This window comes from Trichosurus vulpecula, chromosome 8 (genome assembly GCF_011100635.1).
Source record: "Trichosurus vulpecula isolate mTriVul1 chromosome 8, mTriVul1.pri, whole genome shotgun sequence".
In the NCBI taxonomy this organism is placed as follows: Eukaryota; Metazoa; Chordata; class Mammalia; order Diprotodontia; family Phalangeridae; genus Trichosurus; species Trichosurus vulpecula.
The window spans coordinates 235,828,295-235,889,242 of NC_050580.1; the positions used below are offsets into that span (position 1 = coordinate 235,828,295).

General features: G+C 39.9%; 1 protein-coding gene across 1 annotated transcript; it reads left to right on the plus strand.

The window, feature by feature from the left end:
• The first annotated feature begins 51,476 nt into the window (after positions 1-51,476).
• LOC118828406 (protein Asterix-like) lies at positions 51,477-51,791 on the plus strand. Its single transcript, XM_036734982.1, has one exon. It carries the CDS (start codon positions 51,486-51,488, stop codon positions 51,789-51,791), a length of 306 nt encoding a protein of 101 aa, XP_036590877.1. The 5' UTR covers positions 51,477-51,485.
• Positions 51,792-60,948: the final 9,157 nt, after the last annotated feature.

Genomic DNA, 60,948 nt, shown 5'->3' on the forward strand with positions numbered 1-60,948 from the left:
AAGGATGCAGCAGTAGTAATAATTGTAGGATAGTAAGCATAGCATAGGAGATAGAGAGCAGACCTCAGATTCAGAAGGTCTTTTGACTATTCATTATTGGAAACTAAGTGGATAAACATGATCACCCCTTAACCTGTCAATTTGCCAGACAAATAAGTTGCAGACCAGTTGCTGATCTGAATTTATGAAGTTGCTGAACCAGGAGTTACCAACACAGATAAAACCAGAGGTCAGGGCCAAACATAATACCTGGTATTCATATACTGCTTTGAAGTTGGCAAAGTGCTTTATAGATCTAAGTTCCACAACAACCCTATGACTTTGGTACCATAGGTACTATTGTTTCTATTTTGTGGCTAAGGAAACTGAGGTCACAACCTAGTAAGTGGTGAAATCAGAATTTGAAACCGTCATAAATGGATGAAATATTCAGGGGGAAAAAGAGAAACCTCTGTTACACCAAATTTCTCAACGTGCCCCATTACAAGGCATGTGAGCCCCGGAATTCAGATAATAAGGCAGAAACAAACTTCACAGTGAAATTCCCCCAATAGGGACAGGAGCTGAGTTTGCAGCTATAGCTAAGGCTCTTGTCGATGGTCTCCTGTGGCTGTCTTTTCACTTCTGTTGAGGAGTTGGTGGGGGTGGGGAAGGTACTGTTTCCTTTTCTAGGTAAGGAAATGCCATGTTTTCAAAAAGAGATAGGAAGCAAGCAGTTTTCTTAATGCTTTGTTTCTGTACTCCTCTGAAGCTGGGACACCCCTCCTGCCCTGACACAGGAGACAGATGAAAGAGAGACTCCCGAATCGTCCCATTTTTTCTCCTTATTAGTATTTCTCCCTCGTGTTCCCTGACCGTGCTTCCCTCCTAGGTGCATGGAAAGCTATTAACAATAAATGTACACAGCACATCTGTAGAGTCATTATTACCATTAGATGGCTGTGTTTGTGGAAAATATTGAATTCCCTGTGAAGATTTATAATGGTTTTTTTCCTCCCACATGTCCCCTCCCCCTTCTCTTTTAAAGAAATATCATGCAATATTTCTGCCTTTGCCTAGAGCAAAATCTCTTTCAAGTGAGTTAACATCTAGATAAAATACATGCCTCCAAGAGTCTCTGCCAAAATGATGCATGGACATCTCCTAAACGGGGTGCTCAAGACTGGAAGAATATGGGGGCTGGAAGGTGAAACAACTGAGTTGCCATGAGAACTTTCCTTCCTCTTCCTCTCTCCAACCTGATCTGGCTCTCTGTGTTGTGGGCTGTGAGGGTTTAGAGCCATCCAATGTTAGAACTGTCCAGGCAGTGGATGTGATTCAGACCAGTATATTTTGGTTAAAGGAGATCATCCTAGATAACCTGATTTAAATTTTATACATACGCAATTAGTTTTGGGAGTGGGAGATGTGACTACTAGTAACTCCAAGGAGTTGTCTAGTAAGTTGTACGGGTGATTGGTAAAATTGTCAAGGTAGGTCTTGTAGCCCTGGAGCCGATTTCTGTCTCTGAATCCCTATGTCTCATCTTTTCCTCTCTGAGTTGTGTTAGATGGAAAAAAAGGAGAGGCTTTTATTTACAACTTAATTCATTCATAGGTGTTTTGTTGAGGGAGTTAATGAGTTAATGTGTCCCAAGGGAATTGGACATCTGGTTTAGAAGACCCTCGGTCAGGAGAAGAGGTTAGTGTTAGAGGCATTGACTGTCTCTATCCTTCAAACACATCCTCCATCCCCACCCTGGACTTGTGGCACGAAGCACAGCCTGCTCGAGTAGCAGTGTGTGGCATGAGGCAACGTCTGTGGTAGAGGGAGAACGTGTGCTGAGCCACAAGAGGTGTGGATTGGTTGGTGGTGAGGTAATTCGATGCAGTATAGATGTCGATGCAGCAGCATTGAGGGTGTGCCTCATTGCAAGGCTGAGCTGTTACTCCATCTAAAGGGTGAGGGCTTGGAGAGATTCTGCAGGGTATCTAGGAGCTTGTTGGTCTGGCAGGCTGGGATCAGAAAGGCTAGAGTGGTTTCTCTACAATTCAAGGCCAGAAATACAGAAATAAACATACTGGCACACATAACTTACTTCAGGGCTCACATGTCACTGTGGTTCTGACCTGTGTTTCTGGATAAAAGAATGTTTAAGGACAAGGGCAAAAGAACCTGAAGGGGAGGGAAAAAAACACTTGGGTCACATCTGTAGCAGATGAGATGGTAAATGCTATCAGGTAAGGACCAAAAAGGTTTTTATTGTAACCAAGGTAATTTAACTCAATTCACTCTGAGTACATAGCAAAATGACCTCTACATTAAGTACTGGATTAGAAAGTGGGCTGGCAGTGAACATTTCCCTGCCCTTCTTTCTTCCCCCTGCTCCATTCTTTCTCCTTTTGTCATGGAGCTTTCTCAGTTTAGGAGAAGCTTTAATCAGACAGATCAAGTGATTGAAGGGGGTTATATGGACTAAGATTCTTTCTCTAAATGTCAATCCTATAAGGAGAAGGTCGATTTATCCAGCAAACTCTTAAGCTGCCTAGCACTGTCTTGGGCACTCAGTAGGTTAATAGCTAGCATGTATATGGTATTTTAAGGTTTGCAAATCACTTTTTACATATTTGATTCTCACAACAACCCTGTGAGGTAGGTGCTGTTCTGACCTCCATTTTATAGATGAGGAAACTGGAGCTAAGAGAGGTGAAGTGGCTTGTCTAGGATCGCACAACCAGTAGGCATGTGAGGTAGCATTTGAACTTGGGTCTTTTTACTTCCAAGTCTAACACTCTATCCACTGTGCTTCCTCTCAATACTCACTAGAATCCTCAAAGGAAGCACATTGTTGTTGGTTCATCATTCTTGAAGGTGACCAGTGACATCAGGAGGGTGTTGCCTTGACTTGCAAGTGAATGGGGTTTAATGAGGCAGAGCTGGGCAAAGTCACCAGCCTCGTCCTCTCCTCCAGAGTCATGGGAGTCCAGTGGCAAGTCATAGGTCAGGACAACTGGCGATGGCTCAGGGTGCAGTTGGAGACCTTGGCCTTTTTAAGCTAAGGTCTTTCCCAGGTCTCAGTTCATCTGAGGCAATGCCCATTCAGTGATGTAAAGCTAGGAAAGAAGGGGGGAAAAGGTGGCTTAGTTTGCCTTCACAAAAGAGGGAAGGGGAAGACCCTCAGAGTTTCTGACTCAGAGTGACTGTAAATAGCAAAAGCAAGTGCATTGATCAGGAGTGGGGAACCATAGTAGTATTAATTAAATGCCTATTATGGACAAGGCATTGCCTAGGTGCTTAGAGAGATACAAGAAATGGAAGACATGGTCTCCTGCCTTCAGGAAGCTTAAAATCTAGTTGTTAGCTTGTTAATGCCAGTCCACAGGACTGTTATCAACATGAGAGTTTTCAAAGATTAATGATTCCAGTGATATTCTACTCTAGGGAGGGGATGCAATTTGGATGTGGGTCACCACAACCTTACATGCCTAGAAAAGGGATGACCTAGAAAAGTCAGTTACCTACTTGCTTAATTGTTTCATGGCTTGTCACGGTTAAGTAATTTATCATCTAGTGGCCAGTCTACTGATGGTGAACTTTTCCATCCTTGGGGAGGCTCACTGTCCTTGGACAGCTAACACTGGGACTGGCTATCAATAGAATCTCTCCAGGAAGTATACTGGCTTAATTCTGTTAACGGGCAAAGGCCGCTGGGAGAAGGGGATAAGAGAAGGTACTCAAATACTTGATGGATCTGTGTTCACTTAGATTCAAATGTCCCCTCCAATGATACAGATTTCAGTCTTTCCACGAGTGGCTCTTCTCCATGTCTTCTGAAAACGTAAGACCAGGAGTCCAGCCAGCATGGGGAGGACTTGCTCCTTTTTGTTTTTGTTTTTTGTTTTTCTTAGCATGACAAGGGCACTAGAGTAGTCCTCTGGCTACCCACCTTTCATCCTTTGCTCTATCACATTAATGGTCCATCTTACCTTTCTATAATACAGGTCTTTGATATCCTCCTGCTCCTCAGAGTTCCCTGTTGGCTCTATGTTGCAGGCTGCTCACCACCACCCACTTTCCCCTTGCTCCTTTCCACTGCCCTCTATGTGATGCTCATCTATAATTCCTGGGAAATCTTTAGGTTTTGCTGCCTTAGAGCAACGCGGATAAAATGTTTGTATCGAAAAGATGGGCCTTTGCTGTTATGGGAAACTTGGGGTCAGTAAAAGTGATTTGCAATTTCCTGAAAGCAATCCAGCTTACTTCCCTTCTGTCTTTCAACTCTGGGCCTGGCTCATTGTCCACCTGCTTTGTCTGTCACCGACATACATACCGTTGGACAAGCTTTATAGGGTATCCATTCATATGCATATTGAAATCTGGACAAAAGAAATTCTTTGTCTGTTTGAGGTTGATATATTGAAACAAGGTATAGGGAGTTAAAAGGAAATTAGGGCTGATGTTGCCTGGAGATTGGAGAAACCACATTGTCAGTCTAATCAGTGTCTTTCTGTATCTCTTGGCACTCGTATTTAGCATGAGAACATAAATCTCTTTTTGAGGAGCTGTAAACATGGGGACAAAGGCTACAAGGAAAGAATGAAATGCCCAAGATGACAGACATTTTCATGATTTTCCATCTTTATTTCTGTCTCTCTCTGTCTTTGTCTCTATTTCTTTCTGTCTTTGTCTCTGTCTGTCTCTCTGTCTCTCACAGTGTTGTCCTTTAGCTAATGCCATATAGCATATAAGCTCCCTGAGCACAGGACTATTTTTTCGTTTCTTTGTATGCCCAGTGCTTTACATGGTGCCTAGCATATAATAAAAGCACAGTAACTACTTATTGATTGAGATAGTCACGGAATTAAAAAGATATTGGAATCCTTCACACTTTGGGGCAGGAGGTGAGTCTTCTTTCTTTTGTCTTACGATAATTTTGCTTGCTGACCATTTGGCGGCTGAGCATTAACTGGGGTTTTGTGGAGCTTAATCTGGCCATTGTATCTCCCACATTGTAAAGCTAGAGTGAGATAATTGATAGGAAAGAGCCTTCAGAAAAATACTATAGAAATGTTATTATCATTTCTACAAGTATTAATCCTACCAATAAAACTAAAATATCATTACTGTACTCCTGACAACACCAATTTGCTGAACCATTAGAGTTCTGTACTTTGGAATTTTATTGAGTCATAGCCTGAACTGGAAGGGACCTCGAGGTCATCTGTAAGAAAATAGCCGCTGATACATCTGGGAATTATTTAGGGAGGAGGGAGAGGGGAAGCTCTGACTTTGTACCAGTTACTCAAACGTCCTTTATTCTATGCTGAGCTGTCTCCATTCCCTTTAGGAGTCACATAATAAACTATATTAATGAAGGCGCTTGTCTCTTCCCACCTCTGGCAAGGCATGCCTAAACATAATTAATTGAATGAAATTAAGAGAATAATAAGAGCTCACATTTATATAGAGTTTTAAAGTCTGCAAAACGCTTTAAATAGGCTGTCTCATTTGATACTCACAACAGCCTTGTGTTGTCGTTGTTCAGCTGGTTTCAGTCACGTCCTACTCTTTGTGACCCCATCTGGGGCAATCGTACTGGAGGGGTTTGCTATTTCTTTCTCCCCCTCATTTTACAGATGAGGAAACTGAGGCAAATAGGGTTAAGTGACTTGTCCAGGGTCACACAGCTGGTTCAGTATCTGAGGCCAGATTTGAACTCAGAAAAATGGATCTTCCTGATTTTAGGCTGGGTACTCTATCCACTGTACCACCTAACTGCCCCAGGTACTATTATCATCTTAATTTTTACAGATGGGGAAACTGAGACTCGGGCAGGTTAGAAGAAGAGATTATGTAGCCAGAAAGAATGGTCACATGTTAAAACTTTAGAAATGAAGGTGAGGAGGAATATGATGTGGGGAAGCCTACCAAATTACCATGATGCCAGGTCACCAAGTAGAATGCCCACAGGGAAACAAGCTACTGTCATGCCCTTTTCTTCACTGTTTAAAAAAGGGAGATATCTGACTGCCCTCTCAAGTAGCTCAGCCCCTGAAGGGGAAGAGCTATGATGAGAAATGGAAAGGATTAGAGTTTTATATTCCAGCTCTGCCATTGGATTTGGGCCTCTCTGTTTCCTTATCTGTAAAATGATGAGATAAGATTAGATCAGTGATGAGGTTCCTCCCAAATCTTAATTTGTGACCTTCTAAACTATGCCAGTGTCTTCTATCTGGAAGTTACTGCCAACATAGAGATTCCTCAGCCCTCAAATATCCTGCTTTCTGATGCCAAAAATTTCCTGAAGGAAAGCCAAAGACCAAATAGCTGAGGGCCCTGGGCAAGTCATTTTTACTCAGATTCTCTGAGTGTCAAAGGAGGGCTGGCTTCATATGTATTCATTGTACCTCATAATATAAATATTATTAGCCCCATTTTTACAGATTGGAAAGTGAAGACATAGAGCAGTAATGTAACTTATCCAGGTTCTTACAACTAGCAAGTGACATCCCTGGGAATTCAGCCTTGGTTCCCTGACTTCTGTCTTTTGGGTCCTTTCCCTCTCTGAGGTTCTATTGTAACAGCACCTTCTCTAGCTCCCACTCACCTAGGGCCAGGCGTCTTACATTTCCCTACTTCCCTAGCATTCTCTAGTAATCTTAGGGGATTACTGGGATATCTCCTATTTCCTCAAGCCCCCACTGATTATATTCTCTCAAATTTGGGGGGTCCAGGAACCCATATTCATTAACCACTAAACAATTAAACTAGTTTATGCAAAGGAATGTTTACTTGAAAGATAGAAGAAGAAATATATATAAACATTCCCTCCTAGTACCTTGGGGGCATGATTCCTCCCTATATTCCCTTGGTCTCTGAGGAGGGGAAGGGGGATTAGATTCACAGTTTAACTCAGTTCTTACATAGCATTAGTCCCACCAAGTTTCAAGAACAAAGCAGACCCACTCTCTGTGCCCCCTTTGCATCCTGGGATCCTGACTTCTCAGCTCTTCCCTGTTGGTCTGGTTACAGCATCTAGCCTGGAATATGGGGCTACTAGTTCCCCATATCTCAAGTTTCTGGGTCAAGGACTCCAAACCCTGTACCTAAAACTGAAAAGGACAAACAAAACAAGACAAAACCCCCAAGCCCATTTCTTGGGACTGTGGGGCCTAAGAGGATGGGGGATGATGGGGGCAGGGTATCAAACTTACTGCATGATGTCCCCGCTGTAGTTAATTAAAACCTTCATCCCTGGCCACCACTGGAAAGAGAAAAACTATACCTCAGTCAGGTAGATTTTAAAATATGGCTAGTTCCAGCTAACAGCCAATGGAAAAGGTTACTCCCACTCATATGGTAAGCCAACACGAAATTTCCTCTCCTTGAAGGAGATCTCTGGCATCTCCATGTGGGTGCTTCCATCTTTCAGCATTCATCAATGTGCCATTACCCTATAATTCTGTGATTTTTAGCTCCTTTCCTAAGAAAAGACTTGGTAGGGGGATCAAGAAAGGACAAAAAGGTCTCTGGAGGCTGGGAATGCTGAGGATAAATTTCACCAACCTCACAATTTTACTAAGTGATATAATCTCTAAATCTGATAATAATTAGACACACAGAATTTCTATGATGCACTTACTGTATAAATGCCATCTTGTTGCTTCTAAAAAGTCTGATTGCTTTAAGACTTGCCCAGTAGGGGGATACAAATCCCCAAATTCTCCTTCTGATCACCACTAACTTGCCTTTCCCTGTAACCTATGAAATAGAGTTCAAACTCTCTTGCCTGAAGCTTTCTACAATCTATTGCCACCCTAATATTTCTAGCCTTAGCTATTTGTTCACCACATACTCTATTCTTCAGCCTAACTGGTCTGCTCTCAGGTCTTCCAGCACTCCCTCTTCTTTCCTCCCTCTCTGCCTTCTCTCTCACTGTTCTCTTTGTCTGGAATGTCCTCTCTCACCTCTTTATAGGATTTTAGAGTCGGGAAGGACCTTATGAGGCATCTAGTCCAACACTCTCTCCCTTATTTTACAGATGAAGAACCTGGGGCCCCTAAAGATCAAGAGACTTCCCTATAGATGCATGTTGGGAGTAGCTGAATAAGAATTCACATTTGAATTCAAATTCACTGCAGCATCAAATTCCTACTTTTCTTCTAAAGCAGAGATTCTTAACTTGGGAGTCCATGAATTGAAACATTTTTTGATAACTGTATTTCGATATAATCAGTTTTCCTTGTATCCGGCATATTTTGTTTTATTTATTTAAAGACATTTTTCTGTGAAGAGCTCTGAAGGACAAAACTAAAGAGGTCCAGACACACATGCAAAAAAAAGGTTCAGAACTCCAGTTAAAACTTGACTCGTATGTCAGTTCCTCCATGCACCCTGGACTGATTTTTTGCCCCATTTCCTCCCCACCCCAAACCCTCTAAACAAACAAAAAACAAAACTGCACACCACCTGTTTCTTTTTAGAGATTGCAAAGAAGTATTTAGGTGAGTTTCTCATGTCATACATTTATTATGTATTATTTTGTATTCTAATTAAATTCCATGAGGTCAGAGACCATGATATCTCCAAATTTATTTCCCTAGTATATTGTTCTACATACAGTAAGTGTTTGATAAATGCTTGTTAAATTGAATTGACTGAAAGTCATCCGGCTCTTCTACTACTTAGTTGCATGACCTTAGGCAAGTCAGTGTTTGTAAGATGAAGGGATCAGATTGGATATTGTCAAGTTTGCTTTCAACTCTGCATTTGGGAAAGATTTTTCTTCTTCCTATTTTGATTTGGGCGATTTTCCTTTTCCCTGTTCTTTACCCCAGTATCTTTTCCATAGGCCCTGTGGGTGACTTATAATGGAATGCTGGGAAAGGAAGGATAGCAATTTGAACTGCTTTTTTTAAAGCCTAGAATAGTATGTTTGTGTGACATAAGCTCTCGCGGGATGAAAGAGAGGGCAAGATTACAGTTTAGCTGGATGGAGCTGGAGCCAGAGTCCAAAAAGTTACCCACCTTATGGGTGGTGGTTAGTTGGAAGAAGCAAGTTACCAAAACTAAAAGGAAGCTGAATCAGATTCACTGTGCTCTGAGGCCTGGAGAGGGAGTGGCAATGGTTGGTAAACTAATCACTTGCAAAGCAATAAAGCCGAGATGAAAATCTTGGCTTTTCCTCCTTGTTTTCATGGTTGATAACCATAGCTTTCTTTAGGTTCTAATGACACAAAGTGTATGCAGTATAGATTCTGGAGTGTATGTGACTAGTGCCCTCTAGTGGTGGGCTCTGAGCAGAAAGACCAGGAATCACTGGTATTATGCAAGAACTTTTATGAGTGTCTCTGTCTCTCCCTGTCTCTTTGTCACCGTCTCTCTGTCTCTCTCTCTCCCCCCTCCTCCTGGTCTCTTCCCCCCTCCTCAGTATATACACATTTATCTTTCCCTCTGTCCACACACACACACACATACACACACATATATTTGCACAGAAATGTTACATACATGTACATATTACATGCATATTATATACATATACAATGCGTATACATGCATATGTATATATATGCATGTGCATATATATACATATATAATTTCTGTAGCACTCGGAGGTTTATAAAGCACATTTACATATGTTATCGCATTACAGGTAGAGAGCTAAAAGTCATCTTGCAAGCCATCTGGTCCAACCCCCTAAAGAAACTGTGGCCCAGAGAGATTAAATGACTTGGCTAAGGTCATATAATTAGTAAGTGACAGAGACAGAATTTGTACCCAGGTCTTCTGGCTTCAGAGGCAATGTGCCACTGTAATATTTTGGTCTGGTCTCTGTATGCACCGAGCCTTGAAATAGAAATCCCCAAACCCTGGGCTTTGGTGATCTCACAGCATTGTTATGGAATGTCAAAATTCATGAGTGAGGATTGAAGATGTGTGCCATCGTTCTGATCTTTCAGGTTTGTAGACTGAGTCACAGAGATGTTTGGTGACTTGCCAGAAATCATACAGGGTAATTAGTGACAGAGTCAATGTAGAGTCTCTTGGTTCAACTCCATTTTCAGCAGGGCCTTCTGAATCCAGCCACCTGTCACTTGAATCAGTTAGTCAGTAAGAACTTATTAAGCCCCTACTTTGTGCTAGGCACTGTGCTAAGTGCTGGGAATACAAAGAAAGTCTATTCTTGGCCTCAAGGAGCTTGTAGTCTAATGGGAGAGACAACATGAAAACAACTACGTATGAACAAGATATAAAACATGAAATGAAGATATTCAACATTTGCATTAAGAAGGATTATGAAAAACACAAAAGATGAAATTTTAGCTGACTTGAAAAAAGCCAGGGAAACCAGGAGGCAGAGATGGAGAAGGACAGTATTCCAAGCATGGGGAACAGCCAGTGAAATCTACTAGTGTGATAATGGGTCCCCAATCCTAATAGTAATTGTCTTTAAGAAACAGATATCATCATGTATTTTTTATCCCCTCCCATGGGGAGAAGGTTAACATGGAATAGGCCCTTGTCTAATTTGGTTTTGCAGAAAGGATTGTATGAAATTCTCACCATTTCAGCCTTCTTCCCCCTCCTCTACCATATGGCCTCCAGACTGGGATCTTCACTACTACCTCCTCCCTAGTCATTATCTGAGCATCCTCCTGAGTCTCTTGGCTCTAATCCATAAGTTTTTGATCTTTTTTGTTGGGGCTAGGTCTCCTCATGTTTCTCAGGTTGTTTCTAACTCTACTGTTACGGGATCACCCCCACCCCCACCCTCCATTTCCTGATCTTCCATTTATTGTCTTCAGGGGTTTTGTTGCTTGCTTATATTTGTATCTACAGTGCTTAGCAAAGTGCATGATACACAGTACTTTAAAAATGCTTTAGGTATGCATATATATGTGTTTCTCTCTCTCTCTCTCTCTCTCTCTCTCTCTCTCTCTCTCTCTTTCTCCATCTTCTAGCATGGTGCTTTACACATAGCAGGTCCTTTATACTGTTTGTTGAACTGATACAAATTGATTGTGGAGATAGAAGAATTGCAAAATGTTTTTGATTAAATCTAAGATGTCTCTAGGGAGGGCTGTATCTGGCTCTGAGATTTCTACCTTTACTTTTGTTTCCTGAGAATTCCCTCATTTCCCTATGCTTTCCTCATAATCCTCCTCTTTGTCAAACTCTCTCCAACACAGGAAATGGAGTTTAAACTAGGAGATAAAACTGAGGATGACAGAATGGGGGGGAAGGCAAAATGGTATGTTGTCTATTCGTTGAGGAGGGTTTCTGAAGTACAACAAATAAAAAAACCACCCTAGTCATAAGGGCTTGAACAGGGAGCTGAAGCCAAGAAGAGGAAATTGAATAGAGATCTCTGTTCAGTCCTGCACTTGGGTCCAGAAATTTTACATTTTTGTAAGCAGAGAATGGGAGGGAGATTTGGTTAGAAAATAGCTCAGGCAAATGAAAACAAGACCTAGTGGTTTTGTGAGCTGCAAGCTCAGTGTGATGATATGACAGCCAAAAAAGCTAATACAATTTTAGTTCGCATTAATAGGCGCCATGTGTCCACAGCAAGGAAGGTGATGGGCCCATTGTTCTCCGCTCTGCTCAAACCGTATTTGGAATACTGTGTCCGGTACTCAGCACTGCATTTTAGAAGGAACGGTGACAAGCTGAAACAGAGGACGGTGTCCAGGATGGTGATGGGACTGGAGGTCATGTCAAGAGGAATGCTTGAAGAAACAAGGGACATTTACCCTAGAGACAACTTGAGAGCATGAGAGCTAGCTCAGGATAGCTTGAAAGGTTATCATGCCTCTTATAGTGGCCCCCTTCTCAGGTTTATACCACTGTTGAGGGGTAATTGTCTATGCAAATCAACAACCCATGAATCCCCATTGATCCTTTTATATAAATAACAGATCAAACTAGATGATTATGAATTCAAAGGAAATACATTTCTGGAATTGGAATAACTTGGAAAAAATTGGGAATTGAATCAGGTATAAAGCACTTGCACATCCATTCCCAAATGATTTCCACTTCCTGGCATGCACTGTGCTTTTCCACCCCACTCCAACCCCTCTCCCTACAGTGTGCTTGTTTTGGCTTCCAATAAACCATTCTGTCTACCCAATCCAGCCAAGAGGGGCAATCATCAGTCATTCACAGAAAACTGCTGGGGAAACCCAGTGCAGCTTTAGGGAACATGTGGGCTTCTCTGAATGGAAACCAGATGATTATTGGAACCCAGGCAAGTCTTGAGAATGCTGGCTTCTGATGGGAAACTAGAGCCCAGGACACAACCACTGTTTTCTTGACATCTTTCCCTGACTTTTCTAACTCTTCCTTCCATCCTACCTGAGACTTTTTTCCTATCCCCTTACACAGAGAAGAGAAAGCAGCCTTGTTCTGCTTGGCATCAGGGGGTAGATGCAAGACCAATAGTAGGAAGTTGTAGTGAAGCAGATTCAGTTTCAACATAAGGAAAAGCTTCCTAAAAGAAGTTGAAACTGTCAAAAATGGGGACGAGCTATCTTGCACATTAGTGAGTCCCTTGTAATGGAAAGTTTCAAGCAAAGGCTAGTTGACCATTTGTTGGGGATACTGAAGATGGAAGCCATGATTTGTAGGAGATGGACATAGATGACCTCTGTTCCCCCTTCCCATCCCATCTTGTTGATTTCCAAAGTGTAGTCGTAGATGCTGGCCAAAGGTAGATAGGAGAGAGAGTACTTATCGACCATTTAGAAGACAGAAAAAAGGGGTTTTCATGATAGAAAGGAATTGGGGAGGTGGTGGGAGCCAAAGATAGCAATGGACAAGCATCGCCATTTTGCCTAAGACAGCTCTGGCCTTGTGACCACTGGAGCCTATTCCACAGTTTGCCTACCCTTTGCCTGCCCCATACCATCACATTCCTGCCTCCTAATTTTCATACATTAAATTAATTCAGAGACACTCCGAGGCAAGAGGTGAACTAAATTGACTCTGAGATTCCTTCCAGATATAAACCTATGATCATATATATGTGGTGGTCAGCCCATAAATTTCCCAACACCAGAGTCACTGATGAGTCTGACTATCCCTCTTACATACTCATCTCTAGCTGCAAGCTGACCTTTTCTGATGTCTTCCCCCTGCAAATACTTTCCTTGTTCATCTTTAGCATAACTTATCTGATATAGAAATATTAGAAATGAAGTTTGGACCAGGAATGAGAACCTGCTGAAATTTATCCTGTGCCCTTTTCTGCTTTTCTGAAATGGCCCAGCAAGAAGTCGTTAAGTGTCAATTCCCCCTACCCCCCCACCAGTCTTTATGATTTTCTCCCACTTTTGACACTGCAGTCTTTTCCTCAGACCCTCCACTCTACGTTATTGGTAAATGTATTGGTCTGAATGACTTATTTGGCTGCTATAATGAACCAGAAAGGGAGGGTCTTTGAAAGAGGAGTGAAGGGCAATGCCTTCCATAATAAACCCTTATTCATTCTTTTTCAGCTAAAGAGGCTTCACTGTGGACAGCCCACAGTGAGCCACTTAAAAGCTTGTGAGCTGTTCATCTGCTGATAAGTGGATAGAAACTTATTAGTCTCTGAAATAATGAGTAGATTGCCAAGAAACAGCCCAGTCCCAAAGATTTGACTGTGTGATAGAAGGAATGTTCTGATACAGAATGCTACTCTAAGAGGGCTGGGGAAATAGAAGTCACAGAAAATACTTGCATTTGACTGTGTCTTCTGAGAATATGACTGGAATGTTCCTAAGGACACAATGGTACTCATAATTGAACACATTACACAGATGTGGTCTGACCAGAGTAGAGTACAGAAGGACTATCCTTGCTTTGTTCCTGGAAACATGTCTCTACAAGTCTGCATTAATTTTATCATTCATCACATCATACTACTGAATCAAATTGAGCTTATAGTCTACTAAGATTCCCAGATCTATTTCAGTTAAAATGCTATCTAACCTCTATTCCTCCATTTTGTCCTTGTAGGATTGATTTTTTGAACCCATGTTTAAGACTTTACATTTATCCCTATTGAATTTCATCTTATTTGATTCAATGTTCTAAGTGTTCTAGGTAATTAAGATCTTTTCGGCTCCTTATTTGTCATCTGATCAGTTAACTATCCCTCCCAGATTTGGGTCATTTGCAGATTTAACAAGCATAGAAGTTGTTGATAATAATGTTATATAGGATCCGGGACAAATCCCATCCAAATTGATATGACCCATTAAAGACTATTCTTTGTTTCTAGTAATGCAAACAGTTTTGAATTCTCAGTCATTCAAGTACTTCTGAATTCATCTATCAGGCTCTTTTGCTTTTAGTTCAAAAGTCATCTTCCCTGTGAAGATACAGGTTTAAAATGCATTTTTTCTGATTGAATCAGAAAAAAGTTATTTGAGAGGTGCTATTTGAGATATGATTCAAGAATCTTGCTTTCTCTTTTCTTCCTCTTTTCAATCAATCAATCAGTCAATCAATCAATCAATATTTAGTAAGTGCCTACTATGCGCCAGGCATTGTGCTAAGTGCTGGAGATACAAAAAGAGGCAAAAGACAATTCTCAACTTTAAGGAGCCTACAGTCTAATGTATTCATTATGACTGATTTCATGGAATCCTTTTATGGTGGCACTAGCTGTAGAAAATATTTCATTTTTTTTCTGAATCCATAAAGGCAAAATAGATTCCTTGCTAGTACAATGTTTGCTTTTTAAAAAATTAGGCTTTTGTTTTTTATTCTAAGGGAGAAAGCAATAGACTTTTCTTTCTACTGTTCTATTCCCTGTATTTTATTACTCTATCTTGATCTCTCGTGCCTTCTATTAATCTCTTCCTCTTGGTCCTATATCCAGGTTCTGGGGTATCCTTTCCCATTATCAATACACCACAATGGCATCAAGCCCATGAGAGAAGGATGAATCATAGATGGTAGTGAATTAAACGTGAATTTCAATAAAGCAAACATGTATTAAACTCTCCTATATGCAAGGCACTGTACTAGGAATCAAAAATACAAAAACAAAGGGAAACCACTTTTGTCCTTGTCAGTGTGACTGTCTTTGACGAGACTAGTGTAATCTTGGACTTTTTGGTCTGAGGTGGAGGAGTAAAGTCAGGAGTATCCTTAGAATGCCTGGTCCAAAGTAGGGTCATTCCAAATATTAGGAGATCAATTTGTGGTCAGAGTTACTGGTTTTGAATTGTAATACCCCCAAAGAGTCAAATCTTAAGGCTACTTTGGAATGACATTGAACCATTGGGAATTCAAAGCTGTGGATAATAATTGTTGTCCCTGGGGCTCTTGAGACTGGGTAAACCCTTTTGCGGTTGGGTCCAGATTTTTTTGGAATCTCAGATCTATGGAATTCAACCAGATTTCCACTTGACCTTGGCTAGGAAGGGAATTGGATGGTTGTTTAACTTGATAACATCGTCATTCGGCTGGAGAGCTGGGGTCAAAGAGGCAGCAGGAGCCAGAAGGCTTGTTCTACACTCAGCGCAGGGTGACAAGGCATCCTGTTGATACCCTCTGGCTTCTTAGTTATGAACACAGTAGTGAGTGTGTGTGTGTGTGTGTGTGTGTGTGTGTGTGTGTGTGTGTGGCTGGGGTGGGGCGGGGAGCTGAGAGAGAGAGACTTAAAAATCTCTGCAATGAAATTGTTAAGAGACACTACCCCCTTCCATAGTTAAAGAGCTGAATGCTCTTCTCACCTTTTCTCCCTATCTCCACATTACCTTGAAGTTTTTTCCCCATGGCTTCCCATGCGGTATCCCTCCTACCCTGTTTTGTAACATTAAAGTATCTGTAAATCTGTATGCTTAATTCACAAAAGACCCTCTTTTCTCTCTCTGTTGAGCTTTGATTTATTTATTTATTTTTTTGGTTTGCAATCAGGAGTCTGATAGCTGAAATTCTGGGCTGCCTGCTGCAGCTGTGGGGGTTCCCAGAGGCACTGGTGCCAAGTGCCTGGGTGCTCTACAGAATAAATTCCTTTTGACAGTGACACTTGTGAAAAATGGAATGTGTGTGGAAGATCTTTTAGATAATTCAGGATAATTATTGAAGGGTGGTAGGAGAGGAGGGAAGAAGCCTTAATTTTTCCTTTTTCTTAATTATTCCTTGGCATGTTATATTTAATTATTCTTCATTTTGAGAGACTTCTAAGCAGTCATAATTAAGCATTATCGTAAATAGTTGCTTTTGCGTTATGCCTGTTCATTTTGTTGCTTATTTTTTATTTTCTTAATCTTGTTTAGAGATTTAAGACTCAAGGTGTTTATATCACCTAAATTTCTATCTTTATTAGTCAGTTAGGGGTACTTTGGATAGAGCACTGGGCCTGGAGTCAGGAAGACCTGAGTTCAAATCTAGCCATAGATACTTATTAGCTGTATGGGTATTAGGCAAGTCATTTAACCTCTGTCCACTAAAAAATGGTGATAATAAGAGCATCGACCTCCCAGGTAGATACCAAGAAGATCAAACGAGATACTACTTATAAAGTATTCAGCACAATGCACAGCACATAACAGGGACTTAATAAATTCTGCCTTCTGAACAGCTGACGATAGAAAGATTTAGTTATGGGGCAGCTAGGTGGCGCAGTGAGTAGAGCACCGGCCCTGGAGTTAGGAGGACCTGAGTTCAAATCTGGCCTCAGACACTTGACACATGTGCTAGCTGTGTGACCTTGGGCAAGTCACTTAGCCCCAATGGTCCTGCCTTCTCCCCTCCAAAGGAAAAAAAAAAGAAAGATTTAGTTAAAAGATTTGTGTTCAAATGTGGGTTTTGCTCCTTATTACCTGTTCCAACTTGGGCAAGTGTTTTCCTCACTCGTAAGGTCTTTTCTGGGGCAGCTAGGTGGTGAAGCGGATAGAACACGAGGCTTGGAGTCAGGGAGATCTGTTCAAATCCAGCTTTGGACACTTGCCAGCTGTTTGACCCTGGACAAGTATCTTAACCCCTGTTTGCCCCAGTTCCTCATCACATTAAAGGACACATTAGAGAAGGAAATGGCAAACCACTCCAGTATCTTTGCCAAGAAAGTCCATGGGTTCACGTAGAGTTAGACTGACTGAATGGCTGAACAACAACAACAAAGGCCCCTTCAGGTTCTCAATTCTACGATCCTATGACAATTCTGGATTGGTCCACCTGAAAGAATGAAGGCTTCAGGGAGATCCAATAGCCCTGTGAGCTAAAAGAGGGAACTTCCCAAAATAAGACTGTGGGCGCTATTCAACATTGCCTGTGAACGCTGATATCAGGAGGTCTTCCCAGGTCATTGCTGTCTTTCAATCATACCATAGATATCATCAAAGTAATCACAGAATTCCTGGGCATAGGACGAGTGTAGTTGCTAACGTCCAACACCGTTCACTGCCAGATCAATCGCTTGCCATAGGATACAACTCCATTTTTTAATTGGTGGTTCTTCATCTCAGGACTGGCAAGTTGATTTTGTGTACCAAGATAGGGAGAATTTAGCTCAGTGGTTCAATGAAAGTGATATTTTATGGAAGAAAAATGGTGCTTATATAGCAATATTTAGCCAGTCAGGCAAGCTAAGGATCTGGCAGTTGTTTCATATTCCTTAATGTGCTGAACAGGGAAGGGCGACTTCTTCAGATGATCAGTCAGCAGGTTCAAGAATTTATCTGGTATCCATCCAAAGGAGGAAGAAAGAAGGAAAACTCGGAGAGGGGGTGTGAAGCACCCCTGCCAATGCGTAGGAGGCCCCTAAAACAAAAGATGATAGATCTCAGCAGTGTGCATATGTAAGCAACGGAAGAATTTGTTTCTGCCCAGTAAAGGTTGCACTAACAACTCCATATTCTGGTCATTAGAACTTAAAAAAAGGTCTTCTTTTATTTTGGTCATTGTGCAAAGTCCCTTACGTTTGTATAGAGCATTACAGTTACATAGCACTTTTGCAAACACCATATACCGTTAGATCTTCCCAGCAGTGCAAATAAAGTGGCAGGGTAGGTATTAGTCTTCCCATTATATAGGAGAAAAAACTGAGACATAGAGAGGTTGAGATTTTTCTACAGTTTCAGTCATTTTTCAGCCAAATTCTTCGTGACCCCATTTGGGGTTTTCTTGGCAAAGATACTGGAGAAGGACAGGGCAAATCACTCCAGTATCTTTGCCAAGAATACCCCAAATGGAGTCATGAAGGGTAGGATATGATGAACAGGGCACAACAACCACCACAACCACAACATGAAATATACAGTGAGATAAGCTTGCTAGGTTTGTATTATCTTTGACTACCCCAAAGCATTTGGCCACAGCATATCCCTAGAGGTTTCCAAAGAACCATGTTACAGGACAAGAGGATTTTCTTTTAGTTCCTCAAGTTTTCTAGGAGTCCTTATTGTTTTCTAAGTTTCAACCTATAGTCTTCCCAGGGCTCAAAGCACAGCCAGTGTATTTTGATCAGCAGAGTCAACTTTGATATCACAATTCCTGCTACCCAAGAACAAGGAGTCATTAGAGTCTTGACATCTAATTCTTGAAGTAAAAACATTGTTTCAGGCTCTCAGGGAATCTCTAATAAATGGAACCTATTGAAAATAAACTAACGTGCCCTATGAGAGGACAGAGAAAATTTCTACTTGAATGACACTATAGGAATATTAAAAACCACAGAAGGGAATAGAAGGAACTAGAGAAGGGGGAAAAAGAGATTTCATATATATGTACATGCAATAAAAATCTATACTATTGTGTGTATGCGTATGTATGTAAATGTGTGCGTGTGCGTGTGTGTGTGTGTGTGTGTGTGTGTGTGTGTGTGTGTGTTTTGGCCTTTGCTTTGACATTCAGGTCAGATCAAAACCAACTCTGTGAGCTTTGGGGATATTTAATTTACTGAAAGGAGCTTTCACATGTGGGAGGAGCCACATGTAAAGAGGTTATTAATTTTGATTTTTATTAGTCTTTAATTCCTCTAACAAGACTCCCAGAACATGAGTGCAAAGTTCTATAGCATCAGATATTGGGAATTTCTTCTGAAATACCCACATGCCTCTTACATGTATTAAGCGGTCTCATTTTAAATTCTATTAAAATGTTGTGAAAGATTTCAGTGTTTGCCTGAATGGCAAATAAGCCGACAAATGGCAAAGCTACTTTTAAGTGATGGGTGCTATGATCATATTTTTTCATAATAAAAACTCTGTATTCACTTAACATATGGGGACTTGGTGAGTGTCAGTGTGTGTGTGTGTGTGTGTGCGCGCGCGTGTGCATGCACGCGCGTATTTGATTTCCTAGGTTTAGCAGAATGGCAAAATGTGGGAAGGAATATAGATGGTGGCTATTTTAAGCATCAAGAAAATGTGGGGAAGAGGTGGAGAGAGAAAAGGAGAGAGAGGCAAGCATAGAATGAAGTACACGAGACAACAAGAAAAAAAATGTATTTCTTTTAACTTGGAAAATCAAAGTAATAAGCGTTTTCTTCCCTGCTATAATAACCACGTTTTTCTAAAGCTTTACAAATTAACACCTAAAAAATACTGTTGCTCTATAAATACCAGCTGTTCTCAACATACGTCATTTAGACTTTTTTTCCCCCTGCAATTAGTTTGCTGGTCAACTTTGCTGACATTCTTGAAGCAATATAAATAGCTAAAAGTAGAAATTTTTGCACTACAAACCACACCTGGGGTAAATGGAACAAGGTACCCTCAGCAGGGTTGAAAGGGAGTGTGTGGAAGAGGTCACCAGCCCGTGGTGGGGTGGCAGAGACTCTGGAATGGGGCAGGACAGGGAGTGGGAGGAGTTTACTCCATCTAGACTTGCAATGGCTTCCTATATTAACCACTCTTTATTGCTAACTATATGCCAAGAGATGGCATAGCACAGTGATTAGTGAATTGGCCTTAGACTTAAGAAGACCTGGGTTCAAAGGCTACCCCTGAGACATAACAACTATGTTATCCTCTTAACTCCATGGTGCCACAAGCAACATTCTAAGACTCTCAGAATACAAGATGTAGAGTAGTTAGTCATTAAAGACCTAAATCATTAGAGGTAATTTCTTCACTAGAAGTTCAGTAGACCAACACCAACACTACCACCACCACCACCACCAACACACACATAAAGAACACAGAAAGGTTTAAAGTATTTTCAATGCCCTCTACATATGGTACCCTGGGAAAAAGCCCTAGTCACCCCATCCTGGTTACAGTTCTGGGAATACAATGATTCAGGACTGGCTTCTGTGATCTAGCTTCCTGTGAAAGCAGGTCTTTAATTTAAAGGGAACAGTGAACTGAGGAGCATCTTGGGTCAGTGGGACAGATAGCTTAATGTAGGTAGCCATAGCACATCTTGGAAATAAACAACCAAACAAATTCCTTATGAGAAGAAATATGCTAAGTCCAAGTTAATCTATACACAGCTTATAGATGCCTATTCATTGATAACAAATAGGGGGAAATCTATTTTTGTCCTAAAGTCTCTCAACCTTTTTACTAAATTGTGCATAAACAGGACCCAACTTCATGTTTTCTCTTCTGCCCACCCTCTCAGGATGAATTTCCTTTGCTTTTAGCCTGCTCACTTGGAAATTTTTATGGACGTAGACTGCTTCTCAGTCAGAGGCTATAGCAAACTCAGACAGAAGCCCTCTATAACTTTTGGTGGCATAGGAGAAAGTCCTAGTGCAACTCTCTGTGGAAAAGGTAGATGTCTTTTTTACTCCCTACTCTGATCCAAGACCATGTGGTAATATCTCTAGAAACAAAGATGGCATGTTTCTTTGTCAGAAACTTTGTTGTAAGAGGGAGAGAGAATGCATTTTGAAATGTGGATTTCCCTGATCATTACTCCGTGCATTCTTTCTTACCAAATGATGTGGTCAACAACTATCGAATTTTGAGGAGAAAAGCTTTAACTTTACTGAAAGAGCCCCCTGGTTCCACCTCCAATGACTTAGAGGCTACACGTGATAGAAAATCAATACTAAGAATTTTGGTACCTTGGGAAAATTCAGCTGAGTTTGGGCAGGACAAGGGGGTGGGAATCAGCTAGGATGGGCAGTGGTTCAGCCCACAGAGACCCAAATAGAGCAGAGGGAAAGGACCATTGAGTTGGAGGTCTGGGGCTCGACATGTAGCACAGTGGAACATTGTACCACATGTCATAAGCATGGTAAAGGACCCAAGGGGTAAGGACAGCAAGCTAGATGACCAGAAAGCATAGAAACATATCCCCTCTTTCCTTGTTGTTGGCATCCTGGGGTAAAGTTTCTGTCATCCTTCCATATTTATGTCTCAGAGGTCCAAACAGTGCCTCCCTCAATTTGTTAAGAGCCCTGAGAATGCCAACCTTTCTTCAGCTGCATGTGGGAGCTCTTGCTCATGATAGAATGATTCCTGAGACAGTGTTACTGTATTCTCTTCCTATATTCACTCCTATCACTGACCCAGTGATGATGAGATCATAATTTTCCCCAAACCCTTCTGTGCTCAGGCTGACTTTGTGGTACTCTGTTTGCAAGGCGCTTCTATTCCTGATTTCTAAATTGAGGTATCACTATATTATTATGCCCTGCAGAAGTAAAAGGGGAGAGATGAGCTGAATGAATTACTATTCTAGGCATCTAGAGAAGGATAGTGACTAAAACCTATCATTTCATTGATATAGGGAACAATCAGGTGAAGAAATTTCCTCAATCAGTGGATAGAATGCTGTACCTGGACTCAAGAAGGAACTGAGTCAAATTCAGGCACTTATTAGTTGTGAGATCCTGGACAAATTACTTAACCTCTGTCTCTCAGTTTCCTCATTTGTAAAATAGGGATAATAATAGCACCTACCCCCCAGGACTTTTATAAAGATCAAATAAGAGATATTTATAAAACACTTTGCAAACCTTAAAGCACCATGTAAATGTCAGTTAATAATTATATTATTTATTATTACTACTAATGTAGATCTATATACCCATTCCACAAGTCTAGAGCATGGAGCGGTTCAAGTGACTTGTTGGGATTATACAGCCAGTATGTGTCAGAGGTTCAATTCAATTCAGTAAACATTTTTTAAGTGCCTGCTATGTGCCAGGGACTGTGCTAAGGGCTCAGGATACAAAAAGAGGCAAAAGAAAGTCCCTGCCTTTAAGGAGTTTACAATTTAATGGAGGAGACAACATGAAACAAATAGCTAATCCTTCCTGGTTTTGAGACTAACTTGTCACCCACTATACGATATACTCTTTCGTGTAGAACAGTGGTTCTTAACCTGAACTCTGTGGGCCCACAAAGAGCCCATGGTTAGCTTATAGGACATCTGTGAATTTGGATGAGAAAAAAATGACACTATTATTTTCATTAACCTCTAACTAAAATTTAGCATTTCTTTCACTTACAAACTAAAAAACAAAAATATTTATTCTGAGAAACTGTCCATAGGCTTCACCACTCTGCTGATGGGACCTGTGAGACAAAAACAGTTAAAAGCCCCCGACCTACAGTCAGTCCACAATGTCGGAATGTTGATTCATGCTAACATATTCTTGTCTGTCTGTTTATTTTTGAATGGAAGTGGCAGTACATCTTTTATTTTCTTCTCCCAAATATTTGCACATCTCTCTGTTGTTAAGGGTTTTATTTATTTATCTATTTTGACAAGACCCCCAAGCTTAGGATTTTAAGATCCTGGAAGAAAAGGAGCTGGCTGGTTGAAGCTCAGTGTGCTCCTTTCAAAAGTCACTAATTCAGAGGCGAGGGGTTGTGCTTAAGAAGTGAAACCAAGGAGGCAGATTAGCATATAAGTGAAGTAGGCAGAATTTGTTTCCATAAACCATGGTGTGGAAACAGAAGAGAAATTGCCAGTCAGCGAGGGAAGGAGGCTGAAGTGCAGAGGGAGCTGGAGAGAAAGAAGAGGGATCAAAAGCCAGATCCTGAGAAGGGTGATGGAAATGGTGGGAGGCACAGCATGGGTGGCTGTGGGGTGGCAGCTGAATGCTACAAGGTCAAATGATGATGATGAAGAAGAAGAAGAAGAAGAAGAAGAAGGAGGAGGAGGAGGAGGAGGAGGAGGAGGAGGAGGAGGAGGAGGAGGAGGGGGAGGAGGAGAAGAAGTCCTTAACGTGGAAAAAAGCAAAGATTTCATTCTTGTAGCAAGAGTAGTCAAAATTGATCAGTTTTCCTTTTACTTCTTTTTACAGTTTACTTTTTTTACTTTTACTTTTTACTTTATTTAATTTTAGGGCAGTTCGTTAAACTGGTCTGTGGGACCATAGGATCATAGATTTAGTTAAAGAAGGAAACCCCAAGAGCCATTGATTCCAATTCTCTCATTTTCTAGCTAAAAACCTGGGCTGAGAGGACCTGAGTCATTTGCCCAGGGTCACACTTATTGGCTGTGTGGGTATGAGGAAGGGGTATGCTGGCACCATCTGTAACTACACTGAGAAAGTATCATTAAATTTTCAATGTGAACATTTAGCCTCAGAAATTGACACTATAAATCAAAGCTTGATTTATTGTTTCATTCATTGTCAAATCCATGAAATGTTAATCTAGGCAAATGTTAATAATGGAAATTAAACTTAAAAGTGTGTGTGCGTATATATCTATATAGTGGGTGTGTATGTAGAAATATATATATATATACACATACACATATGTATGTGTATTTCCCCAAAGAGCCTCTTCATGAAACATTTACCAGTCCACACCTCTTTTGCTCTATAAACATATCTTGAGCTCAGCAGGAATATGGAAGGAGGCTCAGAGAATGAATTCATCGCCACACTGGAGGCTTGGTGACTGGAGGCCAGCAATAACAGTAACAGTAAGAATACCTGGCATTCACATAGAATTTTAAGGTTTGCAAAGTGCTTTCAATCTATTAGTTCATTTGAGTCTTACAGTACCCCTGCTCTAAGAAGGATTTTAAACCATGGAATGATTGGATCACTGTGTGACCAATCTTTAAGGTCATGTACTTAGTGACTAAAGTGCTATGATTTGAAGGAGAGAGCCTTGTACAACAGACTCAGCAAATCACCTTATCTTTTCCCCTTTTTGTCCCATGGGGGTAGTAGCATTTACTTCCTCCACACCCTTCTTAGTTGCTTTTGTGAAATTCTGGTGGATGATATGTATTAAGTTTTTGAGGACCTTTCATTAGAAATAAAGTAGCAGTATTCATTTATCAGGGATGGCAGGCTGGACTACCGGGGAAGACAACCTCTGCGGTTCAAAATTGGAGGTCATAAAGAAAACTAGGTGACAAATGATCAAATAAAATAAGCAACGTATGGACCCTTTTTGGTATTTGAGGTCCAGAATATTTTTGGGGGAAGGGGCAGAATAGAAATAAGTCTACTCTTAGAAGGGATAGGAAGGGGTGTTTGCTAAAAGAGAATGGATTGACCTCTACCAACTTCTAGCCCTTATTCTCCTAGCCAGTGGTTACTGAAGGAGGGCCTATGTGGACAACCTATTAACTCCTCATGAGTCACAGCATGACTTCTCTGGGCCTCAGTTTCCTTGAACATAAAATGAAGAGATTGCATTAGATATCTTTTCCAACTCAAAAATTCTAAAAAAAAAAAACCACACCAAAAAGTGTATGACCTGGCCGGATATCACCATCAACCAGGGTATCTTTGCTTGGTAGTGTGCTTGACTCACGTCAAGTTCCTCAGCTGACTTGGGACAAAGTGAGGAGACCTCCTCCCTCTCCCCCAAAGGGGATATCAAGGACCTTTCCCCTTCACAATCTGCCAAATGATGCTGATACTTCTAATTGTTATCACCCTTCCCCTCATCCTCTAGTGTCAAGGGGGACAAATTGTGACTGAGGAAGAAGGGATAGGGATGGAGATAGGGTGGGGGAAGGAGAATTGGGAAAAAAGAATAAGGAAAGGCAAGGGGAGATTGTATGGAAGTGGCAGATGGGCCCCCAAAGCAGGGGCGGAATGAGGGAGTATAAAAGAGTTGCATGGTTATTTAAGAAATCATCAAACTACTGAGTTTTTGTGAACCTCAAGGTGAAGAGCAGGGCTAGAGAGGCTGACTGGCTAGATACATTGGAATATAAATTGTAGTTTTGAAATGGCTGATTTATCAGGTTCAGGTGGGACATGATGAGCCAGTTACTGGCTGTTCTTTCCTCCAGAACGTTCTGCCCCCTCTCCCTGGCCTTTCCTCACTCCCCCACCCCACCATCTCAACCTCTCATAGCATTTACTTGCCCGTCCACCTCACTCCCCCATGCCTGGCAGGCAGGTTCACCGAGAAACAACTGGGTCTCCATGGCAACGTAGAGACAGCTGAAAAATGGCAGCTAAATGCAGCTGCCCCTCATTTAATATCGACTCTGGCACTGACAGAACAGATAATGGGCAATAACACACCATTATGTTGTGGGAAAATGAAATGCTTTAGCAGACGGCTGTCATGCTGCGGGGATTTATTTGTTACTATACCAGCAAGGATCTCTCTCTCTCTCTCTCTCTCTCTCTCTCTCTCTCTCTCTCTCTCTCTCTATCTGTCTTTCTCCTCCCTCTCTCCCCTCTCTTTCACTCCTCCCCCTTCCCCTTCCACTCATCTTTTTTCCTCCCAGTTCTATTTGTCCTTTGCTTTACGTGTTGACTTTCCCCTTGTCATTTTTTTTGAAACTTTCTTTCCTCTATCTTTTCTTTTCCTCTGTTTTTGAATGACCATTTTCCCCCTCTAACTCTTGGTGTTGTTTTCTCTTTCTCTTTTTTACTCTTGCTTTCCCATTTTTCTTCTTTTTCCATGTCTTCCTCCCATATTTGCGTTTTCCTAAGTCTATAAATTCCACTGCCTTTCCATTCTTTCGCTGAATAGTCCCTGGGACTAGGAGTCTCCTTTTGCTTCAGTACCATGAGCTGGGGCTCTGTCTTTGGTACTATTGACTGCCTCTAGCACACTCTCCCAGCTGTCTGACCCTTTGGTTATTGGGGTGTGTGTGTCTGTGTGTGTGTGTGTGTGAACCCAATATTTTGGTTCATTACCTCCAGTCGTATCATTATGTTATCATATTATCTCAGAAGGGACACTCTGTGCTCCTTTCGTGCTGAAAGCTGGGGCATTTTGGTAGATCAAAGCTTTCCCTTTTGCCAACAGATCCTCACATACAGGGGCTCTGGAGTGAATAGTAAATACCCATGGCCCTGCGATTGGGGGAGGAGCCCCCTTATCCCTCTCCATCATTTGCTTTTTTGGATCTTCTTGAGTTTGCCATAATAATATTTTGGGGGTGGGGAGAGTAGAATGATACAGTTCAGCAGTTCTCGAACTTTTATATTTTAGGCAGGGGTATGCTAGTAAATGTTTAACAACTGGTTCTCTGAAAAAAAATTAGGCAGGACACATTTTTAAGTTAATCCTACATCATTAACATTTTGTCTATCACTTTCTTAAGTCTAGACAATCAACAAAACCATAAATCATGCCCTGATTTGTAGCATTTGTTGATTTTTTAGGTGCAAGTACTCACACTGAAAATTTAACAACTGGCTCTTGCAAGCCTCTCTCAGGACTCCTTTGTGCTCTTAAAAATGATGGAGGATGCCCATCTCTCAAAGAGCATTTGTTTATGTCTATCAATATTTACCATATTAGAAATTAAAATATCTTAGCATTATTATGAAAGTTTCAAAAAATGACAAGAGGAAAGTCAACCTGTAAAGAAAGGGAGAAATGGAACTGAGAGGAAAAGAGAGGAGTGGAAGGGGAAGGGAGAGGAGTGAAAGAGAGAGGAGAAAGGGAAGAGAGAGAGACAGAGACAGAAACAGAGAGAGAGAGAAAGAAAGGGGGGAGAGGGAAGAGGAAAAGAAGAGGAGGAAAGGTGGCTTGAATTTTGACCTCATGCGGTTCCTGAAGTGTTCTTGAGACCTGTACCTAGAAAACTACCAGTATAGCAGAAGAGTAGTAAGAGGACCTGGGTTAAAATCCTGGACTTGTTGCTTGCTACCAGTGTAACTGTAGTCTTATCACTTCTCTTCTGGGCTTCAGTTTCCTTCTGCATAAAATAGACTAGATGAACTCTAGATCTATGATGCTGTAAGCTCTAAGATTTCCTCCCAGTTCTGAATCTATGATCTCATGACTTCTGGAAGAGCCCACTGCTATTTGCCTGAAAATGTGGTCATGCATATCACTGAACCATTTCCAAATTCCAGGAGAGCTCAGTGACAATAGCTTTCCAGACTTCTGAATGTTGCAGAGAATACGGTGCCATGATATGGTGCTATTCTTGTCATGCTCTGAATCAGGGAAGGGCTGAATAATGACACCATTTCCTGGGTACAGGATGAGTAATTGAACCAATGATTTTTTAGTCACAAAAAGAATGGTTTGTTTGATACATGGTTGATGGTTTCCTTTTATTATTCTTTTTCTATCCCCATATATTGTAGAGTAGTAGAAAGAAGTGAACAGAACTTATATGAGGAGGCCTGGATACAAATTCCAGCTCTAACAAATACTAGCGGTATGACTTTGGTCACATCGCTCAATCTTTCTGGGCCTCATCTATAAAATGAAGATCGATAAGGTCCCTTTCAGCTTTGAATCCCATGCTTCTCATATCCTATCCTGAGTCTCTCCCTATAGATACGGGCAAGATCCTTTTCTGGTGAGACAAGGCTAAAAAACAAAACAAAAACAATAAAAGTAACTCACATTTACATAGTAGTTTAAAATTTCAGAGGACTTTATTTTCTCATTTGACTCTCAGAACAACCGTTTGAGGTAGGTGCCACGGGTGTTATTGTCCCAATTTTTGTTCGTTTGTTTTTATGGTGGACAACCTCAGGCTCAAAGATGAGAAGATTTGCCCACTGTCACACAGATAGAGGATCAGAGGCAGTATTTGAATAACAGGCCTATAAAACTGCAGACTGTGTCTGGTCACTGTTGTATGGTGTTTAATCAGTATTTACGTTGATATTTTAACAGTCATTTTTGTCCATGAAATTTTAACCATTCCAATACCTTACTGTAGCGTAGATATTTCTTGAATCTCTAAAATTATGTCAGTCCAACAGACTTGTACTTTCTACAGAGCTGGAAAGGCTTTAAATATGAGTCTCAGCAACAGTGTTTAGAAATCAGCCTCCTAATCTAAATGCAGGTATCCTCATCTCTAGAAGGATGGCCATTGCTACAAAGCAGCGTTCTGTCCTATGCAGTTCCCTTCTCCTCCCTCCACAGTGACATCAGAGTATCAAAAAAGGCAACTGAGGATGTGAATCATAGAATTCTTAGATTATCTCTAAGCATATCTTTGAATTTAAAAAAAAATTGGTTTTGACCAAATGCCTTACTATAATAGTTATCCCAATCAGCCTGTTGTACCTACGCTACTCCCAGCATCCTAGGAATGTCAGAGATCAGTTCCCTGAATTGTAGACATGTGTGCCTAAGATTACATGAATAAATATAATGACTAACATTTATGTGGGCAACTAGGTGGCACAGTAGATAGAGTGCCAGGCCTGAAGTCAGAAAGACTTCTTCCTGAGTTCAAATCTGGCTTCAGACACTTACTAGTGGTATGGCCTTGGGCAAGTCACTTAACCCTATTAGCCTCGGTTTCCTCCTCTGTAAAACGAGCTGGAAAAGGATGGCAAATAACTCCAATATCTTTGCCAAGACAAACCCAAATAAGGTCACAAAGAATTGTACATGACTGAACAACATTTATGTCACTCTTTAAGGTTTACCAAGTACTTTACAAATATTGTCCAATTTTATCACCACAGTGACCATGGGCAAATAGGGTCTATTATCATTCCCATTTTACAGATGGGGAAACTGAGGCAGACAGCATTTAAGTGACTTGCCCAGGGTCACACAGTGTTTGAAGCTAAAATTGAAGTCAGGTCTTCCTGACTCCAGGTCCAGCGCTCCATCCGCTATGCCACTTAATCTGCAAGACGAGGACCTTACAGATTACAGTAGGGACAAATGTCATACCAAACATTCTTTTCTTTAAAAACAAAATCCTGCATTGATATAGTACTTTATGTTTTCATAAGGCTTTATATACATCATCTCCTCTGATCTTGACAAAGACTCTGCTGGATATTCTAAGCATTAGTAGAGACATTTTACGGATAAAGAAGCTAAAAGTCAGAGAATTAGGGTGATTTGAGCAGTGTTTCATAGTTAATAAATGATAGAGCTACCGTGTCTGAGACCACTGTCACTCAGGAGAAAAGTGGAAATTTAGCTGCTGGAATTATGCTTAGCTCCAAGAGGATATGGAATCAACAGATTTGGGTTGGAATCTTGCTCCATAGCTTACCACTACTAATAACTAGCCTCTCTGTAATGTTTCAACATTTGCAAAGATTACTCTGATCCTATCTCAATCTCACGCAACCCTGTGCGGCAGCTAGGTCATGCAACGGATAGAGTGTGGGGTTTAAAGCCAAGAAGACCTGAGTTCAAATTCTTCCCTAAACACTTAATAGGTAAGTGACTGGTGGTAAGGCAGTTAGACTCCCTCACCATTCATTTCCTCACATGTAAGGTGAGTGACTCAGTGGCCTCTAAGGTCCTTTACATATGAAGAGAAGGATCAGAAAGGATAAATGACTTGCCCACGGTCACACTGTTAGTAAGTGCCTGAGGTGCAGCTTGAATTTAAATGTCTTCCTGTTCCCAAACCCAGTCTTCTAACCACCACTCCATGTTGCCTCACTGCCACCTGTGTAACTGCCCCCAAATTAATTTTACTCATCTATAAAATAAGGGGCTCGGACTCTTTACAGAGCTGCCTGGTTGGCTCTAAGTACAATGAATCTATCCTTGTGATGCTGCCATTTTCTCTTTTCCGAAATGATCTAAGAGCTACTACGGTCATCCAGAGACTGTTGGACTCAAAGTAACAGGCAGACCAGAAAAACTGAGGAGAAATCATTTTAATGAGTATCTGAAATACATTTTATTATATGTAATACACTATTCAGGAATTATCCTGCTGTGTTTTGTTCTGACTGATGCATAGAAATTTGTACACAGTAATGCCCCACTTATCTGGTGGCTACACTTCTAGCAACTTCGATCTTCTTGAACAGCTGTGAAGCTGGAAGTGAGCCAGATGTAGTGAAAAATACTTTCAACCCAACAAAAATAGCTTCAAAAAACCCTTGTACTTTACGCAACAAGAAAATGGTAAAAACCAGCCGCTACTTCAATCGGGGAACATATTTGCTGTAATTAAGTTTTGTGGGTCAAATTATCTGGTTTCCCCTCCATGCTTGAGTTCCGCCTTCATTTCCTGTCAGCGAACAGAGAGATCAACAGTAAAAGATGTGGGCAGCAGGTTAGAAGTGGATGTTGTTGGAAGCAGACCTAACGAAAGCAGTGAGACATGGCAGTGGTGAAGAGAGGTGAAGAAAGAGAATAAATGCTAAGTAGAAAACAGGAATTTGGAACCATTTAGATCAATTTGACCATTGAGGGTTGAGTGGTCTCCATAGTCCTTGCAGACATAACTGAGAGGAGAAGGCAGTAGCATTACTGACTTGGAATGAGAATTCGGAGAAATCCCTGGGGGCAGGGCATTCAGCGAATTGGCAAGCTAAGTATGCTTGAGTAGATCCTGTAAGCCATCAATATATTGACAGAATAAGTTTCAGATTTAGAGGTAAAAGAGACCTTATCCTACTCTCTCATTATAGTAACTAATGTTCATAATAATGACCCTTAAAAAAGATTAAATCGTGCTTGGTATACTCTATTTACTAAGGCAAGGGAATGAATAATATAATTTAGAAAGGCCTATATTAAAAATGGTTAAATTTTTTTAAAAGGTCAGTTTGAGAACCTAAGGGGCAATTTATATCTTCAGAAATCTTTATCCCCAAATGCCAGATCAATGAGATATGACTATCAGTAGATATATCTCAGTTACACAGATAATTCACACCACGAATTTGTTCATTATTTATGTATCCTCTTTCGTGCTCATGAATACTGAAGAATAGAGAACACTATATGCTAGATGCAGTTTTCTGAGTATGATTTGGTTCTTGGTGCCCATACTACTTCCTATTTGTAAGTTAGGCAATGAAGGAAGTGTGGCAACTCTCTTAAGTCTTTAGGATGCAGTTAAGTACATTGCCTAGTACTAGAATAAATGAAGCATTACCACAATAACTTGCTAAGTATAACTCCAGGGGCCTGAAAGCATTTATTTGTCTCCCTGAGTGCCTACTTTACTACCTTGGAGTGACTTAGGCACTGGGGAAGAGAGAGCCTAGGATGCCGTTATGGAACTATGATAAAGCTCTTCCTCGAGAGGTTGTTCAGACAGAGCACAACCCATAAATAGAAGCATCGATTAGGCATTTTCTCTTACCATCTACATTGGACTGACCTTTTAAGGACTGAGGTACCAAAAACTAATAAGAAAGCATATCACTTGGAAGCTGAAAGTGAGGAGTAGCTATGAAACAATATTAAGTATGCCTTATAATAATGCCCTAAGTCTGGATAGCACAACGTTCTTTAAAAAGATCTTCCTGTGAGTTTTCTGAGACAACAGAGTGCTGGCTCAGAGAATCTGAATTCAAATCTGCCTTAGACTCTTACTAGCTGTGTGACCTTGGGCAAATCATTGAACCCCCGTTTGCCTCAGTTTCTTCATCTTTCAATTGGGGATAATAATAGCACCTACCTCCCAGGTGTGTTGAGAGAATAAAATCAGATAATACATGTAAAGTGCTTTACTTACATAAAAACTATTATGATTATTATTATTAATATCTTTCATATATATCTTCTCTGTGCATGTGGACAAGACCTTGTAAGATAGGCAAAGCAGGAATTACTACCCCATTCTACAGGTGAGGAAACTAAGGCTGAGAATGGTTAAGTGGCATATCTGAGTCACATAGTTATTTAGTGGAAGAACTAGAACCCAGGTCTCATGTTCATAGTATGTCAAGGACCCATGGTTTCATCAGTGAGGTATATCCCTCTGCCGAGGTAGATTGCAATTTGTCTATAAATAAAAGCCTTAGAGAGTTATCTAAGTCTCAGAAAAGTTGAGGGACTCACCTATGGCCAGACAGTTAGTGAATATCAAAGGATGGACTTGATTGCCCCATTCTCTGACTCCATCTACTCTAGTGCTCTATTCATGACACCACACTGCCTTCACATATACTAATTCATATTTATACTGTACTTTACAAAGTACTTTTCTCACAACAACCCGGTGCCATTGTCAGTACAAGTCTTATTATCTCAGTTTTACAGCGAAAGATGGTTCAGTTTTGTTCAGTGACTTGACCAGGCACAACTAGTATTAGACCTGGGACCTGAACCCAGACCTTCTGACTTCAAATTCCATTCTTGGTCTATCCCTCACTGCCTCTGAATAGATCGACATCTCTATCCCACTTATTTTAAAGCTGGTCTCTTTATTATTTAGTCCCAAGGTTAATCATTACTGCTTAACAAGAAAAGGTGGTTATTATGTCAGCGTTCGGTGTCAATGGTCCATAAAACGAACTCAAGTAAGTTTCAGGACTAAGGAAGAACCATTCAGTACAGATGTCTTGATTGATTAGATCTGGTGGAAGTGACTTAGGCAACTAGACTGATAATGAGTTAAGCCTTCCCCTCCAAAAAAATTGACCATGTATTTATTTTGTATATATGTTTACTTGTACATATTGTCTTCCCTGAGAGAACATGAGATCTTTAAGGATGGGAACTATTCATTCATTCATTGGTATATTCATTCATTTATTCACTCATCTATTTATTTACTTATTCATTTATTTATCTATTAGTGCATTCCTGTTTTTCTTTGTATCTATCTATTGTATTTCCAGCACCTAGCACACATTCTATGGTCTGGAAGATGGCAGGCTTTTAATAAACATTTGTCAATTGATCACTGAAGCAAGAATACAGCTTTTATCTGCAGTATCTCATGACTCTGAATGTAGGGCTCATTCTATCATAGCATACTGCTCCCCAATTCCCTTTTCTCTTGAGCTAACAAATAAAAGAGGCTTGGCATAGTGAATAGAATATTTAATAAGCTTAGAATATATTCTCTCTATATAGAATATATTCTACATAATATAATGTACATTATATGTAATATATTCCACATTATGTAATATATTCTATAACACACACATATTCAAAAAGTTTAGAATACCTAGCTTCAAGCTTGCTTCTGACCCCTACTGGCTGTGTAACACCATATCATTTCTCAGTTCTCTTGATAAACTCTTAAGACTGAAAGTTTCAGAGAAGGTGTTAACTTGCATTGGAAGAAAGAACATCCTCCCTTGAGAGTTCCCTTACTAACAAAGTCATAGATCTACTTCCTATACCTAAGCTAAATGAGAGCACTCTTTTTCACTTGCATAACTCGGTTATAATGGGCTTGTTATATGTTTTGAGGTGTCCTTTGACAGAACTACATCCTCTACCCTTGATTTTCTTAGACTGAAAGTAACCTCTGCAGTAATCTTTGCATTTCTAAAGTGTGGGCATGTTGAAACACCTCTGTCACCAATCCTAGAATATGCTCTATCAAAACCCTCAGTCTAGGAGTTTTAATAATAGCTAGAATTTATATAATGTCTCAAATTTTGTAAAATACAAATATTATTTTATCTTGACAATAATCATGGGAGGTAGGTTCTATTATTAGTCCCATCTTACAAATAAGGAAACTGAGGTAGACAGAGGTTAAGTGATTTGCACATGATCAGATTCTAAGACTGGATTTTAACTCAGATCTTCCTGTCTACGGGTCCATGATTCTATTCACTGCACCACCTACCTGTCTAAATAATTTTCACCAAATCATTATTAGGGCTACAATCCTCCCCCATGCCTTTACAACAACCCATCAATCCTGCTGTGGGGGACGAAGTGGTTTATTTAAAAAACAAAGTCTTGATTTTTTTTTTTTGGAGAATGCCATCAGGAGACAGCCATGATTAATATCCATAATTAAAACAAGTGGCAGCCAACTGCAGAAAACTATCATTTCCCAGCTGTGGACAGAAGAAAATTGCTGACAGCCTCTACCCATTCAATGTAAACCAAAGAAGAGAGAACAAGTAAGAGAGGAAGGAGGAGTCTTCCTCATCATACACAATACCACTGTTACAGGGCATTTTAGGAATAAAAAAGGATAATTTCCTATTATGACTGTATGTCTTAAATGTGTCTATATATGTATGCATATGCATGTCTGTATGTATATGTGTATACATACATACATACATATATCCTTAGAGTTTAAAGACTATGTAGGACTAGGTGAGATTTTTCATGGGCTTTTGTCCAAAAGGATGGGGAATTAAGATCTGTGTGCTCCAAACCGCGTAACCTGTATCAGTACTAAATTCTAGAGTAAGCCTCAATGCGAAGAGACAGAGTATTTTTTTGAGATTTGGTTTTCTTTCTTTTCTCTCATCACTTCTACATTTATATGTCCTTTGCAGGATTGAATGCAATATAATTGAAGGGGACTTGAAACACACTTGGTTACCATGGGAAGAAAGAGGCCTAGGTTAGGAACCAGAAGAGTGGGTCAGCATGGTACAGGGAAAAGAACAATGTAGTTGAAGTCAGAGGACCCAAATTCAAATACATAACATCGGACAACTCACTTAACTTCTCTGCGCCGCAGCTTCTTATCCCTAAAACAAGGGAGTTGTACTAGACAGGTGCTCAAGTCCCCTCTACCCTAAAGTAGCTATGTGATTACTTAATTTCTTAGGGCCTCAGTGTTCTCATCTCTAAAATAAGAGTTCAAATAGATTATTTAACCACCTCCCGCCCCCAGCAATAAACCCATCTCTACTCCTACCCCTAATTCGAGCTAAGCCTTCTTTATGTTAGCATGGAAACTATATCTCATCTCAGAAAATGACTGCTTCAGGAAGAAATTTAAAACAGAGGGTTATAATCACTCAACTTTTATCTAACTCTTGGAAAGTCTACTACTTTTAAGTCACTTCAAATATTTTAAAAATGTGCCATGCACACATCTACTTCAGAGACATTATCCCATGCGGGCTGGAAAATAGCAATTGTTTAAATTCTGCACTACATAGCAGATGAGAGAAAGACTCCATTATCCAAAACAAAAACACAGAAACCACCTATCCAGAAATAAAGTCTTCAAACTAACACACATCTTAATATACTAAAGCTGCCCCAAATCCTCATAATAGAAGAGAAGGTCAGTCAGACTAAATGAAACTTTATTATTATTAAAATATATTTTAAAGAAGCAAAATCATCAAACTTGAGACTAGAAAAGGGCTTTAGAAATTATCTCATCATTTGATAGATGAAGAAATGGAGACACAGAAAGGGAGAGACATATGAAGGCCACAGTAACTGAGGTTTTGCCCCAGAATGCTAAGAGTAGCCAACAACCAAAAGGTTGATTTTCGGCCTAGATTATCCTCCAACCTTCTTTTCCTATGCCTTGCACTCATAGCATTTGAACTCTGTGGTGTTACCATATTGCAATGTTCTTGTTGGCCCTGGGCTACCACCTCAAAGGGTCTCATTACTGTGGCACTCCTCCCATATGGTCCACCTTCCCCAACTACCATCCCCCACTCAGTGCCTCTTCTCAGAAGTTAGGCAGTTAAGAGTTGTCAGCCATGATAAGGATCCCAGGCTAGACTTTCTAGAGAACTGATCACTCCCCTTCTTCTAAAGGGACTATGTTCTAGTGGACAGGACTATCTCCTCTCTCTCTCTCTCTCTCTCCTTGCTCAAATAATGGAATTTGCCTGGGGCTTTCCGGAGGCTCTAGAATTCCTAGTAGTATAGTAACTTGACTAGATTAAAGTAAGTTAATAGCAAAGCTGGAACTACAACAGAAGTCCCTTATTTCCTGGACAAGTACATTTTCAACTAAACTAAGTCAAAAAAACCAACTATTTATATTGGTAGCAGGCACAGATAGAATTATACTATGTATCTGAGAATCTTGTGTTTAGAATAAAATAGATTAGTCATTTTATAGTGTCAAGGGCTTGGAATTAAAAAAAAAACCTGGGATCTAGTTTGCAGGAGACTCATTGTCCATCTTCATTGTCTAAAATATCCATAGATGGACTAAATTGGCAGGATATGTGTTCAATTATATTTCACAGGATGTGTGTTGCATATTTTTCTTCCACTTTTTTTCTGGTTTAGATAGACATAATTCTTTTTGCACTGCTAGAACTTTTACTGATGAGCCTTTAAAATGTTCTGTAAGTATAGGCAATTAAGAGAGTCATTTATGTTCATCCTCAGCAGATCACTGAATACAAATATCTCCATAGTAATATCTATTAGGATATTATATATGGACAGGTGGAATTGTACAGTTGGGCACTAGATGGCTCAGTGGATAGACTGCCAGGCCTGTAGTCAGGAAGGCTCATCTTCATCAGTTCAGATCTGGCCTCAGACACTTAACCTGGAAAGTCACTTAACCCTGTTTGCCCCAGTTTCCACATCTGTAAAATGAGCTGGAGAAGGAAATGACAAACCACTCCAGTATCTTTGCCAAGAAAACCCAAATGGGATCACAAAGGGTTGGACACAACTGAAAATGACCAAACAACAAATTGTACAGTTTAGAGCATTGGCTTTGGAGTCTGGGAACCCAACACATCATGTCTCTGACACTTGAGTATATAACTTAACCTCTTGAGGCCTCAGCTTCCTTATCTGCATCATGAAAGAATTGGACTAGATGGTCTCAGATTCTTTCTAGTTTTAAATCTATAGTCCTATAATTTTAATGTCTATATAGGCAACACTTGGTTTGAGGGGAGTCTGCCAGATCTCATCTTGTCCTACTGACTCATGTAGGCATAGGGACTAGGCCTGTAATTTCACTGGGATGGGGAATTTCTGGTTATGGATGTTCCATTTATCAATGTAGGTCTATGCAACTTATAATCTTAGAGACTACTCTAAAGCACTGAGAAGTTAAGTGACTTGCCCAGGGTCACACAAACATTATGTATAAGAGGCCTTAAACCTAGGTCTTCCCCGATTCAAAGCTAACTCTCTAGCTACTTTGCCAAGCTGATTCTTCTTTGTTTTTTAAAAAACAGTAAGTAGGGGCAGAGCCAAGATGGTGGCTGGAAAGCAGGGACTCACTTACGCTCTCCTCAAATCCTTCCAAACACCTGTAAAAATGGCTCTGAACAAATTCTAGAGCTGCAGAACTCATGAAATAGCAGAGGGAAACAGATCTCCAGCCCAGGACAGCCTGGATGGTCACTGGGAAGGGTCTATTACACCATGCTGGGAGCGGAACACAGCCCAATGTGGGCTGCACCAGGACAGACCAGACTGGGAGTTGGCTGGAGCAGGCCTTAGAGCCATGAAACACTGAGCTATGGCAGTTATTAGACTTCACAACCCACAAATGCCAAAGACAAAGGAGCAAGTTGCTAAATCTGGGTGAGAGTGGTCTGGCCCCATCCCTGGGGGAGGTGGAGGTGGCATGGTGGTGGTGGCAGCAGCAGCAGCAGGAAGCTCCAGCGGCTACTTCCAGAGCTCCAGTGTCAGCTGCTTCTGGAGTCCCTGGTTCACATTGGGAGAGGAATCAAGTGGAGGATCAGAGTGGGAGTGCAAGGAGAACTTTGCTGGTGCAGAGGCAGCTTTGCCCTTCTTGAATCTGGGTCGTGGTCCTGGTTGGTGGTTCTTGGGGGAGGAGGAGCACTTCTGTGGCAGAGCTTGCTGTGTAGAAGTAGCTCTGAAAACAGCACCACAGCCCCTAAAGCTTGGAACATAGTACTCTCTACTCTACAAGCAGTCATACCCTGACAAAAAGCTCAAAGGTCAATTAGTAGGCTGGGAACATGACCAGGCAGTGAAAAAGGATGCAGATCCAAACTCAGAATCAGACTATAGAATCTTTTTGGTGACAAAGAGTATCAAAACATACAGCCAGAAGAAGTCAACAAAGTCATAGAACCTACATCAAAAGGCTCAAAGAAAAATATGAATTGGTCTCAGGCCATGGAAGATCTCAAAAAGGATTTGGAAAAGCAAGTTAGAGAAGTAGAGGAAAAATTGGGAAGAGAAATGAGAGTGCAGAAAATCATGAAAAACAAGTCAATGACTTACCAAAGGAGACCCCCAAAATACTGAAGAAAATAACACCTTAAAATAGACTAACCCAAATGGCAAAAGAGCTCCAAAAAGCCAATGAGGGGAAGATTTCCTTACAGGGCAGAATTAGCCAAATGGAAAAGGAGGTCCAAAAGACCACTGAAGAAAATACCACCTTAAAAGTTAGATTGGAGCAAATGGAGGCTAGTGATTTTATGAGGAATCAAGAAATTATAAAACAGAACCAAAGGAATGAAAAACAGAAGACAATGTGAAATATCTTATTGGAAAAACCACTGACCTAGAGAATAGATCCAGGAGAGATAATTTTAAAATTATTGGACTACCTCAAAGCCATGACCAAAAAAGGAGCCTAGACATCATCTTTCAAGAAATTATCAAAGAAAACTTCCCTGATATTCTAGAGCCAGAGGGTAAAATAGCAATTGAAAGAATCCACCAATCGCCTCTTGAAAGAGATCCCAAAAAGAAAACTTCAAGGAATATTGTTGCCCAATTCCAGAACTCCCAGTTCAAGGAGAAAATACTGCAAGCAGCCAGAAAGAAACAATTTAAGTATGGTGGAAACACAATCAGGATAACACAAGTTCTAGCATCTTCTGCATTAAGGGATTGAAGGGCTTGGAATATGATATTCTGCATTAAGGGATCGAAAGGCTTGGAATATGATATTCTGGAGGTCAAAGGAGCTAGGATGGAAACCAAGAATCACCTACCCAGCAAAACTGAGTATAATGCTCCAAGGCAAAATATGGATTTTCAATTAAATAGAGGGCTTTCAAGCTTTCTCGATGAAAGACCAGAGCTGAATAGAAAATTTGATTATCAAATACAAGAATCAAGAGAAGCATGAAAAGGTAAACAAGAAAGAGATCATAAGGGACTTACTAAAGTTGAACTGTTTTGTATATATTCCTCCAAAGAAAGATGATGTTTGTAATTCATGAGACTTTTCTCAGTATTAGGGTAGTTGGAGGGAATACACACACACACACACACACACACACACACACATGTAGACAGAGGGCACAGAATGAGTTGACTATGAAGGGATGATATCTAAAAAATAAAATAAAATTAAGAGGTGAGAGAGGAATATATTTAGAGAGGGAGAAAGGGAGAGATAGAAGGTAGTAAATTATCTCACATAAAAGTGGCAAGAAAAAGCAATTCTGTTGGAATGGAATAGGGGGCAGGTGAGGGAGAATGAGTAAATCTTGCTCTCATTGGATTTGACTTGAGGAGGGAATAACATACACAGTCAATTGGGTATCTTACCCCACAGGAATGCATGGGGAAAGAGATAAAAAAGGGGGGATGATAGAAAGGAAGGCAGATCAGGGGATGAGGCAATCAAAAGCAAACACTTTTGAAAAGGGACAGGGTCAAGAGAAAAAACTTAATAAGGGGGGTCAGGATAAGATGGAGGGAAATATAGTTAGTCTTTCACAACATGATTATTGTGGAAGTGTTTTGCATATTTGTACATGTGTGGCCTGTGTTGAATTGCTTGCTTTCTTAGGGAGGGTGGGTGGGAAGGGAAGAGTGGAGAGAATTTGGAACTCAAAGTTCTAAAAGTGGATGCTCAAAAAAAGTTGTTTTTACATGCAACTGGGAAATAAGATATATAGGCAATGGGGTATAGAAATCTATCTTGCCTTATAAGAAAGTAAGGGGAAAGGGGAATGGGGTGACAGAAGGAAGGGCTGACTGGGGAATGGAGCAATCAGAATATATGCCATATTGGAGTGGGGGGGAGGGTAGAAATGAGGAGAAAATTTGTAACTCAAAATCTTGTGGAAATCAATATTGAAAACTAAAATATTAAATAATAAAATATGAAAAAAATCAGTAAGTATTAGTTATCTGTCGGTAGGTCAATAAACATTTATTAAGTTCTACTCTGTGCCAGTTGCCATGCTGAGCTCTAAGGATACCAAGATAGGTAAAAAACAGTTCCTGTCTTCAAGGAGCTCACAATCTAAGGGGGAAAGACAACACAGAAAAAGAAGCTGAAAGGTGGGTGGGAGGGAAACTGAGGTATGCAGTGTAGAGGCACGATAAAGTCCAGGAGTGGAGTAAGGTAAGAAGTTATGAGAGGCATTGCCCTTCACCCACTCATTAAACAGAGATTCTGGCAGTAGCTTTCCACTGTTTACCTTCTGCCCTCTCCAACTTGAGGGAGGGTCCCTAAGGGCTGGGAGTATTTTTAAAATTTGTTTGATTTTTATTTCCGTCTCCAGATTCTCTCTCTCCCTGCATGCCTTCCCCAACCCATTGAGAAGGCAAGAAATATGATACCCATTATGCATATGAAGTCATGCAAAACATACTTCCATATTACCCATGTTGAAAAAAAGTGAGAGAAAATATGCTTCAGACTACACTTAGAATAATTCATCAGTGTTCCCTCTGTAGGTGGATAGCATTTTTCATCATGAATTTTTTTGGAACTGCTGTTGACAATTGTATTGATGAGAATAGTTAAATCATTCACAGTTGATTATTGTTGTAATATTGCTGTTAATGTGTACAATGTTCTCCCAGTTCTACTCATTTCACTTTACATCAGTTCACATAAATCTTCCCAGGTTTTTCTGAAACCATCCAAGGGCTGAAAGTATTGAGGAAGTGTGAGATTCAGGGTTGATGTGATCTTTCCAAATGATTAGATTCTAGAGGACATTATGATGGATGAAGTTCAGCAGTGCAGCCTGAAGTCCGGGAGTTAGCCACATCCTCCCAATCTCTTCACCATGAAACCCTCAGTTCAATTAAATATTTATTAAGCAATTAGTATGTGCAAGGCATCATGTTAGGTGCTAGGGATAAAAATGAAATACCTTCAAGGAACTTAAATTCTTCTGGAGGAAAGGATACACTGTCTATAACTACAATACCAGGGACATTGAGCTGGAGAGAGAGCTAACATCTGCAGCTTGCTTATCAAGCAAGACTTTAATGGATGATGTGGCCCTTGAACTTAGCCTTCAAGGAATTCCAGGATTCTGATAAGCAGGTTGGTAAGTAGGTGTGCATTCTAGCACAAAGGAACCAGTTTAGGATACAGCTAAAGAACCCTACTCTCTTTCCCCCTGCTTACCCTTCTACAAGTCTGTTCACAAGGAACCATTTCAAAGTGGAAGAGGACCTCACAGGACAAGGACTGTTTTATATATTTGTTCATTTTGTGGCCCTCCAGGACAAAAAAAGCCACCATTTAGAGGCTAGCTTTCTGGTGATATGCCTCTCTGTATTCAGCTGGGCTTGTCCTCCTGCAGACAGAAGAAGTCTAGTCTGCAACTAGGCCTTGATTCAAATCTTTCCAGCTTGGTAAAAGCTGCCAGAGCGTGCATTTTGGCCAGCATAGTCTTCTAATTATTTGCAATTAGCACATTTAAAAAATGTGATTACAAAGAATGCGGCTGAAATGATGTTTCTTGAAACCAGACACCCCTCTTGATAAGAGGTGTTTGAATTTTTGCCCAAGGTGTCTGAATTATTAATATTTCTAATGAGCGGAATCATTATTTAAAAAGTGTTGCTGAAAAGAAGAAAATGTATGGTTACTTTTTAGAGAAGGAAAAGACATTTGAGCCAGCGCTATTTTTGCTCTGTTTGCACCCTTTCATGTACCCTGAAAACTCTGCTAATCATCAAAAAACTGGGAGGGCTGCATGGAATTCTCCAGACGCATGAAAGGGTGCAAACTAAGGCATGGTCAGCATTTCTCTGTCTTCTTGTCCTTTGAGATTGTAAATATCTGCCACATCCCTAAATCTTCCCTAGACTTTCCCTTGCTGCTTATGCCTCACAAGGATTGAGGCCTTTTAAATAAGGTTCTCAGTATACAGAAGTTTTCAATCTATTAAAACTTTCTAGGCCTCAGTGGTGAGATTTGCTGAGACAATATATACTCCTCCTTTAGCAAGTAGCTTCCCCCAGATCAGGCCCATTCCGGCTATATGTGATAAGATCTAACTGTCCAGTCAAGTTAAGCCCCAGGTCCTTTCCCTCCTCACCTCCAAATTTATTGTGGGAGCCAGTACGTTTCAGATCTTTTGTAGTATATGAGAACTTACTATTGGGCTATTTGATGATACAATTTCTTTGAAAATTATGATTTAAAACTCTCATTGGTCCATTAAGAAGAACTTCTAATTTATTTTTTGAGTCATAACTAGGATGTAGTCACCAGGGCTGGAAATTTAGAGGGTACCAACACCACCACTCTCAGATATACTTCCCTTGGCTCTGGGCATACCTTCTCTCCCCAGTTCCCACATCCAGGCCTCCTTGTCCCTTCAGTAGCATAGAAGCAGAGCAGAAAGAAAATTCTTACAGTTCTAATAACACATTTCCCTTTGTATTTTACATTCTATTCATAGGGGAGGATTATTTATCTTCTTTGGTCATGAAGCACTGCTCCAATAACTACCTTAGAGGGTTAACTGCTTCCCTTAGTTTCCTTAAGATAGAAATTTGACAATATTCAACATGCCTTTATTAAGTACCTGGTATGGCCAAGAAATTACAGGCAGGGAATAAGGATAGAGGAAGAGCTGGAGATGGGGTAGAAATAAGAAAAAATACACAAGACCCAATATCTACCTATCTCATCCTGGAATTTATAATCCAATCCAAACTAATGCACATTTATTAAATGACTGCTATGAGCAAAAGCATTCTGCAGGGCATTGGATATACAAAGACAGAACAATAGCAGCAGCAACAACAAAGTAGATTCTGCCCTCTAGGAGCTTATATTCTAAGGGAGAATATAACATAAAAACATGTAAGTAATTATATATTTGAGGAGAGAGGCAGAATTAACAAAGGCAGAGCATGAAGGCAGAGAATAGAGCTCTGTGCCTGGAAGCTGGGAGACCTGAGTTCAATCAGCCCTCATATATTTCCTAGCTGCATGACCCTTGGGCAAGCTGCTTAACCTCTGTCTGCCTCAGTTTCCTCAATTATAAACTGATGATAATAACAGCATCTATACTTCAGGGCTGTTTTAAGGATTGAATGAGGTTAGATTTGTAAAGCGCTTAACATAGTACTTGGCATATAGTAGGTGTTATTAAATGCTGATTTCTTCCCTTTCTCCTCCCCACCTCCAGAGAGAGAGTGAGAGAGACAGAGACAGAGACAGAGAGAGAGACAGAGAGAGACAGAGACACACAGAGAGACAGACACAGAGACAAAGACAGACACACAGGAAGACTTCCTGTGAAAAAAGGCAAATGAGCATAACTTTTAAGCAATGTAGGGATTCTAAGGGAGAGAGTATAGAAGGAACATTGCATACTTGAAAGAAGGGAGCAGTTTTATCTGTGCAAAGATTCAAAGGTGGGAGGTAGAATACCAACTGTGGGGAAAAGTAATAAGACCACCTATACAGATAACTATAATATAAATTAGAATATAGGTCTCTAAGAGGAGCATAAAGTGCTATGAGATCAGAAGAGCGAGAAATCACCAATAATGTTAGAAGGTCTATAAGCTCATGCTTTGTATTCACAGCTTTTCAGAAGAATAGGTGTACTGGTACATCTCTTGGAAAAATTAGTACACTGTCCTTCAACTGACTGTTCCATAGACTTTTTTTCTTTTTTTGAGGGGGAAAGGCAAGGCAATTGGAATTAAGTGGCTTGCCCAAGGTCACACTAGAGCTAGTAAGTGTGTCAAATATCTGGGGCCGGATTTGAACTCAGGTCCTCCAGTGCTCTACTTGCTGCACCACCTAGCTGCCCCTCCATATAGTTCAAACCTGAGCTTCTCTGTTAATTGTCCTCATGTGGTTGGTCAACCTTAGGAGGAGAATGGAATTTTAAACACTGTGGGCTAGCAGTTCTGAAATGAGTATTTTTAGTGGTGTGGCTATGTGAACATGTGGAATTATTTCAGCTGTGTAAATGGGGTTCAACACCTCTGAAAAAGGGGCTTTATCAGATAGGATCCCACTGTATCTCAGATCCGGGTTCTTCTTTCCATATGTTAGGTTTTTTTCTTCTGTTGTCATAGGAATGGGGATACTATCATAGATATAGTTATTTGGGGAAAAATTTATTTAGTTGTTGAGATCTTGTCCCTGATTTATAAGTACCTTTCCTTTTAGGCTAAGTTTTTCCATTTTCTTGTAAAACTAATTTGGGCACAAACTATGAGAATCCCAGAGAGATGACTCCTTTCTATTTTTTTAAACCTCCAGAGAAAGGAATTCCACAACTGAAGTGTCTAATTACTTCCATTGTAGAGAAAAGCTCTTCATATCTAACCTACAGTAGACATTTCCTACTTTAGTTTAAGCCTATTAAAGGCTGAAAATATAACTAAATTAAAAAAAACCAACTAGGATGAAGCTTTGAATGAGGAAAGCCTAACAGTATTAGGGAGAAATTAGGCATGTTCATAGTATAACCCTGTGGGTTTTTAAAAAGAAATTAGTTTATCTTGTTCAATTAACAAAAATCTATCTTCTCTTCTTTCTCCCTCTTTTCTGCCATTAGGAAAAGAAAAGAAAAGGCAGTGTAACAAATATACATAATCAAGCAAAAGAATTCTCCCATATTTCCAAATAATGTCTAATTCTGCACCCTGTGTTTATTGCTTTTCTGTCAGAAAGTAGAGAGCATGCTTCATCGTCAGTGCTCTAATATTGTGGATGGTCATTGTGTTGGCCAGAGTTCTTCAGAATTTCCAAGTTGGTACTCTTTACAATGTTGTTATATAAATTGTTTTCCTGGTTCTGTTCACTTTTCTCTGCATCAGTTCATACAAATCTTTCTAGATTTCTCTGAAACTTTCCATTTCATCATTTCTTAAGGCACAATACTATTCCATTACTTTTATGTGCCATAGTTTGTGGGCATCCCCTTATCCTTTAGGTTGTTTGCTATCACAAAGAGAAATGTTCTTAATGTTTTTGTACTCATGGGTGCTTTTCCTCTTTTTTGATCTCTTTGGGTTGGGCAATCTGAATTTTCTGAGGTCATTATGATGGAAAACAATTATCATGGTTTCCTACCTGATTCTTGGGAGTCAGAGAGGTATAGATAGGACATTGAACTTATTGCCAGAAGACCTAAGTTCAGGTCCCAGCTCTGCCTCTTATTAACTGTGTGACTTTTGTGGAGACAAATAATGTCTCTGAGACTTGATTTTCTATAAAATGGAAATGATGATAATGGTTGTCCTACTGCAGTGTTTTATCAAATTTAAAGAGATATGTATATGTAAACATGCATTATTGGTGGTATGATCATTGACAGTGCTGGATGGAGTGGAGCTTAGGTTCAAATAAGTATGGTAGTTCATGGAAAACACTTTTTTTAACAGGAAAAAACCCACCATGAGATGTGGAGTAAGATGGAGGACTTGAGTTCAAATCCTATCACTTAGCATCTCGAAGTTTGTTTCCTCATTTGTAAAATGAGTGTATTGAATAAGATGACTTCCAAATTTGACTCTAATTCCTCTGATGCTATCTAATTTTTTTATCTTGTTTTATTCTCAGCAAAAATGGAAAATACTATATAGGCAGTTATCCTGCGACTAAAAAGCCTTTCTGTGCTTTGCTGTTAGAACTGTTTCAAAACTATCTCTAACCTTTATCTTTTTCAAGGTTGGTCGATGCCACATTTTTAACCTTTGCTTGTAGGTCTTATTTTTCAAAATATTGATCATATTTGTATCTTTTGGTGAGACTACTCTTATTAAGTTAGAATTGTATAATTCAGTGGGTACTCATTCTCATTCTGTGATGTCAGAGGGGACCATAGATAAATTTATAGAGTTTTATAACATCTTTCCCAAATCTTCAAAATAAAATTTATTTTTATTAAGTTGGATTTTAAAATAGACATGACATATAGCACTTTTAGGAATATGTGACAGAATCAAAGGATGATAGTGTGTCTCGGTTCCAGAAAAAATTGGAAATCATTTGTATAGCTTATTAGCTAAATATCACTTGGGAAATTGCTTCATTACTTCTCCTATCTACACCCTCATTCAATTTAATTCAATAAGCATTTATTAAGCACCTATTTTGTGTAAGATGAAACACTAAGGAATTTGCATTAAATACAAGATATTATCATTTTTATTCCATTCATTTATGTATTCATTTCCATCCCTTACAAGATTGTTCTGTAAGTCTGAGGTCATGGCATATTTTATCTACTTCTTATAATTTGTGGCAATTTGCAAGGCTAAATTTGAGTACCTTCCTTTAGAGACTTTCCTTGTCTTGGTCGTTAGTGCACTGTCCCTTCTCAAATCAGTTAGTGGAATATGATATTGGTTCCTTTGTCATGTTAGAAAGAGTTAAAAGCTCATTTTGCACTGATCTTCATTTTTTTTGGTAAACTACCCAATGCTCATTCTATCACACTACATTTCCTCTCCAATTTAAATTAAGCTTATTTGGCCCTATTGAATTTGTGAGAAGTTTTAGAATTTTGTCTCTATGGGCCCCAGCATGAGCAGCTTTTAAAAGCTTCAACTTTGCCTATGTTCTCACTCCAGCCAAATCACATGCATAATTTGGAAAGTAAACATGCTTCAAATTGGCCATATTAGGAGCCATTGAAAAGATGCTTTGCCATGCCTCACATGACATTTCATAAATGTTTTGTCTGGTGATGGTTTGTGAGATTGTAGAACTTAATTAAGTCAAATTTGGGTGGCTAATTTTGAGATTTTCTGGTGATATCGAACTGGTGTTAGAGGAAGGGCTTGGGGAAGAGGATGGAACTTTTTTCTTCCTTTAATGAAAATTAAAAACTCAGCTACCCAATGACTCCAAGCTTTTGGCTTCAAAATGAAACATAGTTAAAAAGAAAATGCCTTTGTTGACATTAAAAATCTTGGCTAACATAGGCACAATTGGATTGTTGGAGTGACACCTTCCTAGCCAACATTGAAGCAATGGTTATGACTCCACAGAAGCCACTTTGTATGGGTAAGAGTTCCTATTTAAGTTAGAACAAGCTACACGGAGACTTATGAGAGAAAGGGCTTCCTTGAATTTCCTGACCTTTACACGGTTTAATTTTGTAAATCTGCCATGGTATGAGCCATGGTCTAGGGTTTGCTGTGCTTTTGAACTTTGTTCTTTTGTGTGGTTTCTTTAATCTGGATTTAAAGGACATCACTTTTTTTTAAAGGAGAGAGAAAAATCAATCTTTCAGTTTCATCCTAGATTCAACACTATCCAAACCCTATTTCAAGGGTTTTAATCCTAATACTTAGAATGCATGGTACAATGTTTCAGAGTCTTGAGGTTAATCAGATTCTGTGTGTCCTAGAAACAAAGGTTTGGAGATGGTATGGATTTTAATAGAAAGGATACATTTATTAGCAGTACACATTAGCTCTAGCTGGGGTGCCCTAGGTAAGACATGACTTCCTGAAGAGACATATCATCATCATCCTCACCATCATCACTAGCATTTATATATACTTTGAGGTTTACAAGTTACTTTACATGTATTGTCTCACTTGATCCTCACAACTACCCTGTAAAGCAGGGGCTGTTATTATCCCCATTTTACAGATGAGGGGACTGAGTCTGAGAGAGGTTAAGTGACTGGCGCAGGGTCATGGAGCTAGTTATTGTCTATGGCAGGATTTTAACTCAGGTTTACATGACTCTAAGTTCAGAACAGGCCACAAGTATGGAAGTCCAGTACTTCTCGTGTAAAATAAACCCATATTAAGTCATTTCAGCTACAGTTACCTTCTTAAGTAATCAAGGTCCTTCCGTCTTTAGTCCCTGCCCCATAGTTTTTTTTTAGTATACTATCCCAAAGACAATGGAGCACTAGAGTAGTAGAATCTAAGGGCCCAGAGAACTGTTTAGGGTTTTGGGTGTTTGTCTTTGTATTCCTAGTGCTTAACATAGCTTAGTACTTTTTGTGGTCTTTCTGAAAAGTCAGCTGAGAAGGGCATTAGGCATTAGGGACTTCCCGTGTTTCTGCACAGTTAACTAGCTCTGGGTAGACAACTCCTCTGACAGCTGGAATTTGGAGATGAGTAGAAGGCCCTTGAGCATGATAAGTGAGATTTCATAAAAATGTCTAAATGCAAACAGAAATGCTACTGCTCACCCATGCCAGCCCTGAAGGGAAGAGAATGGGAAAATGATTAGGGCTAAGTCCACGACACATGATTCCAGAACAGCAAACTGATATATCAGGAAAGAACATTGTAGCTAGTCTGGAGACCTCCATTCTAGACATAGCTCTATCATAATTAGCTAAGTGACCTTGGGCAAGTCACACTACTTCTCTATCAATAAAATGAACAATTTAGACTAGATGGTCACAGAATCCCAAAACTTCAGAGTTTGAGTGGATCACAGTGGTCTTCTAGTCCAATATATACCAGAAAGAAATCTTCATTTTAACATGCGTTTATTCAGCCTCTTCTTGAAACCCCAATGAGGTGAAGGAGGGGGAAAGGAGCACCACCTCCAGAGGCACCTCATTTCACATTTGAAAAACACAATTTCCCAGAAGTTTTTCTGACATTATGTCAAACTTTGCCTCTCTTAGTGACTTTTGTCTGGTCTGCTCTCTGGGACCAGACAGAACATGGGGGCAGAGTAAGCACAAATTTATGGAGCCATATCAGGAAGGCACAGGTCTGGGGAATATCTGCTTATGGGTAATATTAGATTATAGATTATTTGCCTTGACATCTTTGCTCTCCCTGAGGCATGGTCAATATAACAATTTAATTATAGGCAGCCCTGCTGATCTTCTGGGTCTCTCCTGCTGGACAGGGCCATTTTTTGGCTGATTGCTCTTCTTCTGGTCTGTGAAAAGTGTTAAGCTCTTTGGCAAAAACAGAAACCCTAAGTTTGGGATCTGTTTGTAGAGAACTATTCCTTTGGTTGAGCTCAGGCAGCTTGTTCTCTCCTGAGATCTCAGTGCTCAGCTCAGTTTAGATTCACTTCCTGCTCAGCCCTTCTCTGAGCCCTGAGTTCAACTGTGATTATTAAGTTCCACTCCAGTCTTAGCTCTCTTCTGATCCATATACTCAGAACAGCATTTAGTAGCAGGTGGCAAGCATTTTTACTTTTTCCAGTCAGCTATTCCAACTAGCAGATAAATGTGCAAGTTCTGAGGTCTGTTCACAGACCTGATTAGAGGTCTCTCCTGGTCTCAGCCTTAAGGAAAATTTTTAGATTCAGCTTTAAGGTCTGTTCTGACACACTGAGAGGTTTGGTATTAACCAAAACTGCTCCAAGGCAGCATCACCTCTATCTCATGGTGAGAAACCAGAATACACATTTCTGCCAGTCAAGCTACAACTAGGCAATATCTATTTGATTTTTTGTTGAGTTGTTTCAGTCATATCCAACTAACTATTCATGACCCCATTTGGGGTTTTCTTGGCCAAGGTACTGGAGTGGTCTGCCATTTCCTTCTCCAGCTCATTTTATAGATGAGAAAACTGAGGTAAACAGGGTTAAGTGACTTGCCCAGGGTCAGAAGCTAGTATTTGATTTACAGTTACCGAATAGTTCCAGGTATCTAGTAACCTAAAAATGCCTATATCAATCACATGCAAATTAGCTGCCAAGAAACAGAAAATGTTAACTATTTTTATTTTGAATGAAAGTCTTTTATCTTTAGGATGCTTTCTCAGTTTTTTTTTATAAACTGTCCTTGTTTATGACTCTATTAAGAAAATTGTCCAAGTAAGAAAGGCATACCACCTTATAGAGGACAAAGGCAGTTGGTGCACAAATCTCCTGTTATAGTGACCCACATAAATCTAGGCTGCTTGCATGCTTTTCTAGACTAGTGATATTAGTGACATGAGAACACTTGGTTGTATAGATAAGGAAATGCCTCCATATTTTCACCTGAAAAAGGATTGGTTAGACTAGGTGATCTCTTAGTTCCCTTCTAGCTCTACAATTCTGTGACTTTATAATCTTTTAAAGATTTGGTCTTTGCCTACCCTACTTTAAATCTTCTCCTTGGGACTTTCTTGCCCAGAATGGCATATTGTCTATCAAACAAATGACTATGTCCTTCATTTTTGTCAACAAGTTAGTATATTATACAGAGTGAAAATTGATTACTTACCTTAGTTTGTTGATTTGGAAGGTAGGCAGCATGGCACAATAGAAGAGAGTATTCAGTTTAGAACCAGATTTTCTGGATTCAGGTGCTGGCTCTATCACTTGCCACTTGAAAGATTTTAGATAATTCCCTTAACCTCTCCAGCCTTAATTTCATCATCTATAGAGAGGGATTTGGGTTTGAACTAGATGACCATCAAGATCTCTTCTGGATCTAAATCTATGAAACTATTCTGTGGATGAATGAATTAAGTTAGTTTCTTCTCATTGTGGAGTAAGGAACATAGTTTTTTCCTTCAGAAAAAAAATATCCCTTGTGGTACAATTTTTAATGGGAATTCTTTGAATAACAATTTCTTATCTATTTGCAGCCAAGAGTTTGTATGAAGGAAGTGGGAGGGGTGTGTTTAGCCTGAAGAAAGAAAAACTACTCATTGGGGATAAGATAGCTGTCTTCAAGTAATTTGAAGATTGCCAAATGGAAGAGGGATCAGACTTGTTCTATTTGACAACACAGGGAAGAGCTAGAGGCAGTGGAAATTGCTGAGAGGCAAGTCACCAAGAGGCAGAACAAACTTTGTCAAAGTTAGAGTTTTTTTATTGGAAAGTAGAATGGGATCTCTCGGGAGGTATTCGATGTCCTATCCATGTATGACCACTTGTGAGTCTATTGTAGAGGGAATTCCTGTTCACATATAGGCTAAACTAAATTATCTCTGAGATCCCTCATAATGGATTCTCTGATTTTGCTTAAACTAACTTTGAAGTGATACAAAAATTCTTTGTCACATCCTGGGAAACTGTGACATCCTACAGATATGTGTGAGCCTGGCCCGGGAAAATGCCAATACCAGAGGGAGGCAGAGGAAGGATTTCTCACCTCCAAGCTGAGAGAACATGAAGCTGGAAGGGGAATATGGGGCCCAGTGATTAAGAACTGCCAAAAGACATTAATGCCTACTTAATTTAGAATCTCAGTCCACAGAGAAGACCCTTCCTTGACTCATTTCTGTATTCCAGAGAGGAGTAAGAGTTTAGACATCAGTATGCCTGTGGCAGGTTAAGGGAAACAAACTTCATAGGGGAAACACATGGTATAGGGAAAAGAGAGATGACTTTGCAGTGAGAGAATCCACCTCTTGATTCTGACAACTTATACTTATGTCACTATTGGCAAGCCAGAGCCTCAGTTTCTTTATCTATAAAATGTGTGGATTGTCATATCTGTGAACAGCATGTCAGACCTCCAGTGGGCCAACAGGATGCACAGGTACAAGCCACCTGCCACAGAAAGCAACCTGGCCCCAGAGGATCTGATCGTGGACTACATGAACCTGCTGGGAATGATCTTCAGCATGTGTGGCCTCATGCTCAAGTTGAAGTGGTGTGCCTGCATTGCTATTTGCTGTTCCTTCATCAGCTTTGCCAACTCTCAAAGCTCTGAAGACACCAAGCAGATGATGAGCAGCTGCATGCTCTCCATTTCTGCTGTGGTGATGTCCTACCCCCAGAACCCCTGGCCTATGACACCTCTGTGGTAGACAACAATCTCCTAGCTCTTCAGCCTGGACCTCAGGAACTCCTCCTTCTCTTTTTCCTCTTTCACTTTGCTGTAGGATCAAGCCTTTACAATGTAGAGTGTGCATGTGTGTGCGTATGCATGTACATGTGTGTGTGTGAACTTGTACTATAATCCACATAAGTGGAGGGAGAAAGTCATAGATCATCACAATCCTGCAGTCTCTTGCCTACATCCCCTAGTGGGTTAATAAGTCTCTTCTTGATCTCCATCTAACTGTGCTTGGTGAAACAACTGCGTCTAGGTAGTTATTGTGTTTAAAGAAAAATCGACAGGAAAATGAGACACATCTTTCACAGTTCCATGGAGAACTATTATCACAAGAACCTATTCACTGGAGTGTCCCAGAGAGATGGAGGGAGGAGTCATTTCCACTTTCCTCCCAAACAATGCTATGTCATAGATTTTCTTGACCCGATGGAGTATAGTTTTGTGTGTGATACTCATGCATAATGCTGAGAATAATAATGACTGCTATCATTTACACAGTACTTTTTGTGTGCCAGGCACTGGGCTAAGTGTGTTACAACGATCTCATTCTATTCTCACACCAACTGGTGGTATTATATTCTCCATTTTACAAGTGAAACAACTGAGGCAGAAGTTAAGCAACTGGCCCAGGGTCACAGAATTAGTAAGTGTCTGAGGCCAGATTTGAACTCAGGTTTTCCTGATTCCAGTCCTTGTGCTCTATCTACTGTGTCACCTAGCTGCCAGGAAGCATTATTGATCTTTTAGGAGTACTTATTTTTCACATAGAAAAATCCAAATCTGGTTAGGGGCAATGTTATGTGAAAGTTACCTGTCAATTGAGGAAGAAATGCAAAATATACATTTTACCAAATGGGTGATGACAGCCTGCATAGAATACTAAGAATATCTGCATTTGAGATTGTGGAGGACAATCTCTGCAACAAAATGTAGGTTGGGCACAGTAGGAAGACTTCATTTTGGTTCTTGAAGTGTCCATTTTTTGGTGGAAGAAGGAGAAGTGCTGTTTTAGCAGTATGTTTTGGAAGAGGATGTTTATATAGCTCAGGATGTCATTCAGGGCTTTTAAAAACAGTGTAGCGGCCTTTTCTATTTCACAGGCCCCTGCATGATACAGCTTCTCCTTCCATTCTTGCCCATTTTCTATTCCCCAACCGGCCTGAACTCTCAGATGTGTTAACAGATGTTTCATGCCATCTAAAGACATAAGGAGAGGAAACGAAAAGAAATAGTTGAATCCAATCTCCTTTTGCCTGTCATCCTCTTCCATCGTGGTTCATCTTTTTCTCTCCCTGTCCTTCATTCTGTGCTTTATTCTGCAGCACTCTGGAGTCCCTTTTCTCTTACTCTTTCATTTATTTATTACTTTTAATTGTTGTTTTTTTGTTTGTTTTGTGTATTTCTCATTTTGAATGTGGTGGGAAAGGTCAGCTGACAGAAAATGGGCTGCCTGCCACTGATAAGACCTTGAACTGGAGGCCTTAAAAGTCTTTCTTCCCCATAGACAAAGTCTATTCTATCTCCAGGAAATTTTTTAAAAATTGTATATGCACATATAGACATCTATGTGTGTATGTATATATATGCATACACAATACATAGTATATATTGTGTATGCATATATATGTACACACACATACAGAAAGAAACAGAGACGGAGAGATAAAATAATTTAATGTGAATAAAATGAGCAAGGGAGCACATGCAGACATCTGTTGAATACCATTCACCTGTAGCCCTCCACTCTGTGTAGACCCTGCCCAATGCAAGCATCCATGATGAGTCCCTAATATACAAACACTACTGTTAAAAGCAGAAGTGACTTTGTAACTAAGGGAGTACAATTTAAATGAAACAACTGGAGTATCTCCTAGAATAATACAAGGGTTAAGTTTGGGAACCTCTCCCCCCGCGCCACATGCTCTCTGCCTTTTATTGTGTTTGGTATTAACTCAAAGGCAAAGCAACTATAGTGGAAGAATACATAGGCCAGGAGTCAAGAGACCTGAATTCCCTACTCAGCTCTGCCAATTAACTGGTTGGTTTTTTGTTGTTGTTGTTCAGCCGTTTTCAGTCACATCCAACTCTTCCTGACCCCATTTTCTTGGCAAAGATACTGGAGTGGTTGCCATTTCCTTCTCCAGCTCATTTTACATATGAGGAAACTGAGGCAAACAAGGTTTAGTGACTTGCTCAGGGTCACTCAGCTGGTACGTATGTGAGGGCAGATTTGAACCCAGGAAGATGAGTCTTCCTGACTCTAGGCCCAGCACTCAATCTACTGCACCACCTAGCTGCCCTGAACTAGCTGTTTAGAGTTGACCAAATTGTTGAACCTTCATGGATTTAGAACACACAAATACATGCACACATGCACACATTCACACACATACATACACCACCCACACATGCTTACTCACACATTTAAACACATACTCAGACAGATTCACAGATTTATACACATACACGTGCACTCATGCAGACATACACATTCACACTCACACACATATACACAATCACACAATACACTCACACACATAAACACCTATATACACACTCACACACATACATGCACATAAACACATACATTGTATACCCTCCCCCTTCTCCATACCCATACGTATGCAGAAGCTCAACCTAAAACTATGAACAACTTTCTAATCTAGAAGCTTTATCACAGCTACGCTCTCCATGCTGTCTAGTCTTTTGTCATGTTTTGCTAGTGGAAAGGTTTTTCAGTCTATAAAGTATTTTTTGATGAAAAGTTTGGCAGATCTACTGGAGTGGTTTAGGACAAGGATTCTTAACATTTTTGTGTCCTCTTTGGCAGTCTGGTGAAGCCTATAGACTTCTTTTCAGAATAATGTTTTTAAATTCCTAAAATAAAACATATAGGATTACAAAGGAAACCATTTTTGTTGAAATATCTTTTACCCCATTCAAGTATGCAGACTAGATTAAAAACCTTTGGCTTAGATAGACTCTACTGTATTGTTTCTCAAAGCCCTTTCATATCAATTATTTCATTTACTGAGTCTGTCTTTTTAGTGTTTTGTTAAGGATCTTGCCTCCATTAACATTCTAGGATACTAAAATATAAACTGAAAGCTGGGTTAATGCAAAGCTCTGGTAAATATAAAGTTATTCTATTAACAATGCATATTGTGATCCCACAGTGCATAGAGTACTCTGTTGGGCAATGTGAGGAATTATAACAGATAGTTCCTGATGTTGGGGAGTTTAGAATTTAATAGCAAGTGAGGTAAGCACTTCAAAAATTACATATTCTAGAAATCCCCAACTCACAAATGCGCTGTGTTCCAAAAGTTACAAATCAGTTGTTTGGGACTCAGCAATAGATTTTTTTTCCTAGAGGGTAAAAATATTACGTGCTCTTTGAGTTCCCAGTCTAGCCCTCATGTATACAGTTTATGTACTGTCATTCAGAGAGTGAACAAATATCAAATGTGTATGATGTATATCACATCATGCTTCAGTTAACTCCAGTTCTTTTTATACCCTGGTTCTAGTCTTCTGGTAATTATTTTGGCATTTCTTTTGTCCTTATTTGTAGCTGTTCCTTTGTTGCTTTTTTTGTCCTTTACAAGTTGAGTCTCCAGGTAATGTCTTAGCTTTGAGCTTTACCCAGATCCGAAAATAACAGGCAGTCCTGCCCAAGATTCCCAGCTGGGGCAGATATGCAGTGCCATGCCAACTGCTGGCTACACACTACCATTTTAATTCATGAATGTCATTGTAATTTGCAATGAAAAAAGTATATTGGTAGAAACTCTACTGTTGCCTTGTATAGTATTTCAGTTATATTATGAGTTATATAGGCATTTGTAGCCTAGCCTAGGAATCTAAGGATTACATAATGTTCTGTCTAACCAACATTTGTTAAATGCAAGGCACTGTGAGGCATACAAAGATGAACAAGGAACGTCCCCTCCTTTCAAAGAATTTTCAATATAGTAGGGGAGAAAGGGCATACACAAATAAATTTAATACAAGGTAGAAAGATATGACTGCTAAAGGAGGAGCACAAGCAAAATGCTATGGGAAAATGATATTTCTATTTCCACCTCATAATTTGGAACACAAGGAACATTTCTTTCCTTTCATAGTAGCTTCAGTTACCTCTGGCATCATGCAAAGATGGAATTCTTCTCCCCTTTCTACCATATTCCCTCTTCCTAACAAGAAGAGAATGTCATGTGTTGGGGAATACTTCTTGCTCTTCAAAATCCCAAGAGACCCCAAGCTTGATGTGTCCTCCATTTGTATATATTGCATATTTCTAAGCTGAGTGCTTACAGTGACAATGGTACACGTACAGGCAAATAATATGTATGTATGTATGTATGTATGTATGTATGTATGTATGTATGTATGTATATGCCAAGGGTCAGCTAGGTGGAACAGTGGGTAAAGTACTCGGCCTGAAATCAAGAAGACTCATCTTCATGACTTCTAATCTGGCCTCAACTACTTTCTAGCTGTGTGACCCTGGGCAAGTCACTTAACACTGTTTGCCTCACTTTCCTCACCTATAAAATGAGTTGCAGAAGGAAATCGCAAACCATTACAGTGTCTTTGTCAAGAAAACTCCAATTGAGGTCATGAAGGTTTGGACATGGCTGAAAAATGACTGAATAATAATAAAAATATATATATGCTGTGTGTGTGTATGTGTGTGGCATAAAGATGTTCATCTAGATCTTTCTTATGCATAATGTTTTATTTTCTTTATTTTTGTTTTGTTTTTTATTGTTATGAAGTTGATAATCATCGGCGAACATGATAATTTTCGTATACAAAAAGAGGTTAAAACCATCAATCTCTCTCATAGACAGCTTTGTAAATATACATAATAAATTTAGGAATGAACTTCCAAAATTGTCTTGCTTGTCTATGTTTAGGTTTTGAGTAAATATTTACTATTGATAATGATGATATAATCCTATATATCTATATTTACTTTGTATTTATATTTGTATAGACAGATGTGTGTGTGTGTGTGTGTGTGTGCATGTGTGTGTGTGTGTGCGTGTGCGTGTCTGTACCCATGCTTGAGCCAGGTGGTATTATGCTTGGAAGTCTCTTGAAGGAGATGGGAGGCGTATAGGAAGATGGCATGTCCAATTGCTTAGAGGTTGTGTGTATACCAGGGATAAATGGATCAGCTTTCCTGGAGCAAAAATCATAAGTCAATGTGCAATAGACAGGATGAATACTATGAGATCAAAAGCAGTTGATAGCAAACATTGAAAGGTATGACAAGGAACCATAAATGAAATAGCGCAACTTTTAATTAAGACAGGATAGCTAAGTAAGTAACAAAGGGAAATTCCCCCCAAACTCAGAAGGGTTTAAATTTCCTACAGATTCCTGTGTTAGTGGTAGGAGAGGAAACACTCCTAGATGGCTCGCAATCCTAGGATTAAGTCTTGGCTGATATACCTCTGATCACTCTCCTAGAAAGCAGCTATGCATTTTTATTTCTTGACTCCACCTTGACAATTGCTTTTGCTCACTTCTTCTGTAGTCTCCTGCAGAGTAGTCCTCGTCTGCCAGAGGCCTTCTTCTTCAAAAGGAATGTTCTTGTTCCCTGGTGAGATAGCTTAGTTAACCTCACCCAGCATAGGACAAGTCTCCCCCTCCCCAGCCCCGCCCCCAACCTGCCCACCAATCTACCTCACCATTCCTTATAGCAATTTCCCAGGCTCAATTGATACTTAGATTTTGTTATGTAAATAACATCCAACTTCCATCATGCCCCTGGCAGCTAGCACCAGGGAGATGAAAAACACCCTAAAATTTCTAGAAATCACAAGGATATATTTAGGATACATTGAAGGGATGAGCAGAGCTGGTGACTTGTTGGCCTTTATTGCACTATGACCAGGTAACTGTCCTCTTTACTTATAGACAGATTCGGTAGGGGGAAAAAGATAGCAAATCTTTAAAAAATTGTTGTAATAAGGCCTGAACTTGCTTTTGTGGCTTGAAAATATTATGCTAAGGTTGTAGATGAGTACGAAGAAGGTATTATCTAAAATTTCCACTTTATTTTATGCAAGTCAGGTTCGGACAAGAATTTTTTTGTGTGTGAACTGCTATGGGCTGTCAGTCTGTCAGAGGGTTTTTTCCCCTTTAAAAATTTTTCATTAGATGCTCTCTTGACCATACTTAAATGTAGCTTTCCCAAGTGCTTGGATTCCATAAAATCTCTTCCTTTTAATTTAACATGAAATTTGGCACTCAAATGCTGAAATAACCTCAGTTGCCAAGGTTGGAGTTGCCTTATATTAAATGAATGACAGGATTTTGTTGATGGATTAGATTAAAAGCATATCCCTTTACCAGTCTTTCCTATTTTTGCCCTTTGAAAGGTGATAATGTGTTGAAAGTAAAGAAATTTAGAGCCAAATGAAAGGAAGTAATTGAGTCCTGTTAGACTCTGATTTCTGGATGAAGTTTGCTTGCAAATACCATGATAATAGATGGCTTGAATACATTTAGTGAGATATAAGATCCCAGTAGCTCATAAAGGTCATCAATATAATTAAGAAGCATTTGTAAAATACCTGTCTGTGTATAGTATTCTTCTAGTGAGCCACTGGAGACCTCTGACTTGACTCTGTTTGTGTAAGTTTGGGCACACTTAATAAAGTGAACTTCAGTTTATCCTAAATCCAAACAAATGTAAAGTTCAAAGTATTCTTTTCACAGTTCTGTACAATGATTGATGTTCATAATAATGACTCTGAAGGCCACAAGACTCAAGTCTTTCTTCAATGATCAAAATGCTCAGTACAGTTTTATGTGAACTGTATTTTATTGCATTAGAAAACCTATGAAAGGACTTTTAAAAGTATATCATGTTATGCAAATGAACATACTGTCTGGTTATTATTATCATAATTATTTTGACCAGTTCAAAATGTAGTCATTCTTGGCTAGTGTATTGGACAACTGTCAGATGTTCAGAATAATCCATTAGCCTACCACCTAATTCCCAAGCAAATCTGGGTAAACAGAATTTTGTTTTCATTGCTTTTGCATCATTATGACTTAGTGATTAGCAAGTTTGGGACAATGACTGCCCCAAAGTCAATAGATAAAAGAAATCTATTAGAACTGCTGACTCCACCATAAAGCTCTGCCAGATTCCATGTGACCCTAGGTCCACCTCTTTGTACTTTGGTTCCACCATGTCAAAAATGCTGATGGCAATCTTGATCTATCGGTTAGTGGTCCGTTTCAATACCTTGCATGAATGAGGATAATTAAAATAGTATGATCTTGGGATCAGCTGGCATTTGTTCTTTCTCATGCCTGGGATGGTCTTTTATCTCAAACAAGGTCAAAGGATTTCACTGATGGAACTCACCTGGCATTCCTGGAAAGATTTAGCATCTTAGTTTTTGTATAATCATATCCATCATGAATGGCTATGCAGCCTACCAAACCAGTCCAAGCAGACCAACTCAACTCCAGGTTTTGTGCTCCTTTCAATAAATATATCAGTACCTTGAGTGGTTGTCTTTCGTGAGTAAGGCACAATGCTTTCATTAGACAATTTCAATGATCTCAGTTCAAATTCAGGCTATGGTTTTGTCTCCTTAAGCTATCCAGGGACTAGCAGTGTATGAAGATTTCTGTAAAGGTTTGGGGGATAATTTTGACTCAGGTGGAGACCTGTCATCAACATTACTAACCAATTTTGGGGGGACTAGGCCTGTGATTTTACTGGTAGAGACAGCACCCAGATGAGGAAACTCTGTCTACTAAGCAATTTAACACTTTGTCTGCAATCTATAATCTTAGAGAGTGACCTACAACTGAGAAGTTGAGTGACTTGTCCATGGTTACAGAGCTAGTATGTGTCAAAGGCAGGAGTTGAATTCAGGTCTCCTTGGATACAAGTCTGGCACTATATCCACTACTCCACAGCCTGTATGTGTCCAAGGCAGAATTTGAACCCAGGGCTTCTTGGATCCAGGGCTAATTCCATATCCAGTATGTCATAGCTGTTTCTCCTCTATCAAAAAGCAGTTAATGAAAGCACCCATAATGAAATGCCTTATGTATATCATTACAAATCAGCTTTCCCCACAATTTCCATCTTGTTTCTGGACTTGTGGTTACATGAGTTATATGCCTCATGTTCCTAATACTCATAGTTCCCACAATTTGCTCTACAATTGATTGAAAGTGTTTTTTAAATACTTGAAAATATCTGTGGCAAATCCAGGCCTAAAGAGCAGAGCAGGGTTTCTATACAAGCTGCTGGTGGACACAAGAAAGGTAAAATATTCATTCGGAGATTTTCAAATTTATTTTTCAAAATTTCAAATTTACTTTTCAAAAAAATTACTTAACACCCTCCCCCCCAAACCCGTTAGGTTAAGTTAACCCTTATTTTTTTCAGTGTCCCCCAATTGCATTACCCCCCATCATTCCAGTGCCCCCAAGAAGGTGGTATAGCCCACTTTGGGAAACAATGCAGTGCATGAAGTATTGGGGAAATGCTAGGTATTGTTAGGTATTCTAAGCAGTCCTTAGAGATGCATTTGCAACTACTGCAATAACTCTACAGGAAGGATAGTGCTTAAAACCTTTTGAGATCCCCGAGAAAACTCTATGGAAAGAATCATGATGGTCTGCCCCCAGAAAAGGCTCTGGAAGCTGTCTGCAATGAGGAAATAATTATAATACCCACTTTGCCCAGTATCAGTAATATGCTTTATTCTTTATTAGCATAAGTAAACTTTTGATACACATAGGTTTTCTTTCCTAATTTTACTCCCTCATGACTCAAATCAAATGAGTGTTTTTTTAAATGTAGAACTGTATTCTTTTAAGATTCCCCTTTTCTATCTGTCCTAAAACCCACTTTCATTTCTTCTCATCTGTTACTTGGTTTGAGTTTTCACTAATCTTGGCTTCAGTTAAAATCATTCTATCCTTGGTCATGTTGGAGCAAGGCAATTTTATCCTCACCAGTACATCTGAGCCTCTGAAATATTTATTTCATTTTGAAGAGAAGCAAATGTACATTAGTTATAAAAGATGTGGCTCAAGCATTTGGGATTTGCACCTTTGAATTGACCACAGTGTCC

Excerpts from the sequence above, each read along its gene's own strand:
- LOC118828406 (XM_036734982.1), top strand. The coding sequence starts at position 51,486 with ATGTCAGACCTCCAGTGGGCCAACAGGATGCACAGGTACAAGCCACCT.